The sequence below is a fragment of the Arvicanthis niloticus genome, chromosome 26 (genome assembly GCF_011762505.2).
Source record: "Arvicanthis niloticus isolate mArvNil1 chromosome 26, mArvNil1.pat.X, whole genome shotgun sequence".
In the NCBI taxonomy this organism is placed as follows: Eukaryota; Metazoa; Chordata; class Mammalia; order Rodentia; family Muridae; genus Arvicanthis; species Arvicanthis niloticus.
The window spans coordinates 24,870,188-24,925,156 of record NC_133434.1 but is presented as its reverse complement, the minus strand read 5'-3'; the positions used below and the strand labels follow the sequence as shown (position 1 = coordinate 24,925,156).

The following is a 54,969-nucleotide window of genomic DNA, read 5'->3' as shown; positions in this document are numbered from 1 at the left end:
GCCTCTGCCTCTGCCTCTGCCTCTGCCTCTGCCTCTGCCTCTGCCTCTGCCTCTGCCTCTGCCTCTGCCTCTGCCTCTGCCTCTGCGTCTCTGCCTCTGCGTCTCTGCCTCTGCGTCTCTGCCTCTCCGGCCTCTGCCTCTCCGGCCTCTGCCTCTCCGGCCTCTGCCTCTCCGGCCTCTGCGCCTCTGCCTCTGCGCCTCTGCCTCTCTGCCTCTGCCTCTCTGCCTCTGCCTCTCTGCCTCTGCCTCTGCCTCTCTGCCTCTGCCTCTCTGCCTCTCTGCCTCTGCCTCTGCCTCTGCCTCTGCCTCTGCCTCTGCCTCTGCCTCTGCCTCTGCCTCTGCCTCTCTGGCCTCTGCCTCTCCGGCCTCTGCCTCTCCGGCCTCTGCCTCTCTGCCTCTGCCTCTCTGCCTCTGCCTCTCTGCCTCTGCCTCTGCCTCTGCCTCTGCCTCTCTGCCTCTGCGTCTCTGCCTCTGCCTCTCTGCCTCTGCGTCTCTGCCTCTGCCTCTGCCTCTGCCTCTGCCTCTGCCTCTGCCTCTGCCTCTGCCTCTGCCTCTGCCTCTGCCTCTGCCTCTGCCTCTGCCTCTGCCTCTGCCTCCATAGTGCTGGAAATAAAGGTGTGTGCCAACACATCTGGCTGAAGTCAACAGGGTTTAGAACAAGTCCATCTAGAATGAAATTTTGAGCAGGCTTTTACTAATTTGCTTTTTCTTGATCTGTAGTTAAAATTTTACTTTGACATTCTGTATTGTATGTGTCAACTCTCCATCAGTCTGAGATCCCCAAGGAGGCATCTGAAGTGGAGATCGGCCCTCCAGAATTAATTAGGGTGTATCTGTGGGAACATTGGAACAGAGGAGACCAGGATGTCAGTGATGCAGGCTCAATGACATAGTTGAAACATTGAACTTTGGCCCTGGATGGCCTTTTAGAGGTATTCCAGTGAGGGCTCAGGTGCCTGGTCTGTTACATTCATGCAACTATCAGTCTCTGGGAGGTGGAGGAGAGGCATGTCTTTGGCATAAGTGGCTCTCTGCAGCTTGGGCAGTACCTGGAGGAGCTAATATCTGAAGGCTGGGCATTGACAGCAACTAACACTTGGTGCCGAAGGGCTTTGCTGACGTATACTCCAAGTAGTAGTTTCTGTCTGCTGCATGTGTAATTCTTAAAAGTGCAATGCTAAGTTCTAGTTCATTTGAAATCTGCTATTACAAACTGTTTAGGATAAGCAAGAAATGCAAGTTAATATCAAACAATCAAGTTCATGGTTGTGTTAGATACTAGTCTAGTTTATTACAAAAAATGATATCCTGGCCAAGCTGTTTCTGAGAGCTATATCTGGGTCCGTGGTCCTATGGCAGCAACAGTCTGTGTCCACACTCACGGTCTGTGTTACTATCAAAGGCCATGGAGTGGTCTGGGCTGCTCCTGAGGCCTCCTGATGTTGGAGGGTCAGGTTGAACTGTCCCTTGCTCTTCACCAGCCACCACAAGGTGGCACCAGTGGTGACACGGGTGAGGGAGGGCTGGCCCCATTTCCCCCAGCTGCTGCAGGTGAGAGAGCTCCCTCTTCTGGGCATCGAGGGAGAGCTGAGATGGCCCAGTGGTGTAGGCACAGGCAAGCAGGCCCGCTGAACAACCCAGCTACCACCCAGGCCCAGATCCAGGACTTAGGGTTGGCCTGCACTACATCTACTGCATCTATGAACTGTTGGAGCATGTGAACCAAAGCTGCACAATCTCCGTGACACAACAGACTATACAAGGGAGGTTTCTGTGAGGATCCAGTATTGATGGTGTAGCTAAAGCCAGAGGCCTTGAACCAGATCAATGAATGACTCATTGCAGTGAACATTCTAAGTAAAACCGTGCGACAGACACACCACAACTTCCATGGCCAGATACTTTTTAAATTTTTATTTTCTTTTGGAGGGGAGGTTACAAGGATGGATGGTGGTATGGAAATGGGTGGGATTGAGGTGTATGATGTGAGGACTGCCAGGAATTTGAAGCCAGCCTGGGCTATCTGCTGAGTTCTAGGCCAGCCTACAATGTGTTATGTTGTCTCAAAAGCAAGACAGCACACAGAAAGGAATGGCTTTCATACACATGCTAAAGTTAGTTATGTCTACTTTTTAATGACAGGAACTGGATGTCCTTTGTTAATGACAGAGTAAGGTAGAGGCTGTTACGAAGTCAGGCAAGCAACTGCTCTAACACTCCAGCTGCACTTGGAGTTAGCTGTCTTCTGATGTTCTCCTGGATGTTAAAATGGTGATGTTGAGTGTTGTGTGTTTTATAATGGCCCTATCCTGTGGTTGGGGAGAAGGTTCGTTGGCAAGCAAGCCTAGCATCCTGACATAACCAAACTGCTAGTCACAGGATCCAGGCTCTAGTCTTCTCATAAGACTCCACTTATGAACTAAAATTTGATTAAGGGCTGGCAAGACCACTTGTGGGTAAAGAGCCTGCTCTGCTCTTCCAGAGACCCTGAGCTCACAACGGTCTGGAACTCCAGGTCCAGGGGGATATGATACCTTCTGGACTCACATGCACACACATGCACATACATACACACACATGCCCACACACATGCACACACACACACAGATGCACACACAGGCACTCGCACATGCACATGTGCACTCACACACATGCATGTAGACACACACACAGGCACCCCTCCACACACACATAGATACAGGCACACGCACAATTGTTAAAAAGCTAAAAAATAAAGACAATTGAAACAACTTTACTTGTTGAGGTTGAGCTTGCTGGAGGGGAAAGAAAGTGAGGCTGAGAGATGAATTCCATCCTTGTTTTAAATCCCACCTTTAGGAGCTACAAGATAGTTAAATTGCATGTGAAGTCAGAATGGCCCATTTACAGGTGCAAGAATCTTTTTAAAATGGTTTTGGACTTTTCTGTTTGGTCTTATTTCAGTTATGAAAGTCATAGATAGCCGTGTATAGGGAGCCATAGGGGAGAATTGCTTTCAAGAAGCTCCATTGGCGTGGGGTCCTTAACTGCTCTTCCTCTAGCCGAGGCAGTCTTAGTGTAAGTCATTGTGTCGTTAAGGGATTATTTTTAGTGAATTGACAATGTTACCTGCCTAATCAAAACAGCCAGCACGCAGAAATTAGCGCCATTGTGTCCATGCCTTAGAAGCAGAGCACGTGTAATTTCTCAAGTATCGTACAGCTTTTAGACCATTCCACATAGACTAATCAAGGAATGTGCGTGTCCTAGGTAGCGTTCTATTGCTGCAGTGAAACTCTATGACCAAAGAGCAAGCTGGGGAGGAGAGGGTTGATTTGACATCCATTTCCTCTTTACTGTTCACTGTTGTAGGAAGGCTGGAACCTGGAGGCAGGAGCTGATGCTTACTGGCTTGCTACGATGGCTTTTCTCAGCCTGCTTCTCATAGCGCCCATGACCACCATCCAGAGGTGGTCCCACCCACAATAAGCCAGGCCCTCCCACACAGTCACTAAGAAAATGCCTTACAAACTTACATAAAGTCAGATCTTATAAGGCATTTTTTTAAATTGAAGTTACCTCCTCCCAAGATACTCTAGTTTGTGTTCAATTGACATAAAACTATCCAGCACAGTAGTATTGTATTATTCTTTCCCCAAGGAATTGGGACTGGTCATACAAATCTAGGTTTTTAAAGTTGCCATTCCCAGCTCCCTCTTGAAGCTACATAGGCCTGTCTGGAACTCAGTGCCAGGCAGAAGGAGTTAGCAGAGATCATGGCTATTTAAGGTCTTATAGGAGCCAATTAAATGAGATCCTTATGAACCAAGAGGACCAGACCCAACCTTGGGAACCATGTGACAGTGAGCACCTCCATTGCTGGAGGCTCTCTTACTCCATCTAATGCTGTCTGCCAAATCTCAAGCATAAATGCTGCTTCTCAGTCTGAAGAAAGCCTGATAAGACCCAGGGAATGAGTCCTTCCGAGAACCTGGCTCGTTTTGTGTCCTTAAAGGTCAGCATTTTTTTCTTCCTGTAAAGGACTGGGCTGTGTGGTTGGGGATTTATAGCTGCTCTGTTTCACTGCTGAGTCGTGATTCTTGGGGGCAGAGATTCGATGGGAGATAAGCTGACTTGGACCTTTAAACCAGTTGCCTTCCCTTATTCTAGACAGCAAGTACAAATGGTGCCTGTCTTTGGAAAAACCATCATGTTTCTATGCTTCTAACCAGAATATTGGCCACTTAGTGTTTGATACTCTGATAACAATCCCATGGCCTTGGCAAAAGGGACCACGAACTGAAGGTTTCGTGTTTATGACCCCAGGGCAGCAAACGGACATGATCAGAAATTGACAGACATCCAGATGGGCCTGATGCAGTTTCATTTAGAGTCCCGAGCCTGTACCTATTCACGGCTTTTAGTAATCTTGGATGTGCACTTAGGAGCTGAAAACAAGAATCATTCTGTAGTGGCTGGTGTGTATTCAGAGAAAAATAACAAATAATGGATAATATAATACCTTAGAAGCCGTAGGAGCCAGTGCACCTTCCCTAAATACCAAATAAGTGTGTGTCATCACACCCCTCAAGCTGCAGGTAAGCTCGTTTACATGTGGAGAAAAAAAAATAAGAAACCAGAAAGCAATCTAATATATAATCAGGCAAGAATCACAGAACTTCATATAGGTAGAGGAGATAGTCATACTCAGATGTTTCATATTACTGATGGGGACACTGATGTCAGGGGGAGAGCTAACTGGCTGAGTTTGAGGAGGGATTAAGGGTCACCAGATCTCACCCATTTCTTCTTCCAATATCTAACTAAGCAACCTGGCTTAAAGAGGACTCGCTGCTTGCACAAGAGCCTGTGGCTCAGGCTTGTGCTCCGAGTATCTGGGTGTCCTTTACAGGCTAGCTTTCTGTTGGGCTTGAACAAACCTTAGAAAGCATGTGGAGTATAATGAGGGAGCAGGCAGCAAGCCTATCTATCGCTGGCTTGAGGCTGCTGACAGAAACTGCACAGGATAAAGCATCAGATGGCCATCTTCCCACGAGTATAAATGCTGATCTCTCATGTTGTACGATAGCATGGCCAGAACAGACTGTGACATTCTGAAATCAAAGTTTGCATTGATCTGTTTTCCGCCTAACAAATCAAAGGCAAAGGTGATCCTCATGTCTTTGGTGTCTGTGACATAGAGGATTCCTTGAGCTACAAAGGCGTTGCCAGCCTTGGATTTAGGGTATGTGGTATTGATGTGTTGCAGCACAGAGAATGTCTTCTCCTCCAGCTGTGCTACCAGGATGCTTGAGCCGTCCACACTCGAGGCGTAGATAATCCAGAGGCCCTTCTCATCCACTGCTATGTTGAAGTAAGTCTTGGAATTTGCAAAGAGGTATTTTCGATCAAAATACAAAGCATTTTCAAGCTTCAGAGTTTGAGGTGTCTCTTTCCCAAATTCAAATCTGAAACATGTTTCAAAAAAAGTGAATCAGAGTGGATTAAACATGTCCGGAGGGAGAATTCTCAAGAACTGTATGGAACAGCACCTGTTAATAAAAAAAAAGTGTCTGGCCAATGAGCTGAGGCAGGAAATAGGAGGTGGGAGTTCTGGCAGAGAAGGAGGGGTGATTCTGGGAAAGAGTCAGGCTCTGGAGATTGGAGCTGTACTCCAGAGGAGACGGTTGTATAACCCTGAGAAGTAACTAGCCATGTAAAAGACATAAAGTAGAATAAATGGGTTTAATAAGTTACAAGCTAGTCCTGGAACAAGTCAAAGTGTATATGTGTTCCATATATAAGAAGTCTGAGTTGGAGGGAAGAGGCCAGATGGAAAAGCTCAAGGCTATACATGTTTGTGGACCCGGGTGATTTGTTTTGCTCCTTATTAAGCTGAGCTACCAAGAGTGGACCAAGGCCTGGTGCTCTCTGTTGCCAAAAGACTCCAGGAAACTCTTCTTCTTGCCCTTCAGTGATGCTCTGAGCAGCAGGGATGTGAAGGCAATGGCTAGCCTGTGCTAGCAGATGCAAAGGGAGACAGTAGTGTGGTGTTAAGGACTGTCCTCAGATCAGCAATGTAGCTGAGGATAGCCTTGAACACCTAATCCTCTTGCCTCCACCTGCCAAGTGCTGGGATTATACCACCAAGCCTTGTTTCTGCAGTGCTGGAGATCAAACCCAGAGCTTTGAGCACTCGTTCAACCAGGAGCGTCGATAGCCCCCTAAATTTAGGTTTTAAACCTCCGAAGTTTTCTAGTCATTCCTTTATTTCATGCTAAAATTTTAATTTAAAAAAAAAAAGACAACTTAAACTAAGGAAAAGGTCACTAGCTGAGAAGAGATGTAGTAAAGACAATTTTCTTGTCTAGGTAGAAGAATTATAAATAAACCATGTATGTAATTCCATGCCCCTTAGCTCTAGGATCTGATTCCCCAGACTCCAAACCAATTATATATATATATATATATATATATATATGCACATATATGTATGCATATATATGTATATATTATATATAATTATTCAATTGTTATATATTCAATTCATTATATATAATGATTCAATTATATGTAAATTATATAATGATTCAATCACTACCTAAATCTGGGATATTAGGATTAAAAGAAAACACCAGAGGGCGCGATTGAGCAGCAGAGCGCAAGAGGCCGGTAGGACTGATAGGCGTTTAATGAAGCACAGCAGAGGCAGACCAGGAAACCTGAGTTAAGCTGGAAAGGAGCCTGTGAAGAACAGCACTTGGGAAGGACTCAGCCATACCAACTCCTGAATGCTGGGAACTCTGTACTGTGGGTCTGTTCTACAGGAGCGGCAGCTTCGATACACCCTGCTCCTTCTGCTCTAGGCATGTGGTTTGATGTAAGTCTAAGCTGAGAAGTCCCCTATCCAATCAGCACAGCTCACCCAAGCCGTGGTACAAGGCTATAATCTGGGGTGCTTGGGAGGCTAAGGTGGAAGGATTGTTAAGTGAAATGCCCCAAAGTGACCCGTCTTGCATTTCACCTCATGGCTCCCAGTGGGGACATCCTGCTGAGCAGAGTGTTCTCATGTACCTGTAGTTTTATCAACTGAGCTCAAACCTTTGAAAGTTGAGCCCCCTGCTGCCTCCAGTTTGAAGTAATTCTGGGTTTTCTTTATAAACACTATCCTGCCTTGCTTAGGGAGAAGAGTTCTTTGTGGCCCGTGTCAATGCCTAGTCACAGGCTTAAATAAAGAACACGTTCTTATACCTGCAGTGGTATGTAACATTCGTGAGTGGTCTATAACCGTAAGTTCAAGGCCTCCCTTGACAACATGGGGAAGGGGACTCAGTTTGTAAAGCTGGGAAAAAGGTGTCTTTCATGCTGGGGTGAAGCTTCCTGGGGGTGGTGCTGCTTTGGGGTATAAAAGCTCTAAAAGCATGCCCAATAAATCCACGGGTTCCCCAAGTCGGACTTCAGAGGAGCCACACTTTGGTGTGCCAGTGTTCTTTAAGGAGCAGGTAGATTATTGTTACATTTCCCCAGGGAAAGTGTTCTCTCAGTAAAAATTAAAAGTAGAAAGGTGGGGGAGATACAACGTGCTCATTGGCAAAGACAATTTCTAGTATGTGTGAAGCCCTGGATTTGAACCCATACCTTGAAAGCCAAACTTCCAAACCCCATTTTTAAAAAGATATCATTTCTCATTTTAAGGCTTCTTCACCCTAGAACTCTCCTATTCCCACAACTGTGGCCCAATAGTCCCTGGTAACATGTTAACAGGGAGCTACCCATTAAACAGACATCAGGCACCGGGGCTCTGGTGAAGGTGTCTGAGCAGGAGATGAATTCTTTCCTCTTCCACTCGTTCCAGATTTTACCCATAAAGGATGACAAGAGGTGATGTCATGTGGTAGCATAGGGGAGGAGAGCGAGGCAAGGGGTGGGCATTTCCTGTCTCGCTATCCTCCAAGCTAAACTGGCTGAGTCTGCTTTCAAAAGATCATGACACTGGGGGTGTTGACTGCTGACCTTCCCTCATAGACGAGAGTAGGGAGGGCCATGGGTTTCTCACAAGTATTCAACCACCTTTTCAACCCGCTATAAGCAGTTCTGCCCTAACTGCATGTGGCCTTGGGGATCTTGAGGAGGAACAAGAGTATATAGGTGGAGAAGGACTAGGGGCAGCCACCATCCATGCTGGGATGACTTTCCAGTGTGGGGCTTTAAGGTCACCCATGTTCCTGCCTGTAACCCCTTGCCCATTGCTCTGTAAGGAAACCTGATAAACTCATTGGTTCCCCAGACTGGACTTTGGTGGAATCACGCCTCTGTTTGCTGGGACTTTGGGAGGAAGGATAGATGTTGTTTTTATGTCTCATCCAGGGAAAAAGTCTTAACAACATAACTTATCTCAAGACAAATAAGCAAGCCCCCTATGTCAGAGAATGACCCTTCATGCCAGGAAAGCTCTGCCCTCGCTTGCTTCCTGTCTCAATGGATGTGAGTGGCACAACTCCACGTCTCCTTCTCCCTGCATCTCATCTTCCCATGGGTGTGCATCAGCAGGGGCCCGGGTGTGGGACTTCCTCACTGTTTTCTGCCATTTCATTGGGAGACAAACCCTGATTGATCTACCTAGGCACATAAAGATAAGAAAACACATCTAAGCAACAGCCAGCATGCACGCTGTGAGGAGACACTGTAGGGCATTCACGGTGCCTCACCTCACAATGGTGTTGGAGCCTCCTTTGTGGTAGTAGAGAGAGTTGTTGTAAACAGCGTGCCCACAGCCGTGGAAATAATGTGGGAGGTGCAGGAGGGTGAAACTGCCATTGAGGAGCGCAGGCAGGTCTTTGAACTCCTTCACCATGATGCCTGTGGGAGGGGAGGAGGGAGACTCTTACCCACCAGCAATGACAGCCCTGCCCGTGAACACGCAGGCTGCCAAGAGAACACCTGTCCCCAGCCACCCACCTCACTCTACAGTATTTATAAAATCGAGCAGCGCGAGCCCGTCCTGGGAACAAGTATCTGGTGCTTGTACAGCTTCTGCTTGCTGCCCCCATCTCTTCCTAAGCACCAAGACCACGGCTGCTCCTACACACACTTTTCTCTTTCTTTGGGCCCCAAGACCCCAGCTTGGAAGACAGAGGTTACTACTGAACTCATCAGTTAGTGTTGGTGAAATAAAGAAGTGGTTCTTGGCTTTTGGCCAATGCATGTGTACTGTCAGACTCTTCTGGAATGAAGTCACTCTTACTACCACTGGCCACTTCAACCACATCTTTTGCAGACAGTGTGACCAGGTCTAACTTCAGACATGGAGAGGCTGTGAGATGGTTCTTTGTCTTCTCCCCTGGGCTCCATCCAACAAATACATGAGAAATATGGCCGAAAGTACTCTCATAGGATGGTATCAAACCCAGAGAACAAAGGGTTGTGCCCATAGAATTCGTTTTTTATAGCTAAGGTCATATCATCCTGAACACAGCAGATCACTAGTGTTTATAAGCCATAATTTGTCTTTTATATATCTTCCACAGTATGGATTAGTTGATAAAACCTGTAGCTGGTCCTGCGCTTTATTTCCGTCTGGCTATTGTGCTGAGATTGGATAGTTTATATTGCATAGTCATGCATCTGAGACCTGAACTACAAAGCTTGCAGCTAACACATTCAAGCTAGAAGGTTCTCTGCATATTTAGTTCTGCTTTCTAAGACAGGAGGCTTACTCTTACACTAGTGGATATCTCAGACACGTGGGGATAGAATAAGCTGGTAGGTAGGCAACACGTATGATTTCCGTTTCTAGATGGAAGTACCTGAAAAATGTTCAGTCACCCAAATGCGGTCATCACTTTTGTTAGCAGACTCTCTTATCCAAGTCCCAAAAGTCTCTCTCACTTTTAGGACTTGGGCTGGGTTGCCAATGGAAGCGATCATGGATTCTGTCAGAAGAAAAGAGAGTCACGTACCAGACGATTAAGGCATGTAGTTTTGAATTTCCAAATGGAATATTTGTGCGTGGTGCTGGGGATTGAGTCCAAGGTCTGTGCAGGCAAATGTAACACACTGGCAGTAAGGTGCACCCCAGCCCGGGTGCCGGGGTTTGTACCTGTTTGTGGAGAATGGCGTTCATTTACTTTCTCGTCGGCTCTTCCCACCAAGGTATCATCATTGGGTATGACACACGTCTCCCCTATAATGACAACAATCAAGGCGGTTGTCACAATGGGTAATGTAGCTTCGTATCTATAACTTCCACTTCCTGGCAAAGCCCCAAATGTATGCATTATAACATCTCTGCCATGTTTTTTGGTTGCTTGCTTTTTAGCAAGCCCAAGCCACAGGCTCCCAACCAGAGTTTCACTCTTATGGCTGGGTCCATTCCCCCGAAATGTCTCGGAAGATCACTATTCCAAACAATGCAGGTGTTTGGAGAAAGTCAGGATCCTCCTCCACATCTGCTGCTGAAATGACAGCTCAAGTTGTGTCTTGTGGTTTAAGACAGCCAAGACATTCTGGGTAATCTCTAGCTTTAAATCCACTTTTGAAATAGTTTCCATTATTACTATCCTTTGTTTCTAAGAAACTTTTGAATTGAGCTGGGCCAGGTAGCTCCTTGGCTGTCTGTTTTCTCTCTGTAACTTAGAAACAAGCATGTCAACATCCTAGGACAGTCATAGGAATCAGTAGAACTAAGTACTTAGCACTGTGCCTGGCAGTCTTAGCATTCAATACTATGTGGCAGAGGACTGCAGGTATAGCTTAGTGGTAAGCACTGGGCCCTGGCTTCAACCACCTGCTCCCAACACACACACTGCTGACAGTCACAGGGATTCTATGATTATTCTCAGCAGGGTGTTAACCAATCTGACTGCCCCACTATCTTCTGGTTTCTTACTCTCTCAGGAATTTGTAGCTACAGTTAACAGCTGAGACCTCAAGATGCTGCTCTCAGGGGACCTAGTGACACTGTGTCTTTAAGTTGTAACAGTAATTAAAAACAAACCAAATAAAACTCTTCTCCTGGTGGCGGGAGAGGATTATATGGCCAGGAAGAGTCACAGCATGGAAGTAAGTATAGGGAGACCTGTGAGAAAAGGGGTGATAGGTTCAGGGCTGGGCCTGGCCTTTGTCCCCATTCCCAGGGCAGGTATTCAGACTTCCTGTGAGCATATTTCTGGGATGAGTCTCATTTAGGATAATATCTCCTTGCAAAATCTGGTCACAAAGTCTGGAAGAGGGTATCTTTAGTGTAAGGAGTGGGATCCCTGTGGGCAGGGCTTGGTGACCTGGACACTGGCTGTTGAACACGTTTGGCTGCCGAGGGCCTTTGGACCTTCTGCTTCCGGGAGGGCCTGGGGGCCCTGGCGGTCCAGGTGGGCCAGGGGGGCCTTGGTCACCTTTGGCACCTAGAGAGAAAGAAAAGGATGAACTGATAACTGATATAATGTTCTCCACAGGGACAGTTTCCAGTCAGGGAAAGATAAGAGAGCAGCTCTGGAGTCCCACTGTGTGCACCCTTTCCTAGAGATGAATTAGGTTAGTGCTGTCTTTACTGAATTAAAGAGCTACCATAGTAGGTCCTGATGACCTACTATCTGTAAGACCTGTGCCAAGAGTTTTATCAATCTTCCAAGTCTCTCTTGAGGAGGTAGTGGGATCTCCTCAGGAGAATTCTGCTAGGGAGCGGTGGTTACTTAAGGTCACCAGTGGACAGAGCAGGATCTCAGCTCAAGAGAGCCCGGACTTTGTCACTGCAGTGCCAGAGGACCCCAGTTCTGACTTCCTAAAATCCCAGAGGAACTCTTCTTCCTCTTCCTCTCCTCTTCATCTTCTTCTTCCTCCCCTGTCCTTCCCATTCTCCTTGTGCTAGGGAATTTAACCCAGCAGCTCTTGCAAGCCAGGTGAACACTTCATTACTGAGCTAGACCCTCATCTTCTATAGACCTTGATTACTGTCCAATCCCAGAGACACTCAGAGTGCCTGCGGGGAGATTGGTCACCTGTCATTTGAAATCCTCCTACTTGATAGCCAGGTAGGAGAAGCGGTGGTGAGTAGCGGACCAGCTGTGAGCCTCACTGCACTCTGCTTTTGTTCACCGTGTGACCTTGATCTGACCATGTAATCAAACTTGAAGGAAGCTTTCAGCTTTCGCCCCCTCATGCTTGGGGCTGCAGGCAGGAGCCACCACACCCTTCCAACCAAGGTAAATGCCTTAAATTACTCACGCTAGATACCAGATTCAAACTTGCCTACATGGAAAAACAGGCACAGCTTTGAAAATGCAGACCACCATGCTGAGCTCAGTGGGATACAGCTATAGTCACAAGACTTGAGAGGCGGAGGCAGGAGGGTTGGACAAGGCTAGTCAGTCTCTGCGGCATAGAGAGTTCCAGGTTAGCCTGGGTGTACAGAAGACTCTGTCTCAAACAATCAAGGAGGGAAAGTACTCCAGAACCTGCTGCAGAGCAGAGGCCCAGAGCTGAATAGCTGAGAAAAGTTGCTAGAGCAGCCATGAGCTGGGCAGGGCAAGTCTCTGTGCCCTAGTGGCAGGAGAACACCAGCCTACCTGTCAAAAGCACGTCATTGGACACATCTCCTTTGTCTCCTTTGTCACCTTTCTGCCCTGGTGGGCCCTCATTTCCAGGTAGGCCCCGTTCACCAGCATCTCCCTTCTCTCCCTTTTCCCCTGGAATTCCTGTGGCTCCAGGTAACCCTGTGAGGAAACAATGCCAAATTAACTCATGTACACAATTCTGCTTCACCCTCTGCAATGACTGTACTTCTGCAGAGCCACTTTGTAAACCAATCACAAAACCCTTCCACAGATGCTGCTCTACACTCATTATGGGATGGCATTTCCAGGTGGGTCTGGGGGGCTACTTTTAAGGAATATGGCTGGGCCACTAAGTTAAAGAGTGAAGCAAGAGAGGAGGCAGTGACAGTTTGAGTAATGCACCATCCCCATGGATGGTGCATGTGCCATTGAGAGGACCAAGCTACAGCCACTGTCACGTTTGCTCTTAGTTTCTTACAATATAACTAGTGGTGGGTCAGGCAGTCACTCTGCCCTTTGAGCAAAGTTGAAATGGTGCTTGTAACTGATGCTGCTAAGCCAACACTCAAGGGCAGATGACCGGCTGCCTCAACTCCTTGCTGTCTCTTCTCTGCTGTAATGGACTGTACCCTCAACTGCAGCTAAAGTAAACCTTTTGCTCCTTAACTTGCATCCATCAGCTATATTGTTGCAATGACTGGAAACAATCAGAAAACATAAGGAGAGAAAGGTCAACTTGTGATGGTTACCACTGACTGCCAACCAGTCTGGCAATCCAGGCTTGTTTGGTTTATTGCTTTACTGGTGTGTCCACAGCCATCTCTCCTGGGACTAGTCTAGCCTCAGTGCTATTTCTCAATCTTTCCAAGGCTCCACCCAATATCCCAAGCAACATGAAACATGAATTCAGCTTTCAAGAAAATTATTCTAAATGTTAATTTATAGCCTAAAGTTAACAACCATAATTCGAGTTACCCTAACTGTGTTCTGAAGGTAACTGCTTAATGCCACAGACCCCAGTATTTGAGGCATTTAATACTTGTAATTCAGTATATTAACAAACAAGGAAAAACATGTCTTAATAGGTGTAAAAAAAGGTATCTGATGGCATTTAATATACATTCTCAATGAACTCTTCATCAAACTAGGAATAAAAAGGAATTTCCTTATTCTGCAAGAGAGTCTGAGATAAACTGACAGGTGGCATTGCCTTTTCCAGTGAAAGGCTGCATGCATTTCCCCTAATGTCAGGAAGAAGGCAAAGGTGTTCACACTCATCAGGATATAGAAGCATGATATTCTAGAGAAAAAGGAACAGAAGGCTCGCTGATCAGAAAGTGGACATCAAAGCTATATTAATATGCAGCTGACCTGATTGTGTAGAAAATTTTAAGAAATCTATAAAAAAATAGCAACTTGAAAGTCACAAGTACACAATTATCTTGGGTTTCTGAGAGGGGAAAGTGGGTGCACAAAGGCATTGTTAGGAATGAACCATACATAAGACTCCTCATTTCAAGAAATAATTGTTCATTTTGATAAGAATTCCCTGAAGATAATGTTTAACTGTGACGTTACTCAAAGCGAGGTTGCAGACATCAGGGAGAGCCAGGCACATCTGTTATCACAAGCCTTCTTGTGTTCTCCCTGTTCATAACCAAGGTGATGTGGAACCTCCTGCCTCTATAATCACTACCAGCTCCCTGGCTTTCTGTTGACCCCATCATCTGCCCTCTCCCTGTGTGACTAACTGTGATTAGTCACTCTCTGGAATGGCAAAACTTTTCCTCCAGTTTGTTTGTTTTATTTTTAAGATCTCACTGTACAGCCCTTATACAGATAGTCTCAAACTCACAGTGATCCTCCTGCCTCCGTCTGGGATTTTAGTATGCACTTTCACAGCTGGTTTATGTGGGGCTTCAGACTCACCCCAGGCCTTTGTGTATGCCTCATGAGGTGCATACTATCTTAGTCATGTCTCCAGCCCACTCTCTGGACCACCCTATCTCCTGCCAACCATGCTGCATCCCACCATACCTGTTCTAAAACAGTGTTTGTCAACCTGTGGGTCAAGATCCCTTGTGAGTTATTAAACATTTTTTTCACAGGGGGCACCTATGACCATTGGAAAACACAGATATTTATGTTAGGATTCATAATGGTAGCATCTTTTGGGTATATGCCCAGAAGCTGGATCTTGAGGTAGAACTATTCCCAATTTTCTGTAGCAAAATTACAGTTATGAAGTAGCAATGACAATAATGTTATGGTCAGGGATCAGCACAACATGAGGAACTATGTTTAAGGGTTGTAGCACTAGGAAGGCTGAGAACCACTGTACTAAAGGACTGCAAGAACTTTCCAGGTCAGAAGGCACTGTAGAATTTGTTTAGATCAATTTCCCATCCAGTCCCCAAGTGTCTCTGTGCTACCTCCTAACCAGTTGGTGCTGCTTGTTTGTGTTTTGAAACAGTCTCTCTATGTAGCCCTGGCTCTCCCAGAACTCACTCTTTAGACCAGACTAGCCTGGAGCTCACAGAGGTCCGCCTGCCTCTGCCTTTCAAGTGCTGGGATTAAACTTGTGTGCCACCTCACCTGGCCACAGTGGCCTCATCCCGGCTTTCGGTGTCAGTGGATTTCACCTCGGAGTGCAGCACAGAGCAGGGGCTTTAGGACAATGGTGGAGTACTTGCCAAACATGGGACCCTGGGTTCAGTCTCCATAATCACAGAAACATGGAATCAAAACATAGTGAGGAAAATACTACTTTCTAGATTTCAGCGAAACATACCAAAAATCTACAGCTGAGCCTGGTGGCACATGGAGACTGGATACTTAGAGAATCTAAGGCAAGCTTGGGCCACCTGTGGCCCCATCCCAGAAAGCAGTAACGAATCTAAATGAACAAGGTGAAATCCAGCTATCACTGAGTTGGGAGAGGCATAAAGAGGGACAGGTTTCCCCTGGTCGGCACACGCTCTGCCGTGGATTGACACCTCTGGTCAGAAGCAATGCAGTGATCTAGAATTGGGCGGGGCCACTCTTCACAGCAGTACAGAGAGCTCCGGGCTCTGGGTCATTCTTGCTGAGGGACAGACACTAAGACTTCTGGCTGAAAAGTGACAAAAGCCCTTCTCTGGGCGTCTGCGTGAGAAGGAATCCCTTTGTTGGGCTTTTAAATCAGCATTTGGTATATTATCTGAGGGAGACAAAAGGCTGGATGGTTGCTAGAGAGTTCTGCCTGCACAGCGTGCCAAGTGCTACTGACACCTCGAGGTTTTGTGCAACCCACATTCGGCAGCATCGAGGGCAACGGTGTCCGCATTCAACTGCGTTCACACGAGGCGTTTCAGACCTTCCTTCTGACTCAAGCGCATGCCTGCACCACCATCTGCTTTCCCTGCCTACATTTTATTCCTCCCTCACAGGCCTTTTATTTCCTTTCTCAAAAAGACCACATGAGCAATAATGTTCATTCTGTAATGTAGTCCTGTCATGGTCTTTGCTTGAGGGTGTCTTTTGCCTCATAGCCGGGGTGTGCAGGGCCGTTTTTCATGTTTTGGCAAAAGACAGTGGGGGATGTTTTGTTTACATCATGTAATCTGTCTTTTCTCTCTCTCTGTGTGTGTGTAGTGTTGTATCTGTGTGGTGTATGTGAGTGTATCTAGTGTGTGTGAATGTGGTGTGTGTGGGGTATGAATGTGTGTGTGCTGTATGTGTGAGTGTGGTACATGTGGTGTGTGTGAGTGTGATATGTGGTGTGTATGCATATGTGTGCTATGTGTGTGAGTGTGGGGTATGTGTGGTGTATGTGAGCATAAGTGTGTGTGTGTGTGTGTGTGTGTGTGTGTGTGTGAAGGCCACATGTTGATATCAGGTATCTTCTATCACTCTTCACCTGATTGTTTTTAACTAAACAAAAAACAAACCAAACAAACAAAGCTGGGCAGGATGACACACAACTTTAGTCCCAGCACTCAGAAGGCTGAAGCTGGCAACTCTCTCACTTTGAGTCCAGCCTGGTCTTCATAGTGAATTCCAGACCAGACATGACTATGTAGAGAGACCCTGTCTCAAAACAAAACAAAACAAAACAAAACAAAACAAAACAAAACAAAACAGAAAGGAAAGAAAAAGAAGAGAAAGTTTAGTGTGTGTTGGAGGCGGGGTGTGCTCACGTGGAGGTCAGAGGACAACCTGCACAGTCAGTTCTTTTCTTCCACCGTGTGGGTGCTGGGTGCTGAACTCAGGTCATCTGACTTGTACTGCTGAGCCAGGTCATTGGTCCCATCTTACTTTTTGAGATAGAGGTCTCTTTGTTGAGCCTGGAGTTGCTGTTTTATCTGGACTAGTTGGCCAGCAAGCTCTAGGGAAGGAACCTTCTGTCTGCTCCTGCCACTCTCCAGGTGCACTGGATCACAGGAGTGCACTGTTGCACCTGCTTGCTTTTTAGCCATCACATGTGACATCCACCGACACTCATGTTATGTCAGAGCGGCAGGTCCTGCACAGTGATGCTGCAACATGTGACTCTCTACTGGCATTGAGTTACAGTCTGTTAGAGAAGAAATGTCATTTAGTCCTGCCCAACTCCCGAGGGAGAAATGGCTTGTTTTCTTCTGGGGTGGCTCACTCAAAGCAGACAATTCCACTAAGCCTGTGATGGCTCCAGGTTGGGATCAGTTTCATTGTTTTCACATCAGGGCATGAGGAAAGACAATTTATTCTTGACAGTGCCACCTGTTACTGAGGCAAAGAAGAGGGTGTCACGCAAATCAAATCTCAAGTCATGCCTTGGAGGGAGGGCATTGGTTTTGGTTTTCTTAACATGAAGGTTTGATTTTTAGAGATGACACTGTAACATTAACTTTTTTGGGTAACATTAACTCTTACTGAGAAAATATGAGACAGATGGAAAGAAAAAAACAAAGCCACTCGGTTCTGAGGCCCCGGAACATCAGATTTCATAGAAGATGCTGATATATAACTGGCAACATTCAAGTCTCCAGTCTTAACTCCAAAACTAAAATGGTTTTTTCAGCCTCATGCAGGGCATTTCCGTGTAGCTTCCTTTTTGGAAAGGACATCACAGAAAGGAAAATGAATCAGGTTCAGAGAGACAAAACAACATGCTCTCATTTAGATACAGGGATAAGGCTGATCCCAAGATGTCAGAAAGTAGAGTAGTATTTGCAAAACTAGGTTGCAAAACTAAGCACGTTTGGGGGCAATAGGAAGGGGTCCGATCGGTATGGATGAAGTGGACAGAGGGATAACGCCACCCTATAGGAGCAAACTAGGACAACAGGAGCTCACGAACTAGATTGAATTCTGAAAAATAGCTCATGGAGATGACTTGCGATATTCCCAACACAAAGAAATTACGTAGTTTTTGTTTTGTTTTGTGTTTTGTTTTTTTTTTTTGAGACAGAGTCTTATGTAGTCCAGGCTATCCTTGAACTCACCATATGGCTGAGACTGACTTTGAAACCCTGATTCTCCTGCTTTCAGAAAAATGTGTGTGTGTATGTGTGTGTGTTACTTAACATGACAGTAGCCCTAATCTGACCATTATGTCTTGTTTAAATATATTGAAATTCCACACTAATGTCCATAATATAATTACAATTATTTATGTCAACTAAAAGCATATTAAGAGTACATGTGGTTTAAATATAGATATTATGTTAAAGTGTTTTGAAATATATATTACAAATAAAAAATTATAAATTACATGGTTGGATATTAAAGAGTGAACGGAGGAGGGCTTTTTCTTTTTCAACAGAGACCAAGTTTCTCTTCCACCTCTGGAAGAAAAGCATGCTGCTAGTCATTGAGGACATAGCTCAGCTGGCAGAGGGCTTGCCTAGCATGCACAAGGCCCTAGGTTCGATCTCCAGCAATATATTAAACACCTTGGTGGTACATCTCTGTAATTCCAATATCTAGGAGGGAGGCAGGGGACAGGAATTCAAAGTCATCCTCAGCTACAGAGGAAGGGTGAGACCAGTCTGAGCTACAGATCTTGGCTTACAGAAAATGGGAAAAAATGGTGGCAAATATTAATATAGAATTTACTATGTGTTTGACCCTAATATTTCATGTGTATTAACTCATCATCCCCCAAATACTATGAGATTAATAAGATTACTACCCCTATTTAATAAATAGGGAAACACAGTGAGCATGTAACCTGTTCAAGGGTTCACACCTGGTCAGTGTGGAGCCAGGGCCCACACCAAGCCTCTGGGCTCCAGGTTTGGTCTTGTTCTCCACGTTTCTGAAGTTGGAAGCTATGAAGGGTGTTGATTCTTCTGGAAACATTTAGGTTACAGTCTTAAGTTCTGCTTCACAGGGTCAGGCAGCTCCATAGAGGATGTGGTTCAGATATGAAGTGTCCCCGAGAGGCTTGGTGCCCCAACACAGAGAGTAGTAATTGGACCATGAGGGCTTAACCCTCTGATGGATTCAGTATGGAATGGGGTACTGGCAGGTAGGGCTTGCATGGAGGAAAAGGCCACTCAGGCAAGACCTTGGAAGGACATTTGCCCCTCAGTGTTTCCTGTGCTACTCCGTGCTTCCTGATAAGGAGACTTTGTGCACCATGCCCTTCTGCCATGAGCCATGAGGTCCTGAAACATAGCCAGCTGCCGTGCATGGAGACAAAAGTCTATTCTAGCATGCAGGCAAAAATCAAACTATTCTCCTTTACTGTCAGCTATTCCATCACAGTGGCCAAAATCAAAATGAATACAAGAGCTTGTACTGGCTCCTACCCACCCTGAGTCCTGCTTTGAAGGTCATGAGCTCCTAGGTTCATTCCTATCTGGTTTGGGTCCCCACCAATACCCAAGGGTGGCCTCAGAACCTGCAAACCCAGGGCTTCTATTCTTCCTTCCTCCACAATCCCTTCACTAGGGCCTGCCCTTGTCTTAGTTCTGAGATGCTAATCCCCTCTCTTTTGCCTATCCTTTCTGCTTAGTTCTACTGCAGAAGCCATTGTCTACGCAGGGTTCTATTTACTCAAAGCTGTCCAGGGAAGTCAGGCTTTTTCTTCTTATAGTATTGTCTGTCATGAGATGCAGACATCTTCCATTCAGAATAAATGGTATTGACTACAATTTGTTCATAAAATAGACAGCCAGTAGATTAGGTGCTATATTCTCATTTATACACGCATACATTCTTCATCCAAATGGGCCTTAACTAATAGCTGAGAGGATTAGTGACATCTACAAGACATAGACTCAGCCTTCACAGGCTCACACTGTAGATGAATATTTAGAATTAAAAGTACAACGCAGTTGTAGCACTACCTCCTCCACCTTTAGATGAGAAGGGCAGGGCCCTAAGGATACAGTGAAATGCCCAAGAGAGAGAACCTTTCCACTGTCCCCATGTATCAAATGAATAAGGCACACAACCAGGCTGTGAATGCAGGGCAGTACTGATCAGCTGCATATCTATAGGTCTGTCTAGAAGGCTGGCAGTCACCCAGACCTCCCTGATGGCCTCAGAGTTGGGGCTCAAGTCGGAGGCTGTTCAAAGCCCCATACATCCCAAGTTAGTTGCACTAGTCTTTAGGGCCCTGGGCTCCTTTCTGGATGGCTGCCACCAGCCGCCAGGCTGTGGTATGTTTCAGTAAGTCTGCTCAACTGGGTCCTAAGCCAGTTGAGTTTCCCTTGAGAAGAGGAGTGTCCCTGCATGAATAAGAACAGGGTTGGAATCAGAGAGACTTGGGTTCAAGACCAACTTGCTTCCCTTTGGAGCTTCTCCTTTTGAGACAGGGTCTCACTGTATAGTCTAGGCTAGCCTTGAACTCGAGTTCATCCTGAGTGCTGGTACACAGGCATGCCACCCTGTGTCTCCCTTATTAGCTTACTGATGTTAGACATAGGACGGGGGACTAAGACAGACATGACTCGTTCTCATGAGCCTCACTCAGGGACTTGAAGAGCAGCCTATCAACTATAAACACTGAAGTTATTTCTGGAAGGGGTAATGCCATGACAGAGAAGGGGCCATGACTGGGTGGATGAAGCAGAGCCTGTGCATGGTGGCCAGGACTGACCTTGATGAGCAGATGACATCTGAACTGAGAAATGGTACTATGGAGGGAGTAGCTAAAGAAGGGTCGAGAGCGGGTATTTGGGCAGTGAGCACACCAAACAGAAGGCCCAGGGTAAGGGTGGACTTAAACTGTTTAACAAACAGAAAAATAAGATCTCTTCACCTGGAAAGAACATAGCTAACAGAAATATCCCCTGGGTAGGGTCCTGAGAGAAATAAATGAACCATGTGCTGGCTAGAACACTTAGTAGGTGCCTGGACTACATGGTAGCTGTTTTTGATTGTTGAGAAGATTGTAGGGAGAGTAACATTCCACTCTGACTGGGACCCTATCTCTGTGAACCATAGTTCCTTTTTGAACACTGTTTTCTTCCTCTGGCAAGCATTTCTACTCCTCCTTCCCCTACTCCAGGCAGCTCACATCTTTGTCTAAAACCCTACAGTGCTTTTGTGGATGCTGACAAGGAGACCCAATGCTGCTAATCAGAAGGGTCTGGAAGGGCCTGACCGGCCTCTCGCTTCTCTTCATTGAAGGTCCTGCAAGTGGCAGGGCCTTCCTCTGGGTCACTGTCCCCTCACTTTAGGATGTAGCCACAGTGACCCTCTGGCTCTAAGGCTCATTGTGTCTCACAGCATCACTTCCTTCAAGTTCCTGTCTCTCTGGCTGAGGGTGTGGCTCTGTTGGTTGGGTAGGCTTAGTGTGCAGGAAACCTTGGGCTTGCATTCTATGAAGCTGGGCGTGGGGCACATACCTATAAATCCTGGCACTCAGAGGCAGAAAGATCAAAAGTTCAAGACCACCCTCTTCTCAGTAAGTTCAGGGCCAGCCTAGACTACAGGCTTCCTTCCCATGAGTCTTGGGTGTTTGAATACTTGGTCCCCAGATGGTGGCTGTTTGGGGAGGTTTAGGAGGTGTGGCTTTGCTGAAAGAACTGTCACTGGGGGCAGGCCTTGGAATTTCAAAAGACTGATGCCATTGTTGAGTTAGCCTTCCCTGCTTCCTATTTGTGGACTAAGATGTGAGCTCCTGCTTCTGCTTCATTGCCATGTCTGACTGCCACTAGCACCAGGCCTGCCTCCCACCATGTTCCGCATATAATGGCGATAGACTCTTATCCCTTGTAGCTGCAGACCCTTGAAAAACAGTTCCTTCTATATGTTGTCTTCATCATAGTGTTCTTATCACAGCAACAGGAAAGGAAATATACAATCCCTTCTTTCAGAACAATCTGGACTTATAGCCTCCTCCTGCAATTGTGCTGTACATGATCATTGAATGCTAGCTTCCCCCAAAGAATGTTCCAGACCACTAGTACCTGAAATCTGTCCCATAAACATTTGTTGGTGAATGTTCCCTTCCCCCCATCTCCTCCCCTGCTTAACATCTCAACAGCAAAGATGTTTGCTGATGGTCACTAGATCTCTCTCTCTCTCAGTTCTAGTCCAAACTGTCTTCCCGTCATGGTCCCTCCCTAAGTGATCATACCCATACTTGCCTACAAGCTTTTGGGATGGCTATCTGGGTGTGCTTTGAGTCCTGGGGTACCCTCAGACTGTATACCTGCATCACCAAGACCCATGGATACCTCAAGGCACCTCGGTTTAGCACATTCTGTGGTGTGCCCATGATTTCTTCTTTGAGGCTGAGTTAGGCCAGGCCACCTACCTCAGAAGCAGCAGTCCATCAAGGTCCAGCCAGGCAGGAAGTCTTTGCCTTCCCTGTTCTTCCCTTGTTCTTTCCATACCCTACCAGTACTGCTAAAGTCACCCCCCCCAAATCACTCCATCCCATCAGTCTTTCTTCACCCACTGCTATCTCTGCCTCAGCTCCCCCCAACTCCTGAGTTGGTGCCATGGTGTTCTCCAAGCAACCCCAACATGGTATTTGGAAGGGAAGGTCTGAACCCCGAGACCCCTCAGGGGCTCCTCACTGCTCCCCCAATGCAGCTGAGCTCTCCTTGGCCTTGCTGTTCTCTTCTACTAAAGCCCTCCTCTGGCTCAGGATGAGGGAAATGGTGGATGAAGAAAAGCCTCTCAGGATGTGCTTCTGGGTGACCTAGTCAATGCCTCCCTTGCTCTCAAACCTGAGCTGTCTCAGACTCAAGCAACCTTCTGGCCACAGAACCTGGTTCTTCAGATAACCACAGTCTTTCTCTATCTTGAACAGTCTTAGCTTGGCTACTTGACACATTGCTTTTGGTCTCTCCCAGTCACAATGCCAGCTTCAGGGAGGTGCTGTGGCTCAGAGAATAATCTCCCCGATTATGACATACGTTTGCGTGCTGAACAACTTGATATAAGGGAAATGAAAAGCTTTCAACCCACGCTTAGAATCAAGGTTCTCCACCCACCATCACTCAAGGAGACTACCTCTGTCTGGAGTTCCTGTTATCTGCACAACGACTAGCCAGCATCAGAAAAGACACAGGCGCCCTTCCCCAGCTGACTGGGGGCTGGTATGGGTTATCTATCTCAGAACAGAAGATTAAGTGCCATATCCACTCTCCTTACAAGATCATAGCTATCCCTTGGGCTCATTCAAACTCCAGATAGGATCTTCATGCAGGCTAAGTTCTATCCCAGATCCAGTCATTCTCCATGGTCATCACTGACAGCCCTTATAGGAAAGGGGGTGTACAGGTGTCTGAGGGGCTGGGCTGTGACTGCCTGCCTGTGAGGAATGGTCATGTATCTTTTCTTTTGTTAGGCTTCGTTCTCAGTGTGTTTCAGTGAGTAGAGGGAAGAAGGGAAACTTTGTTTCTACAAAGCCTCATCAGCTTTGTTACTTTTGAACAAGTGTCTAGACTAGCACCTGCCACATAAGCGTGCTTCCCATAAACGGATGACATTTTCTCTACTTGTGGTCACAAGAGGCCATGGCTGCTTAATTACACATCCCCAAGACTAGGGCTCTGTCTCAAATCTTTTAGAAAGTGTTCCCTTTCTATATGCCCCCATATTCACTTCTAATACGGTGCTCCCCACCCAAAGTCTGCCCCCAGAATATTAATTTTCTAGCCTTGATCACAAGTTTGATGTCTTCCCAGGATAAACCGAATGGCTGCACATTCCAGTAGCCATCATTATTCTACGCCGATGATCATTGGCAGTTATAATTATTATCTGGCTCTGTAATTCCAGTTGTAATTGCTGGTCTGTTGAGGTCTGAGTTGACTTGGGTGGTGTGTACGCATTGTCATCTGCAGGGCTGCCTCTGGAAACACAAGTAGGTAGGCTTGCTGAGGGGCAGAGAAAGCCAGCATTTCTCTCCACTGGTTCTTGCTTAGATAGCTATGGGACTATCCCCAGAGGTGCTGGAAGGGGGAACTGCACTCCTTGAAAGAAGCTCCTAGTCCCCCTCCTAGCCCAGGACCTGGCCAGAGCTGTAGAGCTAAGAAGCTACACATAGAGAACCTGACAGAGTCTCTGGCTAAGATCAACCTTTCTCTGCCTTTTTACTAGTGGCCTTACCTGAAAAAAAGCTCAAAGTCTCTCCTGCCAGTGTCATGCAGTGCCCACCATGCTGCTTGCCAGTTTTCTTCAGAGGATTCTACCTCACCCATCTCCACAGGCTCTCAAGGTAGTGCTGATAGACCTTCAAAACCTATCTGACTCTGGCTTCCTGTTAGGCTTCACACCACCAGCCCCTGCGTCTCTTTGAATACCACAGACAGGTTGGTGTCTCTGGGTCTTTATTCACACATGCCAGCCCAGAGGAACTACCTCAGAGACAGTGGAATCTCTTTGTGAGCTTCCTTAAGAGAGGACCCTAAGTTAAGTGCCTGCCTTAAAGAGGCCTGAATGTTACCTTTCTACTCAAGTGTGGGTATTCTTCTGCTAGTCAGGAAAATCCTCCACAAAGGCCAACATCAGTCCCTTGAAGGTCAACCAAACACAGCAAGCTGCTGGAGGGAAGGTAGCAATGGGAAGCGAAGGGGAGGCTGAGCCGTGACTGAACGCAGGTGTGAGCACATGGGGGTCATAGCCTGCTCCCATGCACCTCCAGCTGCAGAAAGAGAAGTTTGCTCCTAGAAAGCTGGCCCCTCTGTTCTGATGTAAACATTTGAACCAAAAGGAAGATGCTGGGCATCTCAACATAATAGCCTCAAGGTGGGAGTTACATCGGCACCCCATGCAGAACATGAAGGGTTCTGTGTCCACACAGTACTTCCCAGTGCTGCCCATCTGAACACATGGAGAAAAGAAACAAAGGAATGAATTGGCAGAACTGCCCAATTACCCATTTTTCCTCTCTTCCCAATTGCTCCCTTTTCTCCTTTTGGGCCCTGGAGACCAGGTTGTCCGTCTGATCCATTGTGGCCTGGCAACCCACCAGCTCCTGGAGGTCCTGTGCCAAGCATCAAATGGGAAGAGTTAACATCGTCATTGAAGGCGATGTGATCCCTTTAGCTAGCAAGACAGCCAGCATCCATGCTGTTTCTCACATCTTCCTGCCTTTTTCCCAGCCTCCAAGTTAGAGCCACAGAGGATATGGATGTAGGCAGGATGTGGCTTCACTCCACCCCTCCATCATCAAGGACTCTGGTTCTTGGATCCTGGGCTTAAGCCTCCTATAGCTGCCCCTTGAAATAGGAAATGGGTACTTACCTGGTGGGCCAGGTGGTCCTACAACAGAAAAGAGAGATTAGATGATAAAGCCACAGGAGGCAGAATGAGAAACCAGGGCCACAAACCCCTTCCCTCCCTAAAAATGTCTTTGTTACCTGCTAAGAAAACAATCTCGCATTGCTTATTATTTATAGCTTATTGTGCTCCCTCTAAGAGAAAAGCAACTCAGCAAAGACTCACTTGCTAATCAAACTATTTTCTTAAATTACATTTCAACAGGCCTAGAATAATTTCTGAGCAGCTTTCAATATAGATTCATACATCAATTATCTTAGAAAAGGTCAAACTGGGGGCCTTTGGAAGCACAAATTCTCCTGTAGTCCTGGCGAAGGGTAAGTGTCAGCACATGCCACTTCAGAGCAGAACACTGAATGTCACTAGAACACTTATAAGAGCCCCCCCACCCCCGATCCCCAGCCACCTTGTCTCCTCTCTGACACCGAGGAGTAACCCTAATCCACACCGGCTTTATGGACCTGTATTTTGTTGCATGAAATAGCCTGAGAAAGTCTGAGAGTTCAGGTCAGGTGACAAATAGATTCTTTAGTGTGAAATGATCCGAGGACCTAAGTGGCTTGGATGAATCATTTACACAGAACTGAGCAAATGATTTTTGCTTCCAGAAATAGGCATATCTTACTGTTAGCTAGACTGAGCACTTGGGCTAGCCAGCAAGGCTGTAACATGAGAAAACTAAGCTCCTTGTGTTTCTCCAGCGAATACATAATGATTCCCAACCTGAGCGAGCCTTTGACCACTCAGAGGCAAGCATTTCTAAATGTATACCATGCATATCAAACTCCACTAAGAAATCTCAATACTGGTGTCTGCTGTGTTTATAGTCTATGCAAGGGTGGTAGAGCCTTTCAACCCGCAGGGCAATATAGAGGGCTAGATAAAGAAGTAACCACCAGGTAACGGGAAGTTTCTGGCCACACTGAAATCTAAGAAGAGGCCCCAAGAAGGCGATCTTTGGACTGTGGTCCTAAAGAAACAGTGGGACTAAGAAGTCAGTATATATGGGCCCAGGACAGAGAGAAATCAAGGTCTGATGGGAACTATCAAGGCTCAGGATGTGAGAAAGAATAAAAGAACTGCCCGTGCTTGTGGGGTGGACAAGGCCGTGGATGGGCTACACAGTGAGACGCACCTGACTGCCAGGACAAGCACAGACTCTGAGAGGCGGGTACCTGAGTGGAATGTGCCACTGGGACATCAGTGTGGGTCTGAGATGTTCTCTGTAGCAGGAAGATGAACACAGCTAAATTAACTGGACAGAGACAGATGGGGTGCACAGAGAAGCTGATAGGGGTGTGATGGGAGAAAATATGCAAACCTTTGAGGTGAAAGTTGGGCACAGTTGTGGGTAAATGTGACAGCTGAGTTGCAGGAAAAGCTAGAAATTCAAAGAATATCTCCATGGAATTAGGAAGACTCTGTGTCCAATTAGAAGTAGGTGGGGGAATTTTAGATAAATGGATTCTAGGACATTGATGAATAGAATCTAGGGACATAGAATTCTTGAAGAGTGGTGTCTGCAAGCACTTTCAACATGCAGGGATTTTCAGGGATTTCAGGCCTTTCACAATAGCTCAATTTTCTTTTCAGGGGATATCTCTATCAAGTAACCAAAAGACATGTATAATAAAAGCCTTATAAAATTGGAGAAGATGTCAGGAGATGAAAATATCTCCCATGCTTATGGATCACACAATACAGGTTTAACATAATGAAAATGGCCATCCTACCAAAAGCAAGCCACAGATTCAACATACCCCCTTTCAAAATTCCAATGCAGGTGTTCCCAGAAACCCATAGGACAATTTACAGTTTCCTATGGGAACACAAACATGACAGGTAAAACAATCCGGAGTCATAAGAGAATTGTTGGAAGGACCACCATTTCTGATTTCAAGCAGTACTACGACAGGGTAGTAATAAAAACAGCATGGTTTAGCATAAAACAAACACAGTGATCAATGGAATTGGATTGAGGACCCAGACATAATTCCATACACCTATGGACAAAGCCAGAAATACACACTGGGGAAAAAAACCCAGCATCTTCAACAAATGGTGCTGGTCAATCTGGATGTCTGCATGTAGAAGAATGCAAATAGATTGCTATTTCTCACCCTGTACAAAACTCATCTTTAAATGAACTAAGGACCTCCACACAAGGCTAGATGATACTGAATCTGATATAGGAGGAAGTGGAGGGATAGCCTTGAACTCATTGGCACAGGGAAGACTTTCTGAGCGAGACACCCAGTTAACACAGGCACTGGAAACAACAGTTAATACATGGGACCTTATGAAACCAAAAAGCTTCTGAACTGGCAAAGCACACCATCATTTGGACAGAGCATCAGGCTACCGTGATTTCTCTAAAGATGAGACACACATGGGTGGGAAATACTTAAGTGTTTACCATCCTAAGCCATCAGGGAAATTCAAATCAAAGCTGCTTTGAGATACACCAGTCAGAATGGCCAAGGTCAAGGAAACAAATGACAGCTCATGCTGTAAGGATTCGTGGAAAGAGGAGCACGGACTCACTGCTGTGTTGTGGGAGTGCAGACTCGTGCAGCCACTGTGAGAATCAGTGTGGAGATACCTCAGGAAGCTGCAAATAGATCTACCTCAAGATCCAGCTGGACCACTCCTTCACATATACTCAAGGGAGTCTATATCCCACTATAGAGACACTTGTTCAACATGGGAGAAAGTCAAACACTATTGTTCTGTTAAAGGAACACATCAATGAAGTGGCTCTAATGACATTCTGCTATATTCATAGATGAGTGCCTTGCTCAGCCATCATCAGAGAGGCTTCCTCCTGCAGTGATGGGAACTAATATATAGATTCACAACTGGATTATATGCAGAGAGTCAAAGACCTTGGAATGCTCAACCATAGAATGGGATTTCTTCATTAAATCTCTCCCCTTGGGGCTAAGGGAACCATGTGGGAGAGGAGGCAGAAAGAGTATAAGAGCCAGGGACGCTGTAAGACTCCAGGCAAACAGTGTCTTCCAGACACAACAGGACTGACACACATGTGAACTTCCAGAAACTGTGGCAGCATGCAGAGTCTGCACAGGTCCAAGCCAGATAGGATGCCAGTGCTGAAGGTGTCAAGTAGACGTAGGCTCCTACCCCTACCAAGAAGCTATCTCCCATTGACAACTGATGGAGAAAATCAGCTTCCTTCAACTGAGTGTTACTGGTTCTACAAACCACACTTAAGGGCAGGCCCCATGCCCAAGAGTAGAAGGCTAACAAAATGAACTCAGTGAGTTTCGGGAGATTTGTTGTTGATGTCTCATATCGCTTTGTTTGGGCATTTAAAAAATATTGTTGGCTTTTTGCTTTTATATTATGGTTTCTGATTTTCCGTTTTTATGTGTTTTGGGTTGTGTGTGTATGTGTGTGTGAGTGTGTTTCTTGTGATTTTTCATTTCTGTTTTCTTTTTAATTGTTTTTTCCTGTTTGTTTTCTAAAAAGAGAACTCAAACATGGACTCAGATGGGTAGGGAGGTGGGGAGGAACTGGGAGGAGATAAGGGAGGGGAAACCATATTCAGAATAGATTGCAATAAAAAAAATATTTTCACGTGCACTTCTTTAATCCCAGCACTCAGAGGCAGAGGTGGGCGAATCTCTGTGAGTTCTAGGTCAGCCTGCTCTAGACTGATCTAGTGACTTCCAGGATAGCCAGGGCTAAGAGAAACTCTGTTTTTTTATTTTTTAAAGTCAATTTTAAAAGTATATAGGTATATAGTAATTTGCTGAAAAGGCTTGAGTCGGTACTGTGTCTGTACCAGCAGATGGCGTGCGCGTGAGCACACCGAGAAGGGCTGATGGTCAACGGGAGTCAGAAGACCTCTCTCTACAGGATGTGCCACAAGTAGAGAAGCAGAGGATGAGGGAAGGATTCTGAGATGCATGCTGATCATGTTAAATGGGCATCAGGAGCTTCCGGGAGAGTCCAACAATCATGTCAGGGGTGAGCCTTAGTGAGGACTCCTCAGGGGCTGTGTGTTTACGATGATAGCTCTTCATAGTCTTCTAATGAAACACTTCTATCACAGTTCACTGAGCTCCACTGACAACAGTCCTGTGTGTATCCTTAAAATTAAATATCTGGATGCCATCTGGATAGTTTAGCTCATTCTGGGCTGAGAGGGAGGCCCAGAACCTGCATTATTACTGGATATCCCTGGTGGTGAATGGCATGCATGGTCACAGATCCCCTAATTTGAGGTGACAGATTTCTAGAAAAGTATTTAGTCACCATCAGCACATCCTCAAAAGGGTCCCTGTGAATGTGGGGGTCCCTGGAGAGTGGAGCTTCTGTTGGGAAGTGCAGTACATCTAGCCTTGGCCTGTAAGGCTTCAGAGCCATGCAAACTCTCTCCGTGAGCACCTGGTGCCTACACTGAGATGACAGAGGTTTGGGGTAACCACAGCGTGGTGCTCTGGAGGGCTATTCAAGCATCACTGGGTGTTAGGCTTCGGAAGTTTTACTTCTGTGAACCAAAGCATGACCTAACCTGTATTGGCAAATTGTACACCTTTAGCCATATAATGATTTGGCACACTGATAATACTGCTATTTCTTCTCAAGTGGTGGATTTCTGCTGGCAGAAGACTCTTAATGGAGGCAAGAAATACGGGCTTGGCAGTTAATTGGGAATGATAATAAAAAACTATAGCCTCAAGACTGGGCCCTGGTGGAGGATGATTCTGCAGGCTTCTGGGCTACCTGACCCCACCCACAGTGACGATTTCAAAGCAGAGGGAAGAGAACTGTCCGCATCTGCAACTCCCCTCCGGACAATCTCCCTGTTCACCTGACCCAAGGCACCAGGGAGCATGGCGATGAGCACAGAGGAAGCACGTTTCCAAAGACCGATTTAAAAGAAGGCACCAAACTCACCAGAAACACCTCAGATGGTGAGGCCAGGGGCTGCAGTTTTAGAGAGAGCTAAGGGGAGAGAGAGAGAGAGAGTGCATGCCACAGCCCCGAGGAAACCTGGGCATCTGCAATCCTGACTCTCTCTCCACCCCCCACCCCCCCTGCAAGGGCTCAGCGGGATATGGTTTTTCTGCCTGTGGAGTTGCTTCCTAACTTCCACATACTTAAAAAAAGTTTTTAAAAAGATGAATCTACTATGAAATTAGGCCTTTGTTTGGGGTTTGAGGCTAGCTCTACACTCCTGCCCAGAATCCACACTACTTTGTGGACCGAGGCTCACTGTCTGTCCCCACCCCCACTATAGACAGTATGCTCTGTCCGAAAGCTTTGCAACTAACACTTTCATACTTAAGTTCTTAATTGAAGAGCTTCTGTGTAAAAAGAGATTCAATTTCGTGGGAGAAGAGAGTGTTGGTTTTTGAATTCGTGTCCTGAGGTGAGAAAGAATTACCTACTCAACCCACTTCCACCGTTCCCCGTCCCCGTCGACACCCTCCTCTAAGTGGTCTCAATAGCTCCATCCCGCGCATTCACTGTGAGCCTGCCTTTCAGGTCTCTATAAAAACCAGAAAGAAGCTTTTTCTGTGCCTCTCAAGGCTTTTGTGCCCGTCACTCCATCCTCTGAGCGTTTCTGTAGCACTCATTACTGTCACATGCGGAAGCTCTGAAGAGAGACTTCCACAGACAGGAGGAAGGCGCTTACACCAACTAGAGTTTCTGGACAAAGGACCGGGCTTTCTGAAGATATTTCATTTCCTGTGAAGGCCGAATGACACGTGAGTAATTCAATTAGCATTTCCCAAGAAGCCACAGGATTACAGCCTTTCTCTCTGAGGCCAAAGTAAGGGATGAGAGTTAGCCTTGAAACGGAGGCTCCGGCTCTTATGTACTCAGGTCTAAGCCACAGGTTCATCCTTTGACAAACTCACTCCCAAGTGAGGAGAGAAATTGAGGCAAGTGCTGTAGAAATTAGCCAGGTTCCTGACATCCAGGTACTGATTGTACGGGACCTTTTTACACTGTGAGGTGCTAAAGTGTTCACATCAGCAACTAGGGACAGCGACCTCAGAATCCTAGCGAAAGCTTTGTCCTCGAGGTCTAGTGGATATCATTCAGAGTCCAAGGAAGTGTTTGCTCACTCCATTTCTACTGTTTTAATGAGAACATAATTAATTTCCCTCTCTCCTCAGGATGCTGATCTTCTCAGGAGGATAGGAAATAGAACATCCAGAGTCAGGCTTTATAGGACAGGTCAGAGCACCCCTTGGCTTAGGGGGAGTGAGGGTGACTGCTCTGAACCAAAGCTTCGCAGGGCCTGCCTTTAAGGTGAGGGGCAGGCTTCTGTCAGGTGCACATCCAGAAAAGCATACTGTTACTGGGCTCATATGTGTCTGTAAACCCAGTACCCAGGAAGGTTAGGGAAGGGGGCGCCATTCATTCTAAGCCAAACTGGGCTACATAGCAAGATCCTATCTTAAAAAACAAACAAAACTAACCTCCCCCTTCAAAACAAAACAAAACGAACAAAGCAAAAAACCACAAAACCCTCACACATCTTTCTATTAGTCATTACTTGAAGCAAGATTTGATACACCTCCTGGCTAGTTCTTTTTCATGTGTCCCCAAGCCACTGAGAAGTGGAGTGAGGTGTATGGCCAGCCTTTAAGTCCACCTAGCACACAGAATGCAGCACAAGAGACACTTCATAAAAGTGGCTCAGCAGACCATGTGCCTGCTCTGCAAGACCAGTGTCCTGAATTTGATCCTTGGACCCTACATAAAGGCAGAAAGTCAGAACCAACTCTGTACAGCTGTCATCTGACCCCGCATTCCACCCGACATGCGTGTCATGACACGCACATGCCCCACCCCCACACCATACACAGACACAAAGATAATGAATAGAAATAGAAAAACATTAGTTTGTGGCTGCCCAGCACATCCATCCAGCCCTGTCTGCCTATGCTCGCACATCTGATACAGGGAGATAATTCCACCCGGTGCAGCGAGGTGCTTCTCAGGGAAGGGAGTTCTCCTGTGTACCTCTTTTCTCTTCTTCATCTTCCCCTTTAAAACTAGTGGGTGGAGACAACATCCTTGGCCCTCACTTAGGGTCACACACATTTCTAATTTCTCAAGTCATTTTCCATGACTACATTTCTGTGACAATACCAGAAAATAATACTCTCATAATCATATTACAGTTGGTTTTATTTCCATTAGAAACATCTGGTAAAAGACTTTTGTAAGAGAGTGTCCTTAGGTGCGCTTTCAGGCCCTGACTCTTTGGCTAGCCCCAGTGTTCCATGCGACTCTCTGGGAAGCAGCACAGACTTACCTGTAAGGCAGATGCCCTGGGTGCTGTTGCACAGATCTATCATCACCCGAATCTGTGAAGAGAGAGGTGATTAATAGCAAACAGTAGACAGTGGGCTTGGAAGATGTGCTTTACTCAGATGGGCGGAAAGCAGCTTGGAAAGTCTGCTAAGTAACTTCAGGGTAATACACTCATGCCTGAGGAAAACAAATGACCAGAGGATGCTGAGAGCAGGAGAAGTGGTCCTCCCCAGGGAAGTGCGCAACAACTGGTTATCCAATTCCAAACGGTGAGCCCCAAAACATCCATGCAGGTAACCCCATACAGACGGAGCACAGTGTGCTTATTATGTATTTAGGAATATGTGCGTATATACTTACACATATAGGCTGTGTAATAACAATTGATGGAGATAAAAGTCACGAAAGAGAGCAAGGAGGGGAATATGGGAGGCTTGAGACAAGGGGATGGAAGGGAGAAATTACGTAACTATATTTTATTTAAAACAAACAAAACTAACGTACACGAAAACCTGAAGAGACAAGCACGGTGACACCGGCCAGTAATCCCAGCCATTCCACAGGCTGAGGCAAAAGGACAGCAGAGTGAACTCAAGGCCAGTTTGGTCAATGTGTGGAGACCCTATTTCTAAGGTTAAAGAGCTAAGGATAAGGGTCGGTGGTAGAGTAGTTGCCTAGCGTGCATGAGGCCCCAGTCCTTAGGATAGCATCAAACTGCAAAGAAACCTTTGAAAGACCCGTGGAGATTTGATATGAGTGATTTCCTTTAGCTTCTGAAAAGACAGAGGGGATCCCTGGGAAATCCAGTTTTCAGTATAATGATGAGCAGACTCCCAACATCTGAAAAGCTCGCTATGTGCACCTGAATACTGAACATGTCCTCACTGACCAGGTCAGGAAGGACCAAGGAGGTATTTAAACTTTTAATGTGCTAGTAATCCATCAACCTGCCTGGAGGGCTGAACCAGCTCATTGTAAGCACTCCTTGCTGTCTGAGTTCTTCAGAGCACAGGACACTGTTGGCTTACTGGATCACTGCCTGTTGGGTCACAATCACTACCACAAGGGGTGAGCTTGATGTCTACCTTTCCACAATCTCCTGACCTAGCCTTCTCTGCTCTGCTCCCCAGAACCAAGTGTGATACTCTCAGGTCCTCAGGTTGACATATGGATAAAATGCAGAGCAGTGGACATGCTTTGGTTTATATAAGGCAGTGGTGCATAGACAAAAGCTTTAGTACGATTCTACACTGGTAAGTTTAAGATGCCATGGGTGTGTGTGGGGGGGTACATCACAAGAGATGGAGGTGGAGGACCAGGTGGAAGAAACTGTACTAAGCTCATCATGTCGTGTAATCTTTTCTTCATGGATTGTGCCTTCACTTCAATTACTTTTAGTGTTTTGGTCTGGAAGGAAGGCTCAGTGAGTGTGAGCATTTGCTACTCTTGGGAGGATTGAAGTCCAGTTCCCATACTTACTGCCTACAATTCCAGATCCAGGGCATCCAAAATCTCCTTCTGGCTCAGCAGGCCTCTGGACTCAGGTGCACATATACACACAGATACATTTAGATACACATAATTGAAAGTGAAAAACAAAACAAAACAAAACAAACAAACCCCAAAAAATCCCAAATCTCTTTTAAAAGATCGCATTTGGCTTGAAGAGAAGGTGGTTTAGTTTCTTATGTTGGCTAGGTCCATTTGTTAGGGGAATCCAGAGGGAAACTCATCTTGTATTTGTGTGTATGTGTGTGTATGTGTTTGTGTGTGCCAACAATATTTGTCAAGTGCTATAGAAAGAGGTTTGTGAGCTGAGGAGTGCACATCACACATTTACATAAATAGAGTAAAACTGAACTGTGCAAGAAATACAAGCGGGTTCTTATCTGCACTCATGAGTTCAGCCAACTACAGGCTGAAAAAGAATCATGCTTGCACTAAATATGTGCTGGTTTCTTTTGTCATTCTCTGAACGACACCACAGTTATGTGCACAGCATTTATACTGTATCAGGCATTCTACGCAATCTAGAGGTGATTTAAAGTAGACCAGAAAAACGTGCATAGGTTACATTCAAATGCTACACTATTTAATATAAAGGGATTTGAGCATCTTATGAGTTTGGTATCTAAGAAGGGATGTAGAATGAATCCCCTGTGGGTGCTGGGCGTGGGGGTGATGTATTCTACCATAGGAGAAGATCGAGAAACTAACTAATACCTTGGAAATGTCTCAGGTGCCTCCACTGCCCAACAACTCCCTGAACTGAAGTGTATTGGGCAGTGCTCATCTCTAATAGCGCCCCTGTCTACTCAGGGCACACAGCCTGCTTGGGAGGTGGGGGTGGGGGATGAGGCTCAACTCCAGGCTCACTGTACTCTATAATGGCTTTGATAATTATCTTAACATGACCAGACCCCACCCCCACGGATTCACTGCATTTTAGTTATTTTTATAAATGAATGTAATCAGCTGCACCATGACAAAATTTATTGTCTTTAAAAAATATATAATTGCCCATTGAGCAGACCAGAAAAGACTTCACAATGATTCATCTGTTGCCTGGGGGATCACAGCAGAAGCTGGTTTGCCACAGCCAGGCATCAATAGGGAAAATGAACCTTCTTCCTGACTCTCATTACTGGTCTGGGACAGGCACAGCTGGAAACTGTGGGGAGGGAGTTTTCATTTCCTGACCTGTTGGCTTCATTTATACGCTGAGTGTCAATTTACATGTTTCATAGGAAATTATTTTAATCTTCTCAGAAATATTCTCTTAATAAACTTAGGCGCCACGAAACTATTATTTGAAATGAAACATTCTGTATGAAAATGTGCAGTCATAAAGCCAGAAGTGACTCTCCCCACACATACCACCACCACCATCACAATGATTAAGAATCAAAAGTCACAAAACCTAGATTGTCACACTCAAGAGTCATATTGATATAGAGAGCTTCTTAGATTTTGATTTAGGATTTTGGGGTATAGAAGTGGAAGAGGCCTTTGAACACCCTGGGAGTGTTAGGCAGGCTGTATTTACATCCCTGTCTAGTTCCCCCCAGCCCCGCCCCCCGGAGGCTATTGCCCTGGGCTAGTCGAGCGAAGCGAGCTGACACACCAGAGCTTTTGGTTGGCCCCACTGAAGGAAGGCTCCTGTCAGGCTCTCCTCTCCCTAACTCCTCGGTGAAAGGACCAAACCGATCCTCCAGAGGCCTCACCTGGTTTTTGTTTTATCTGGAAGCACTTACTATTATCAATGCTATGTTGTTTATGTACAGAGTTATATGTACAAAGTTACTCACCCCACGCTCCCGATAGGAGAAGTATATAAGGATTTCTGGACTGGAATTTTCATTGCAACATGGCTTGTGTAGCAAGATGAGGCAAACGACCTTAATGTAACAGGTTTCATATTGATGACTTGTTATCAACAGAACAATGTGATGGGTCAGAATATGCTTTCTGGAAAAGTGGCTTTGGCCACTGTTAAGTAAGAAAAGCAAATAATAGCCATATAACACAACGGGCCTGTCAGCACGTCTCCAAAGTTCTCCCATGTGTACCTTCTTCTTGCTCAGTGCAATAGTGTTTAAATTGGGGTCAGCCTCTCTTGGGGGGCTGGAGATATAGCTCAGTTGGTAGAGTGCTTGCCTACTTTGTAAGAACCCTGGGTTCCATTCCCAGAACTGTACAAAACCAGACTGGAGCCTACACCCTAATCCCAACAGCCTGGACTACAATGGTTTCTGCCTCAACCCAAAAAAATGAAATAAAAATAAAAAGTCAATAAGCGTAGCTTAGTCCTATGTCTCTTGGACAATGGCCATTCCTTATGACTGTTCTTAATCGTTTAAATTACTACGATGAGCATGTAAATGACCTAACAAAAGCTCCCAGCATCTGATAATTAGCCTGCCATTATCAGATTTTTTGGGCTGGAGACAAGCGGCTCCAAGAATGTTTCTTACTAGTGGTTCAAACCACAGATGATGAAAGACTACCCAGAGGTCTGAAGTTGTGGTCAGATAATCTGGACTCAGCCAGGAAAGGCAGTCTCTTCCACTATGTGAAGAAAATTTGTAATCCCCAAAGGAACGCACAGTTTGCCTTTGTTTAAAAATTAAAAACAACAACAACAAAAAACCCTCAAGGCCAGCCACCTGTAGGCACCTAACCGAAACCGAAGCCTTCCTTCCTTCTTCCTCCCCAAACCTAACTTTAAACATAAATACAAAGTACTCTGTCCTTGGCCACAGAGCTGACGAAATTAAACACGGCAGTTGTAGATAAGCCAGTTTAGAGAGAGTCTTGCCTTCAAAGAGAAGGCGAAACTATGTGTTGGTGCTCACCTGTAATCTGCAGGCAGGAGGTGGAGGTAGGATTGCAAGTTCAGGCCACTTTAGGGGGAAGGCATGCACACACACACACACACACATACACACACATGCACATGCAGGCATACATGTACACACACATGCACACACATGCATATGTGTGCACACATGCGCGCACACACACACACACACACACTCAAGAGAGTAAGGGGGGGGTCAGAATATTTCTTTGTTTTAAAACTGTGGTAGAAGTGTTATAAAACTGAGACTGCAATTTTTTTTTGATATGAAGTCTCTTAGCCTGTGAACTGTTTTCCATATTCATAATAAGCTCTTGAAATTCTAATAAGAGGTGATGGAGCTGGCCCAAGGCTCAGTAGTGCACCTCTGAGGTCTAGGTGCCAGACAGTGCTGAATCTTAGTCCTGTAAGAAAACCAGTGGGGCCTAGGCAAGTGAGCCTAGTCTGGTCATTTTCTTGTCCTTCATTCTGCTTGGGATCCCCAAGAACCCAAGGGAATCCTTCTGAACCAGTGAACTGTGTAGACGGCTGTCAGCTCTGCAGCATGGCTCTTCCTGATAGGGACTGTAATCCACTGGGAAAAGAATGTATCCCTCACCACTTACACCACACTTTCCTCATGGGAAGTAACACTGGTACTGCTGGAGTTCAGGGAGTCACACCCCAAAGCATGGTCTTTTGCCTAAACCGAGGGCTTTATTTCTTTACAAATAGCATAGTCTTTCTCTAGCACCCAGACTGGCCTTGAAGTCACAATCTTCCTGTCTCAGTCCCCAGGTGCTGGGGCACTATGTCTGCTTGTGTACTGCAGAGCAATGTAAGTGTCCAGTGGGGATGGGAGTGCTGGAGAGATGGCTCAGTGGTTAAGAGCACTGACTGCTCTTCCAGCAGTCCTGGGTTCAATTCCCAGCAACCACATGGTGGCTCACAACCATCTGTAATGGGATCTGGTGCCCTCTTCTGGTATGTCCGAAAAGAGTGACAGTGTACTTGAAAGATATAGAAAACTTATGAAAAGTATAGAAAGTTTTTATGATCCCTAGACCTGAGCCAAAAACAATACGGGCCAGCCGGTTCACTAGTTTCACAAAGAAAGCAGAACTAAATGTGAGATTTTAGGTTTTCACTGTCCCAGGATACATTCTACATTCCGGGAGGAGTACATTACTCCTGAGTCAGAGGACACTTGCTGGATTAACATTCAGGAGAGGAAAGGAGAGTCTGATAAACATTCCTCAGACCTCAGGGAAGAGAACCCACCTGTGGGTGGGGGAGGCCCAAAGCACGAAGACATATTATGGACCACAAAAAAAGATGCAAGTCATCTGGGTGGTCCCAGGAATTAGCTGACCACAAGATAAGTGGTTGGGCAAGGTTACATTCTTACAAAAGATAAGTATACAAGATGTTTTCTGCATGACCCTGGCTAAATTATGGGTTGGGACTTCTTGGGACTTTCCAGTCTTTTTTTGTTATGTTTCCTTAGTTACCCACACGTTTGTGGGTTCCCCTATATAAGACCTCCCCTAACCAGGCTGTCTTGTCAATTCCTCTGCTCCTGTGTGAGTTATGGATTGACCATCAGCCAATTGATCCTGAAATATACCTCTTGCTGATTGCATCTAGATTGGTGTCTTGTGAATTATTGGGTGGCTGTGACATCCCAAGACTTGAGTGAGGGTCTCCCCTCTCGGGGGTCTTTCATACTCACATAAAATAAATGTTTTGTTTTGTTTTGTTTTTGTTCAAGTGAGACTCCAGTTTTCTTTTTGTTTGTTTGTGTTGCTGTTGTACGGGTGGGAGGGGAGGAGGAGAAGCAAGGGCCTCACACTCCCTTCACAAGCACGCTGCTCCCAAGTTACATTCATACAGCATGTGCACCCCTCCACACACAAATTTCAATCAAGAACTCTTACTCAACACAATTTTGTAAAATGAAGAAAAAGAAACTACTGAGAAAGCCAGAATAAGGCAGAAACATATCTACTTAAAGAGGAACACTGATGAAGAGATAGATGAAGCTAAAACTTACTTTCTTTTTAAATAAGAGACAAAATAGACATACAGTGAGTTCCAGGAAGCTCCTATGGTCTTGCATGGGTTATATAATTGAATCCTGTTAACTTACAGGTTATGTATTTCTGTAATTTCTGTTATTGTCTTCAGAGTACTGGTTCTCAACCTTCCTAATGATGACCCTTTAATAAAGTTCTTTATGTTGTGGGGACACCCCCTTCAACTATAAAATTATTTTGTTGCTATTTCATAACTATAATTTTGCTACTGTTATGAATCATAATGTAAATATCTGATATGCAGGATATCTGATATATGACCCCTGTGTAACGGTTGTTAAGGGGCCATGACCCACAGTTGAGAACCGCTGCTTCAGAGGCTGAAGGACCTGATGAAGGTCACACAGTTAGCTTGGTGTCAGGGTGAAGGCAGTCACCGTCCAATTCCAGCGATTATATTCTTAGTGGAGGTTCAGGTCATACAGAATCCAGCCATTTCATTGATATTTAGCCTTTTGTGTGGTATGTGCTAGGGATCGAACCTGGGACGTATGCCTGTCAGTTTCCTCTTCCTCTGAGATAACTTTTAGATTTATAAAGTTCTTTCTCATGGAAAAGAGAATTCTCTCCAGAATTAAGGTGTTTTTTTTTCCCTGAATACTTCCTTACACAGGTTTCTCTTTTTTTTGCAGGTCATAGTCAGTCGGCAAGCATTCCCAGTATCCTCCCGTTTCTGAGCCAATCCACTTGTGTCCTTTCTCATTTGTCTTTGATGCCCTCAGACCCCTGACTAGATCTGGAGAAGTGACTCCTTTCCCTTCTGTCTAGCCACCAAGTTCCTTTCAGTAGTTCTAGACTGTATATTTTCCTGTCCACTCTAATGCTACCATCCTGACCACAAACAAGTCTTTTATTGCCTAGATTAATGTAATAACTTCCTAGCCTTCTTCTTGCTTTGAGCCCATCCACACACCTCCAACCACAGCATCTCTCTCTCTGGGAACCCATCTTCCTTATGACTTCCACTGATAAAGGGACTCCAGCAGCTTCTAATTGCTCACAGGCTTCATTCTTAACCGTGAAAGTTAAAAGTTTCTTCTAACCCTGCCAGTCAACCTTGATTCCATTTCTCCTGCTCACCGTCTCCAGTTTAGGCGGTGCCTGACCAGGCTCCTCCTCTCTCACTGTTGTCAGTCCAGTCCCTAGATGTTCAAGTCATGACTTGCACTTTAAATGTATTCCCTCCTCCTTGCCCAGACTCATAAAACTGTCCTTGCGTCACAGCAATGATTTCTCTCATTGTTAGAACTTAAACTTAGAGCCCCTGCACACACTAGTGTGTGCTCTGTCAGCGGCTCCATGTCTGCCTCTGAGCTCCTCTCTTCCTGATGGGTCCCATTCTCATCTCATGACTGTAAGAGATTTCCTTTTGATGATCTTCTTATTTAGAGATTTCTCGTGTCCTCGAGAGGGAGAGGGCATTTTTCTTCTTCTAATGAACGAGATTCTAGACTGTACCCATCACTGCGGAGTTACTGTAAGCAACAAACTGTAGAACTGTTTTGGAGCCCATGTTCAGCATTGTACCTTGGGCACACTTACCCATCGCTCACTCCTGGCCCTCTCCAGGTCTTAGCTGGAGCCGAGGAAGAGCTTCCAAAGTTCTCAGCAGTTCAACAAACACATGAAACTTTCTCAGTAGCAAATGAAGAGATTACTGTGTTGCAATCAGAACAAACTTCATAAATTGCATTTTGAATGAGCTTCAGCCAGTATTTTTTGTTTTAACTTTACCTTTCAGTAAAGAAAATTGTGTCCTGAACTTTAAACTAGAAGTAAATTATATCTATTTAAGATGTAGAGCTGTTAAAACTCAAAGATCTACATAAAAGCGACTAATGAGCTTGGAAAAATGCTCTTTTTTGATGGCAGAATCACAACCTAAAAGCTTCAGCTTCTTTCACACAACATGACCTTTAGTCTGCAGATAAAATGCGTGTAAATTAAGCTTGAATGTCAACTAGATCTAGCCAAGGATTCTTTTTTGATGGTGGGGGTGGGATGAGGGCCATGAGGAATGTAGAAGAAAAAAAAACATCTTAGAAAAATATTAAATTACATAAGTGTGTTCTTTCAATGATTACTATTCTGGTAACTCCCTCCTTGGTAACCAACCATATCCTGGGGTACACAAGACCCCCAGGAAAGAAGTTATCCTCCTTTTAAAGAAGTACTTCTCTGTCTTCCCTTCAGATTTTCTCGATTTTCCAAATGAAAGCATGAATTCTTTTGTTTGCTTGTTTTTTGAATGCCAGTAATAGGAACTAGCAGAAGCTAACAGTAGAAAAGACAAACAGGAAAAAAATTAACAGTAGCATTCAGAGATATTCTACCTGTCACTGTGTCATACAGAAGGGTGGGTAGCCAGAAAGTCCTGCACCTTGAAGAAGTCTGTCTTGCTGCCATATGAAGGTTAATTCTGATTTGCTATTTATTTGTTTGCTTACTTTAGGTGGTTCTGGGGATGGAGCCAGGACCTTTTGCATTCTAGGCAAACATCTACCATTTAGCTATATCCTCTATCTCCTGTTGTACTGTGAGTGACGAGGATGGGTTATTTTGATGGTAATCTAAGCTTCTTGAGACCACATAGTTTCCCAAAGTAGCAGCTGATAAAAGTAGAATACTGGCACCTGGAATGCAGAAGGAATTTGGGAGCAGAGAGTAAACTCAGAGCTCGGGACAAGAGGGCCCACAATATATAACACTAAGGCCGTTTTTCTATCATCTACCTCCCAGCTGTTACATTGAAGCAATGTGCTAGTATTAGGAAATGATAGACACCACTGTGGTGGGCATTGGGGCAATGAGGACACAAAAGCAAAGTGTCGTGAGTGAAGTCGGTGTCCTTATTTTAAAAAATGGGTGTTTTGTTTTTTCGTTTGAGATGGAATCTCATTGTGTAGCCCCAGATGTCCTGGAAACTCACTGTTAGACCAGCTTCGGTCTCCAACTAGATCTGCCTGCCTCTGCCTTTTGAGTGATGGGATTAAAGGTGTATGCCACCACATCCAATAATGATTAAAAAATGAGGACTCAGAAAGTATTTCTTGTGTCTTTTGAGGGTGTTGGAAGGCTCTGCTATTAAGGTCACAGTCCACCATGTATGGATAGCCCTCTGAGTTTGGTGCAAAATGGAAGACTCTCTTTCTCAGCAGAGGTCCCCCTTCTTTGTTCAACCTTATCTGGAAAGCATCTCTAAACACAGGTGCCTGATCTTATCTGGAGGATGATCCTGCATGGAGCTTCCTGTGAGTGCTACATATAAGATCTTCCTGCCGTATGATAATTAGGTACTGTATTATGACCAATCCTCTCTTTCCACCCATAGCCCTAAGAGCCATATATACTCTACCCCTGGAACCATAAAGTAGAGCTCTCTCACTGAGGCAGTCTCTGGAAGTCCTTTCACCACACTTACTACCATCCAAACCCTGATTGCCACTTCTGCTCCCTATGCCCTCATGGGCCAGTGGCCAACAACCCCCAGAGGAAAAGGGAGACCCACAAGAGGGTGTCACCTATGATCTGCAATATGATCTACCAGACACTGAGTATGCTGGTATGTAGAATCTAGACTTCCCCACTACTCCAGGCTGTGAGAAGTAAATTTCTATTGCTTAAAAAAAAACCCAGACTCCGGTAATTTGTTACAGGCACCTCACTAGACTAAGATGGTGCCTCCTTTTGGCTTGTTTGTGGACCTGGGAATTAAATTCAACATAGGCTTTTCACATGCTTGACTCCAGCTCTACCACTGAATTTTATCCCCAGCCCAGGGATTTAAAATTACAACTTACTGATGTCCTGACTCTGATACTGGGTTCTGCTCTTATATTATTTTCAAAGTTCCTAGAAACTGCCTGAGACAGGCATTACAGATGAGAACACTGAAGCTTGCAGAAGTCAAAGATGCCCACGGTTACTCAGCTACCCAGCTGAACATCCACGTAACTTCTATGTCCACTGTGTTCATCCTTATGTACTTCAGGGCATACAGTTTGGATAGGGACCTAACAGGGAAGGAAGGATGCTGTATTACTCAAGTTATGGGTGGGTACACGGGAGCTGACACCACGGCAGGGAGCCAAAGCCAATCACAGAGAGATCTTGAGACAACAGCCCTGGGAGAATCTGTGGGCTGAGAACTCATCCTTTGACAAGCATCCTCAGCCTGTGATGTAGTGTGGTTCCAGGTAGGCTGATCTGTGGGTTTGTTGTCTCTCTGGGGTGGAGAGGCACTTTTTAGAATTTATGTGGCTTTGAGTTGGAAATGGTGGGGGTAAAGACAAGAAGAGAGATGGTTCAATGGGCTCTAGAAGGCAGTATTCTGTTCTGGTTGGAAGGCTCAGCAGGCTTACTCCTACTGCCTCTGCTGCTTTGGCTGGAAAGAGACTAGACCAACCATGGGATAGGCTTTATTAAGGTCCTTTTAATAGCTGTGTGGGAACAAGTCCTCATGGCTTCCTGCCATTCATTTGGTCAACACCATTTCCCTATTCTCGTGGCTCCAGATGTTTAGTTCTGACCCACTATTTTCTTCCATATGTCCTTAAATGACTGTGGTAATTTTATATAACTGCCCCACAGATGCTGTCAGCAGACCTTCTACCACCAAATCCACAGATGCTCTTACAGAGTCTCTGTGTAAGATGGCACAGTATTTGTATATAAAGTGTTTATATCCTTTTATATACCTGAAACCATGTCTAAGTGAATAGTTACAAGAAAAAAAAACTAGAAATGTAATACTAAATACATTACTAGAAATACAGTACTAGAAATAATACTAAAAACAATTATTTTCATCCAGGTATGGTGACACGTGTCTAGTATTTCAGAGGCAGAAGCAGGTGGATCACAAAGTTCAAGGCCACCCTCAGCTATTAAGTTGGAGACCAGCTTTGTCAGATGAGACTTAACTCAAAAAAGAAAAGAAAATGAGCAGAGATGGAGAGATAGCTCAGTTGGTGATGTGACTGTTGAACAAATGTGAGTCTGAATTTGGATCCTCCATACCTACAGAAAGCTGGGCGTAGCAGTGTGCCTGTAATCCAGCATGGTGCAGGGCAGGGGCAGTGGAGGCAGAAGGATTCCTAACGCTTACTGGCTAGACAGCTTAGCCAAAACAGCTAGCTAGTTCAGGGAGAGACCCTGTCTCTAAAAGAATCAGGGGTAGGGAGTAACAGAGAAACATGCCTGACAGCATCCTCTGGTTCTCATATATGGGCACATACATGTGCATGCATGCAACATGTGCACATACACATAGACACAATAAAGTGGATAGCAGCTGAAGCAGAGAGGGGGAGGGAGAGAGGGAGGAGGGAGAGAGATGGAGGAAGGGAGAGAGAGGGAAAGGAGGTGGGGAGGGAGAGAGAGAAGGGAAGGGGGGAGGGAGAGGGGATGGAGGGGGAGGGAGGGAGAGAGACCTTGATTATTTTTAATGTGTGCTGGATTGGATTGCATCTGTAGCCGTGGACTTGATGGATATAATAGAATGAAGTATCCCAACCCCATGTATTTTCTTAGTGCATATGCAGTTAGGTGTTCATGAAGAAGGATCTGAAGGTTGTACTGAAAGGATCAGCTCTTCTGCATACCAGCATTACCTAAGGCGCAGCCAGATTTATGGCGGGTGCTCAAAATACCAAGGCCAACAGGCAAGCTCTTAGCAGAGATGTTACTTCACATACTCACTCCACCATTAACCCCTAGGACAGCTCCTGACAGCCGAACTACCCACGTAGTGCCAGGTTTGCTCTAAGAACACTGCCCTGGCATGCCAGGCACAAATGTCACCCCAAAGGTACAGAAACCCACCTGCTAAGTCTGCACATGGCCTTTTATTCTGGCTGCCTTCTTTTATAAGCGCTTGTATCAGGCTAATCTCCTATCATGTTCTTTCCTTATGATGGGAGCTCTTGAGGTATCTGTTATCCCCTCCAGCTGAACAGAACAGAATCGGAAGATGGCAGACATTTGGGGTTAGTGGATGCTTAGAATCTGTCTCAACATTGACTGCTCCTGATTTGGCTCAGCCTAGGCCCCACCTCCTGAGTGCAGCCACACTCTCACAGTGGCTCTGTCTTACAGTCAGGGAACAATGCTGACTTAGCAGCTTGGGCTCATCCACCCCAGCACTTCCCCAGGGATGACAGTGAGCATGGGGTCAGCAGACTTCAGTAAAGCTACGCACTGGAAATGTTAGGTCTGACACCTTCTTCTGATTTCTGATGACCTCTGTGGGAACCTGCACTCAACATGCACATAAAACCTACACACACACACACACACACACACACACACACACACACACACACTTAAAAATAAAATAAATCAAGCTGAAACAACCCAAATGCCAGAAATCACTTCTACCTTAATTCTAATAACCATATTAGTGGTTACCTCCCAGGTATTCTGAATCAGGCTTGTAAATATCAAGGCTATGATCAAGTTAAATAAATCAAGTTTGTTTAAAACCACCCAAAACACAAAGGTTACACTTAGGACACTGGATGTCCTAAGATGGCCTCTAGCAATGTGAATGTTCTTTAGTCAAAATTGTTCCAACTAGCTGATATCTCTCTCTCTCTCTCTCTCTCTCTCTCTCTCTCTCTCTCTCTCTCTCTCTTCTCCCTCTCTTTCTTCCCCCTCTCCCTCCCTCTCTTCCTCCCTCCATCCATCCTTCCTTTCTCTTCCTCCTTCTTGCTCTGCTGCCAATATTTAAAAGTTGAGATATTTCCTATGAAAAGTCAGACGTTTTTACCTCTCCTGAAAACAATTAAGAATGGGCTCTGGTTCTTACGTGGCTGCCATCAGCAAGAGCATTTGCTGTATGCTTCGGTCAGGCCATACGCTGCAGTGAAGCCATATGATGGAGATCGACCCCTCAAATTCATGTTGCTTGTATTTGGAAGTGGGGATTTAGGGAGGTGATTAGGATCAAATGAGGGGAATTCTCATGACTACATCAACATCATTATAAGAAAAAGAGACCTGAGCTAACAAGCTCTTGTTGGCCCTGTGATGCTCAGCCACGTATGATTCATCAGGAAAGTCCTTTGGATCCAGCACCATGTTCTTGGACTGCCCAGATTTCAGAACTATGAGCCAATAAGGTTTTGTTATTACAAACTACCCGATACAGGGTGTTTTGTTATAAGAGCAGAAAATGAACTAAGAACCTAGAGTTGTCACAGTGCTGACGTGCTCAGGAGCAGCAGCCAACTTACCTGGGCTTTGTGGGCCTTTCATCTATATTAAGACAAGAGTAATTCAATTAAGTTCTCAGAAACAATACATAAATAATACTGAATAGATCATTTCTACCCTCTGTAAAATTTTCTCCTATTTACTTTTCATTTTCTTAGGTACAGGGTAAAACGACACACACTCTTCTCTGCCTCATTTCCTCTGCTTGGAATGCATTGTGGTGATTAGTTCAAGCAGACAGAGAATCTCCTCATTCTTGTCACACTGCTGCTTATCGGTGCTGTGGATGGGCTTCTTACAAGACTGATGAATGTGGTCACCACAGCCTTTTGTATTCACAGAGATGCTGCAGCTACTGTCTAAGAACGTGCCACTCATGGGCCTGACAGTCTGTTATGCAAGATATGCTCTCATGAATGAGACTGCAGGGTCAAAGGGGAAATGTAGTCTCAGTTTTTCTAGATTTGCTCAATTGATTTCCTCGAGGGCTGTATCATTTCTCACCCTAACAGTGGAGCAAGAGCCTGGATATTTCCCTTCAGCTTCCTCAGCACAGTGTGACGTCAGACTTTTATAACCTAGTCATGACAAATGATAGAAAAGAACTGGGTCTGGAGAGAAGGCTCAGTGGGTGAGAGCACTTGTTCTTGCCGAGCACCCAGGTTTGATTCCCAGCACCCACGTGGCAATTTCAGTTTTTAGGGGGTGCAATGCCTCCTTCTGACTTGTGGGTCCCAGGATATGTGTGGCACACAGACATACAGGTGGGTGAAACACTCATACATGTTAAACAAAACAAGTACATTTTAAAAATTGGTTTTCTCCAACATGTTTAAGAGACATTTGGGGATGGGAACTCGGGGAGAAGTGGTTTAAGCAGGGATAGAAGAGGAGAAGGGAGACTGGCTGAGGTGAGTGAGTTACCAAATGCAAGGATGTAAGAAAAAGCCTTATGTGAACACAGCACTTCATGAGCTAATAAAAAATATAATGTAAAACATTTAAATAGGATTATCATGACTGGGTGGCCAATGCGTTCCACAAGACATGGGTTATTAAGTGAAAATCCAGTCACAGGATGTTTCCACGTAAGTTATTAGTCAAGAAGGCAGGGCCAGAGGCACACAAGACCCACGGCCCACCGTCATCACTGTTGGTATCCCGCCGTAACCACACAAGACCCACGGCCCACCGTCATCACTGTTGGTATCCCGCCGTAACCACACAAGACCCTATGGCTGAAGATAGCACACCCTTCGGTGGCAGGACTCTTGAACTAATCCATCAACTTCCTGTCTGCTCTCCAGCTTTCATGGTACTGGAAAGCACTGGACACCGGAGGAAAAAAGTCATCGGTGGTCTTACCCAGAACTAGACCCTGCATGCTGCAATATCAACTTACAGGCAAGGTATGCCCACTGGTACAATAGTGACAAGAACATAATGGGGTTGACTAACTGCTTTCTGACTGGATTTGAAACCTGCTTCAAAAAAGAAAATTCATGCCTGATGTTGTATACTTGGCCAAAAGGCCATGCATCACTAGGGAGGTCACTAACCTAAAAATACTTATGTTCATATCCACAGCTTACTGCTGCTCTCAGTCCTGGTCAGAAAAAGTATTTTTATGTGTATGGGTATTTGGCCCACATATATGTCTGTGCACCATACACATGTAGTTCTATAGAGACCAGAAAAGGCCATGGGACCCCTGAAACTGCAGTTACAGATGGTTGTGAGCTACCCTGTGGGTGCTGAGAATAGAGTCTACAGTCAGTGCCCTCAACTGCTGAGCCATCTCTCCAGCCCCAAAGAAATCTCTTTCTGCAGTGGATGGCAGAAAACAAAAACAAAAACAAAACAACAACAAAAACCCTCCTAACTGTTCAAAGTCTTTAGAATAAATGATATTTGAGTCTAAGTTATAAGTGGGACATACTGATCAACCTCATCAAGGCTCACATAACATGGAAGAAGAGATGACAGAACATAAGAGACAGAGGATGGCCAGTGTTAGGTATCACACCAGATTGAAAAAAAGTTATAAAAAGACTGCATGGCCACTCTTAGGTCTGGTGAAGGAAAAGATTTACTGTAGATATGAAGGTGAGCATAGCCAGAGGAACCTGAAAGAGTTCAGAATGCATCTGGACAGACTGACCTGCTATGTGGGAATAGAGAGAAAGGGCAGAGGGTGAGCCAGGAGAAGAAGAGACAAAGGTAAGAGAGAAAAAGAAAAAGAAAAAGAAAAAGAAAAAGAAAAAGAAAAAGAAGAAAGGAAGAAAGAAAGGAAGAAAGGAAGAAAGGAAGAAAGGAAGAAAGAAAGAAAGAAAGAAAGAAAGAAAGGAAAGAAAGAAAAGAAAGGAAAGAAAGGAAAGAAAGGAAAGAAAGAAAAGAAAGAAAGGCCAGTATAGCCAAAATGGCTGGGTTAGATAGGGAAGAGCAGCTGAAAGAAGGGCAGCCCAGGCCCTGGGCTGGAGAGCTCAAAGTAAGGGGCTCTGTAATTGGGAGGAACAGAGACAGGCTGGAAGAACCCTGCAGCCACAATCTGCTTTGTTATGTTTAATAGAAACCTCAGCCATTTGTTCCCAGTTTGACACCTATCCTAAGTAGAGCTATGAATGCCGCCTTCTGAACATGCTATGTCCTTTGCACCCATGATCTCTCTGCAGCTACAGTTGCCTGCACAAGATCAAGCCAATGGGATTAGTTAACATTGTAGCAGGAAGCACTCACTGGACTCAGTGTGTTACAAAAAAACCCCAGAAGACCAGAAGACAGCAGGAAGTGAGGTTGGGAGGTACTGGGCGTGTCCAGGGGAATGAGAGGGTGGAATAATACTTTAATGTCTTACTTCCCATGGAATTTCGTTATTGTTTATATCAGAAGGTTATCAGCAATTTTTCTTGGGGTTTCCAGGTATAGAATAATATAATCTAACGAGAGCCAGACCTTCACTTCTTAACACATATTCGACTACTTTCCTTTGTCCAGTTTCTCTGGCTAATCCTAAGACAAACTGAGCCACCTATAGCTATGGCAGATAGCACCTTTAGGGTGAGTGCTAGTAGGTGGGAAGCTGGTGTTATGGTAAGAGTCTCATTTATATTTTACCTTGTTAAGATAGCATCTGTGGATTTGCATTATAATGTAATACTTTAAAAAGTATTAGAGAGATGGGTCAGTGTTTAAGACCCTGGTTGGGTTTCCAGCACCTAGATGGTGGCTCACAACCTTCTGTAACTCTATTCCCAGGTAATCTGAAGCCTTCTTTTGACTCCCAGGCACACACGTAGTACACACACATACATGCATGTAAAACTCATAACATAAAATAAACCTTTACAATTATAGAAAATTTGGTGGCAGTGTCACATGGCTTTAATCCCAGCACTTGGGAGGCAGAGGCAGGTGAATCTCTGAACTGAGGTGGAGGCTGCCCTGGTGTATGAAGCAAAATAAGATGGTTAGGACCACTGGCCTCTCTTCCAGAGAACCCTGGTTTTGAGCATGGTGGCTCACAACTGTCTATAACTCCAGTTCCAGAGGATCCAAAACCCTCACAAGGACATACATGCAGGCAAAACACCAACATACATGAAATAAAAAATTTTTAAATATATAAAAAATTAAACAAAGAGCTAGGTCTGGTAATCTCTGTAATTAGGAGGCTCAGGCAGATAGAGGGAGATCTCAAGGCTAGTCTATGACATGGCAAAATCCTCTCTAAATTAACAATCTGGTGTAGGTCTTAAACTCTATCAAATGCCCTTTGTAGTATCAGAAAGTTATTTAATTATACTTATCTCCCTTGATAAATTATTTGGATTTACTTTGAAATAAAAATGTAGCTTTCTTATTAGAGAAGTCTCCATTCTTTTGAATGATATTTTAGATGTAGGGGTGTGCTTGGTACCCACGGCTAACAATTGCTATGGAGATATAGTCACCAGCCTCGGTGAATTGCAGGTTTTCTATGCTACTTTGATTTTTGTTTTAAATGAAAGGTCTTCTGGATGCTCTAGATTTGGGGTCAGAAAAGGTAACAGAACAAAAGTACCAGGGTATCAGTAAAGGTAAGATATAAAGAAAGAGGAGTAGGAGGAGAGGGATGCACGTGGAGAGAAGGAAGAAGTGGAAGAAGATTGATTCTGCTGGAAGAGAAGATACAAAAGGTTGTGGGAAAGAGAAACAAGGCAGCAGTGTGCCCCCTACAGGATAGGAGGAGGTAGGTCAGTGCTCATCCTTCCCGTGGCTTCTCACATCCCTTATCCTTCCCCTTGCACCCCTTCTTCCCTTTCTGGCCAGGTGCTCCCCAAGCTGTGCCTACTGTCCCACTCAACACCTTTCCTCCAAAACATTCACTTGCTTTAAAAAAATCTTTAATATGCTTGTCTATGTCAAATTAACTGTACTTCAGGGATAATTACTGATTAAAAAACAACAACAACAAAAAAAACCAAAACCAAAAAATACAAAGTCATTTACAGCTACCACCGGAGTGTGCAGATCAGGATGCCCATGCTGAGTGGTATGCTTTTAATTTTAGCCAAAAACACAGAGACAACTCACAAGGAAGTCTTGGATAAACAGACCACTCTGAAAGGTTATTTGAAAATGCTGGCATTAATCTGTGTAGAGCTTGCTTCTTGTCTTTAGATCTCCAACACAGAGTCTGAGCATGAGGTCCTGGGATGGTCCACAGATCTTACACTAGTTCAAAATCTGATACTATAAAAAAGGCCCTGGGGGTGGATGGGTATTTCAATCATAAGAGGTAGACATGTCTGCCTCCATGATTTATTCTAGAGTCTTCTCTTAACTGTTAAGACTTCCTAAGATTTAACAAGTCTACTTGAGATTGTTTTTTAATAAATTGGTTTCTTGAAGAGAAAATTTGTGGATAAGAAGTGTATTGCTACAATAAAGCAAAACAAACAAACAAACAAACAAACAAAGGCATTTCAGCAGTGAAATTGGTTCCATTGCTTAAAGCAAGACCTGGTGAGAACTGGAAGCATTTAACCCAGATACCTGACTATCCTCAGAATCTCATATATCAGTCTCCTGTCTGCCAGTAAGTGAGCTCTCAGTCCCAGGCCACACCTCAGACTGGTCCACTTGGAATAATAATATCTAGGGTGGATTCAGGCACTGATAAGGTTTCAGGTTTCTCTGATGACTCTAGGGCTCTAGGACCTCCTTACTCAAAGTGTGACCTTCAAACCTGCAGCACTGGTATTGATGGACACTTGTCAGCCATGCAGAATTTTATACCTTAGAACAGAGGTTCTTAACCTCTGGATTATGACACCCATAGGAGGTCGCATATCAGATATTTACATTACAATTCGTAACAGGAGTAAAATTACAGTTGTGAAGTAACAACAAAATAATTTTGTGGTTGAGGGTCACCACAGCATGAGGAACTGCAATTAAAGTTTGCAGCACTAGGAGGGTTGAGAACCACTGTCCTAAACCGTAGGAATCAAAACCTGCACTGCACAACATTCCCAGGATACTTATGTGCACAGTAGACTTGCAGTGTTCTTAGAGTATGCATGGCACCTGGACTACTTCCATGAAGACAACATTCATCAGTGTGATCGCTGTATCCTGGTCTTGCTGCACCTTCCTCAGTGACTCAAAAAGGTAACAACACACGCACTGTAGATGTGAGATCAGCAGATGCTGCTCGATGCTCGCTGCAGTTTCTGTGCTAATCTGTAAGCAGCAGGTGTTCAGAGTGACCTGGGAAATGGGCTCATTCTCTTATGTTAGTGAATAGGCTGCAGTTTGGATCCAAACCATTTACCTTAAAAGAGGATTAAAGGTATAAAGTGTTGTTGCTCTTGGAAGTTTTTTTTTCCCCTTAAAATGCAGAATGAAGGGCCAGGAGAGTGCCCTAGCAAGTCCTCTTCATCTTACAGAAGCTGGAGTTTCTGAAATTTTTGCTTAGGCTTGATTTTTAAAATGCTTACTTGAGTAAAATGTGGAGCCAGAAATGGAAAGCTTGACCTTTCTCAAACTAGGTATTTGAAGTGTGTGGTGTTTGCAGTCCTAAAAGCCTTTAAGCTCACACATGGTCTTTGAAAGCCTCCTTACTAACAACAGCAAATGTTTGAAGTAGACTTCTCTTCAAATATGTAGGATTCCAAAGTGTAGCTCACTGGACTTGGAGGGACAATTGGACATGTTCTAGTTATAAAGTGGGATAAGACCATGGCTATTGGAATGAACGAAAGGGGGGTGGTGGGAACTGGAAAGAGCTCGGGGATGTGACCTGAGGTAGCTGTTCAAGAACCGATGGACGCAAATCAGCCAAAGCGGAACACCTGAAAACTGGAAGAAAAGAGGTTTTCCTTTAAATGTCTTTCCTTTGGAGTAGTGTTTCTCAAATCTCAGGAAGGGAATGTGCAATCGAATAGCTTAGGGAATGTAGAGAGACCCGGGGGTGCTGTGGCACATGCCTGTAATCCTGGCACCAAGGCGGGGGGGGGGGGGGGGAGCTGAAGTCCAAGGTCACCCTTGGCTACACAGCCAGTTGAAGGCCATCCTAGGTTACATGAAACTGTAAAAGGAAGAAAGGAAGGAAGGGAGGATGGAGAGAGGAAGGAAGGGAAGGAGGAAGGGAGGAAGAGAGGAAAGGGTGTGCTTAACAGAAAAAAATTAGTGCAGGAACTTTCCCTGGATGCACACGTTTCGAGTATGAGAATGCTCACACACCAGCAGTTCTGGCTTTCCAGTATTCTGAGCTTGTGAAGCGACCCACAGGCCCCACATTAAGAACCGTGGCCTCATCAGTGCGTATTCGCATGCTAATAAAAGTTACACTGCATCAATTCCTCCTGTTTGGAATAGCTTAAGAGTCATGAACAACTTCCAGCATATAGGTGGGAAGTTTGGTTGTAGTCTTACAGGGATGAGCTCAGGCCAGATGGAAAGCCTAACTAACCACTAGATTGTGCCGCCAAGGAATCCTTGGTTGAAGAAAAGTCACCTCTTTGGTTTCAGAGACTGCCACAGGGAGCTGCTGCTGGGGGTCAGTTCACACCCAGAAAACTTTTGTCAAAAGTCGGGAAAGACTCTTAATGCTGCTCACGCCCCTCATTTACCTGCAGACTCAAAAGATGTCAGAAGTGAAGACTTGCCCTGCTCTGGTCCCTGTAGATGAAGAGACTGCTTTCAAAAGAGTTAAACAGCTTGCCAGGATGACTTCCTTAGCCAGAGAGATACCCAAGATTCTCTTCAAGACTCTGCCCCTGGCCACAGGAACCTAGCTCCCATCACCTCCCGCTGCCCAGCCTGACGGGGGCGCCACGGGGAGAAGCCCCTGCCTACCGGCACCATGGAGTAGGTCATCATCATCATCATGTCCTGGCTCTCAGCGCGGATGTGTGACGCAGGCTCGCCGCTGTGGCTGCGCTTGTTGCGCGCCGCGCTCATGGGGTCCTGGGGTGATTCGTGGACCCGGGCTGGCGCACGACTCAATTCGGCCAGAAAGGCGCGTAGGGCGCCGTCCTCGCGCTGCTCCCGGCCGCGTTGCGCCTCCAGCGCCCGCAGCGCCGAGCTCAGCCCGCGCCACTGGCACAGCACGAACACGGTGGCCGCGGCGTTCAGCGCAGACAGCAGCGCTACGGCCACCAGGGCGCCACGCAGCCCCCAGCCTGTAGCCCCTTGGCCTCGCTCTGCAGCTCGGGTCATGTCTGCGTGCTCAGGCCAGACGACCCAGGGCAGCACTGGGCCTCTTCCCGCGCAGTGGCAGGTTTTATAGCCTCGCGTGAACCGTGGGCTGGTGGCAGAGCCGTGAGTCAAGCTGTCTTTTAGACCCGTCTGGCGAAGCGGGTTGGGGACAGTAGTGGTGGCGCCCCAGAAGCCCAGAGGGACAGGCAGGCAGCAAGGGGGTGAGAAGCCAGAGGAGACAAGTGCGGAGGAGGGGCGACCAAGCAAATAGCAAACAGGCCTCCCTTCCTTTTCTTGCTGCCCTGCCCGTGGGCATTGCCAGGGCCCAGACAGGCATAGTCAGGGTCAGACTGAGGGGGAGGGCAGGAATTCTTAAAGCCTGAGAAGTTTCTAGATTCCACCCCCTTCTCCCTCCAGTCGTCTTTGGAGAAAACCATAAGCATGCCCAAACGCCCTGTTCTTGGGAGGTCTGCTGCTTGGGCCCAGGCCCAGGCTGCCCATCACTCCTCCTTAAGGCCACCGTGTGCCCAGGGAAGACCCTAAGAGATCTTTCCCAGAACAGGGGACAGTGGAAGACTGTGGGAGATGGTTGGCATCAGAAGTGTAAAAAGTCACTCATCAGAACCAGAAAAGCCAGGTCGGCTTAGCGAGCGGGGATCATCCCAAAGACGACTACCAGGACTAAGTTAAGAACTTTCCCTTGAGACCCAGACTAGAGAGGCAGAAGAATAAGGAAACGGATTTTGGAGACCTGGTTCCAAAGCCAGCCGCCAGACATCTGGGAGTGGTGTGGTCCCTGGTGTTGTTTCTCAGCCGCCTCTCCCCACCCCTGCTGGAGATCAAAGGCAGAGTTTTTGCAATAGCTAGGCAAGAGCTCTACTTCAGAGCCATACAGGATTTCATTACATAGCTCAAACTGGTCTTGAACTCACTCCTGCTTCAGCCCCCTGAGTGCTGGGACTACAGGCATGTTTTCCATTTTATGTATTTTTATTTTATTTTATGTATATGGGTGTTTTGTCTGTGTGTATGTATGTATACTAGTTCTGTGCCTAGTGCCCACAAAGGCCAGAAGGAAGGTATCAGAATTAAG

General features: G+C 45.6%; 1 protein-coding gene across 1 annotated transcript; it reads right to left on the bottom strand.

Moving 5' to 3' along the window:
- Positions 1 to 4,344: 4,344 nt before the first annotated feature.
- On the bottom strand, positions 4,345 to 54,645 carry Gldn (gliomedin). The gene is made up of 10 exons (XM_076925248.1): positions 53,535 to 54,645; positions 32,545 to 32,596; positions 25,206 to 25,223; positions 24,838 to 24,945; positions 12,540 to 12,686; positions 11,259 to 11,378; positions 10,079 to 10,162; positions 9,786 to 9,911; positions 8,688 to 8,838; positions 4,345 to 5,447 (listed from the first exon to the last, which is right to left on the bottom strand). The coding sequence occupies exons 1-10, from the start codon at positions 53,895 to 53,897 to the stop codon at positions 4,967 to 4,969; spliced, it is 1,650 nt and encodes a 549-aa protein (XP_076781363.1). The 5' UTR covers positions 53,898 to 54,645; the 3' UTR covers positions 4,345 to 4,966.
- Positions 54,646 to 54,969: the final 324 nt, after the last annotated feature.

Coding starts and splice junctions, on each gene's coding strand:
- Gldn (XM_076925248.1), bottom strand. CDS start 53,897: ATGACCCGAGCTGCAGAGCGAGGCCAAGGGGCTACAGGCTGGGGGCTG. Junction 32,597..53,534: donor TGACCTACTCCATGGTGCCG/GTAGGCAGGGGC, acceptor CTCTCTTCACAG/ATTCGGGTGATGATAGATCT. Junction 5,448..8,687: donor GGCTCCAACACCATTGTGAG/GTGAGGCACCGT, acceptor AACATGTTTCAG/ATTTGAATTTGGGAAAGAGA.